Genomic DNA, 72,089 nt, shown 5'->3' on the forward strand with positions numbered 1-72,089 from the left:
GCCGTGGCATCCCCCAAACCACTGACCGGGGGCCCGGAGGAGCAGGGGACAGGCGAAGGGCAGAAACTGAACAGTCTGCTTTTATCAATTTTAACTCCATTATTATTATTTTCTTTTTCTATAACAATTAGATCTTGATTAAGAATGATTGTTGAATTAGACTATTAAGATTTCAATTATACCAACAACAAATTCATGGCTTTACTTATAGATATGTAAGATGTGCTTCCTCTTTGCCTGCAAGCAAGATTTTGAGCATAACACCAGTCCCTCGTGCCCAGCCCCATTCCATGGCCCCCAGGCCTGGAGGGGATTGCTGCCGGCCGCGCCGGCGTGGTCACCCTGAGATGTAATTCCAGAAGGACGGAGGCGAGCATGGCTGCCATAGACACTGGCTGCTGCAGCGACACTGGCAGCTTTATTCCTAGAAACCTCAGAACTAAGAGCGCAAGCGCTGCAGGCACGCGAAGCAGCAACCCACCGCTCTGCGGCGGCAGGTAGGACAAACTCAGCAAGCGCAGACACCTACCTTTTGGGAACTTATTTTTTACACTACTAAAGCTGGGTGCAACCAGCTGCGACACATGAAACGCATCTAAAACATCTGTATGGGAAAGGAAATGTCTGGTATGAAAGCAGAAATTACCAGAACGCAAATGCAAGCATGAAGGCAGAAGAAACGCAGCAATCCCTGAAAAATATGCATAAAAATGAATAGCCTGAAACTGAAATGATAGCCACCTACTCTGAGCCAAACTAAAATGGAACAAAACCAAGAACATGCAGAAACGTGTGTCTGAGATAGGGAAATGCAGAAACTCAAGTCATTCAGTATCTTGCTGGACTGGACCTTTAATTTGCAAGGGAAAACAGTTTTTGCAAGATAATACAGCCTTGAAGCTGTATTGAATGATTTTCCCCTTGAATGATTTTCCACTGTATCCTAAAATGTTCCCAGCAGAAGCCAGAACGTGCCTCGTGGTTTTATGAAAAAAGTTCAGCAATAGGGATCATAAGCCAAGAGAGTGCTGCAAAAAACTGAGATATTGAAAAGGTCATAAAAGAAAGGCAAGGCTGGCTGGAGAACTACAAACCAGAGTAAAAAAAGAGGAATACGCCTGAGGAACAGCAGAAGAGGCACTTTTAACAGCAAGACTAAGGTGACTTATAATTACTGCTTGAGCCACAGGAACCAAGACTCTTAAACAGGCAAAGCTTCCGCTCCGGCACAGCAAGAGCAGCAACGTGCCCGTGGTGGCCACCCTGCAAGTGTCCACTGACTACTAACACTGAAGCGTGTGAGGTCGTGCTGCTAAAGCAAATATGTTTGCCGTGTCTTGTGCTGGAAATTCTTCAGCTCGCTCTACGCTATGCTGAGTCAAGCCCAAAAATTTAGGAACCAAACATTCCTGTCACCTCAGGAGTTTTCTGCCTGTTTGCTGCTAAACTGGCGGCTGGCTACCATGACTGTGTCTTTCCTGCAGTTACGCAGGGAGGGATTGCCTAGATTTGGGCACTGGCCTAGAACAGATTAAGCAGTTAAGCACCCTTACGAGGTCAAGCATAACAGCAATCAGCAAATTAATTAAAGTTTTAAGTTTAACACAGAATTGCATTCTGCAGAGCAGCAGCCCTTTCTGTAATAAACTTGAGTTGCCCTTTTTATCCACAGGAGATAAGGAGAGAAAAGGTAATCCCTTAATTCTGAGGAAATCAAGCAAAGCATTAAACCCTGTAATCAGTGAGAGCGCCTCCTTTCCTGAAGACACAGAGCGCCTTTCATACAAATCACTGCCTAGCCCTGACCCTGCGAACCGCATCATTAACACGCTTACGGCAAATGCCAAGGGAAGAACCGCCGAGCACCGTGCACGCGGCATGCCTGCACTCACCCCTCACCACGCAAAGCACTAACGAACCAGCTTCCACCTCTGCTGGTGAATTATGCATGCAGTCCAGGCGAGCTCCCTCTCTGGCACACTTGACAGTTTCCCCCTGCGATTGAAGCGGCAAGGGGCCGGACCCCTCACCCCGACCTACACCGCTCACGGCAGCGCTGGCGCGCTCGGGTTGGGAGACGAGCTTCCCGGCGGCCGCCCCCTTTCAGGGCGTCAGTCCCCACGGGGCCGCTGATTCCTGGGTCCCTGGGGAAAATCCACGAATTAAGAGACGGCAAAAGTTCTTTTGGTCCCTGCGGCTGCACAGCAGCCGCTCCGGAGCCCGAGGCTGAGACCATGCGGCTGCAGCACACGCTAACCCAACCGGCGAAGAGCGGTCCAGTCTCCTTCCTCACCTCTACTCTCACATTAGGTCTAGAAACATATCAAAAACCCAAGAACCAGTATCAAGGGTTTTGAAACCTCCCTGCAGGACTATCGGGCGTTGATCTTGTGAATGCTTGTGTATTAAATGGTCCTTATGCCATCTTCCAAACGTTCCTGAAAGCACATCATAACCCTTCTCGACTTTTAACTAGCTATGCTCAAAAAAACATGCTCTCTTCATAAAACGGACCTTTTCTCTCCCTAATTACTTCTGAATGATCTACACCTGTGCCCATAACTATTTTTAATAGGCAAACATTTAGAAAAATGTACACTTTACTCTAAATTAGACCTCACCACTGACTTGCACAATGCTGCTGACTCTTTCCTGACCCCCAGGAAAGCACTTCCCTGTTGCTCCGCAGAGCCCTCTCGGCACAAACACGAGCGACAGCGCTCACAATGAGTGGGAGCAGCTGGCAGAAGAGCTTTAAGCCTGACGCAAAAGGCTCGTTATAAATGCGAGGGTTCGTCCTCCTCAGCCAGCAAGCGTCTCCCGCGCGGCTAACGCTGCACTGTTGAGCAGCCCTGCTTTCGTGGACCGTTTCTCTCCCTGTTCACCAGCCTTCCAGCCACTCTGTGGATGTAGGGGCAACATCACCACAGCATTTCCCTTACAAACGCCTCCTTGCGTAGTTTCTCCTCTGCTGGTTCTACGGTAGCTAGGTAAAAGTGCAGGGTTTGCTCCAGATTGCTCTCTACAAGAGGACACAAAATTTTAAAACGCCTTTCTTGTTCTTCTTGAACTCCAAGCTATTTAGGTTGTGCAGATATTCTTTCCTCCCCTCGCCAGTCTTAGACACGTTTGATCTTCAGCGCCTGCGTTTCAGCAGCCCTGCAGAGCCTGCCTATTGCCCACATCCTGTTTTTGATCAGTTGCACAGCTCGTGGCCATGAAAACGTCATGTTGGGGTCATGTGGTCATGTGTCAAGTTGCGGCAACCAAAGTAGTCTCTCACCATCACTGGACCACTATCATTTATTTAATGGTCTTTCTTAACCTTGTTGGGTCTCCAGTCTCCATCAGCGTGTTCACACCGAAGACAGGCATGCATCTTCCAAGATACGTAAAATTAACTTCCCATTCCAAAAGGGAGCACCGCTTTGGACCACAGAGGTGAACCAATTTCCACCAGAGATGCTGCCTTAAGGAGTGGAGTTCATATAGTATTTTAAATAACATTTCTATAAAAAAAGGAGGAGGATTTAGAACGTGACCAAAACACCATGGCCAGCCCCTCTCTCTGCCTCTGTGGTCTTTATAAATCAGCTACAACAAGGGCAAAAGGAGAATTTAATTCAAAGCTTGTTTCTAAGGAGCTGTTGGAGAGAAAAAATGAAAGAGAATCTGATTAGACTGATATGCTTTTATCCATCTCTGTAGGTCTTTCAAGGCAAAGAGCTCTGAGTTTGCACTGATTTTCATGCACGTGAGAAAGAGTCTGCAGCACAGGTGGGCAAAACTTTGACCTCCAGTCAAACAAGCAGGTCTAGAAATATTTGTTTCTTCTGAAATAAATGCATGCAACAGTTACGAGTCCAAGTGCTTCTCGACCAGAAAGAAAAAGGAGTGTTCTTGCTCCTAAGGAGCACAAGACCAGTCGTCACTCATAGTAATGTGCAATAACCCTTCAGACTTAGAACAGCTGAAAATCTCCGTGTGTTTCTGCAAATGAGCGGATTCTGGACATTGCTTTTCCCTCAGTTGCTTAAGCCTGGCACAGCAAAGTTCAGGATTCTTACACCCTGGTAACCTGAAAAAAGCCTAATTTAAATATTTTTCTTCCAGTTATATTTTTCATTTGGACACCAGTCTGATAAACTTGGATGCTGGTAAAGCCCTAAAACATTTCTTCTTCCCCAAGTTGTAAGCATAATGTTTTAGATCATATGCTGTACAGGTCTCTGATTTAGATATATGTAATATATGGTATATATTTTATAAATACCATGCATGTTCAGTTAGGCATTGGCTAACTATACTAATTTGTATGACCAAACAAGGGTCCTTCTCTGATGCCTACATGTTTTCCAGTAAGCCCAGAAAATTTGAACATACATTCACTTGCAAGTGAAAGTTAACACATTTGAGGAATTCCTAGTCCATTTCTTTGCAACTCTATAAACCAAGTATGAACTTTAATCTTGTCAAAATCTAGGTATTTCAAGAGGCCTAGGAGCTCTGAGATGGACTCAAAACTTTGCAAGTGCAGTTTCCCAGGCATAATTTAGTAAGAATATATAAGCAAATTAGCTGGGTTAGTTATATTCCTACTAATAAATTAGGTTAGTCACTTGGCAGGAGTTACAAGATGATGATATTTGCCTTACCAAATTGCAAAAACATGACTGAGTTTAAAGCTCCTTCTAAAATATCAAATCTGTTTGTTCTCTTTGCGATATCTTTACCAGATCTCCTGGTTATTGTGCCCACAGTCACTTTCACTTGGACACCCACATATCTACCTTTACCTCCAACTTATCCAACTAAAAATAATCTCTATTTTTCTTTCTTCTTTCAGCTGCTTTTATTGGCAAAGAAAAGTAAAACTATATCTTGAGACAGCAAATCACAGGCAAAAAAATTGATGTCCGGAAATGAGGTCCAATGAGGAAAATCAAGGAAGAGCCCAAACCAGAACTCAAATACCCTCCTATTTGGGCTGACAGATCTGGTTTGGCTCCATTCAAGTGTCAGACCAAAAGGCCACATCCAGGCCCAAGTGCTGGAGTTTGAACCCACAGGGAGAGGGGCTCAAGTCTCTGAACTTCAGGGGGGTTTCTTCAGCAGAGTGAAAATAACACAATTCCTATACATAAAAATGGAGCAAGAATCTCATGATTTCCCGCAAGCTCTTTTGGAGGACTGCCACATTACAATCTATTTAACCCTTTTAAGAAAAATTACAGAAGCCAATACAGATTCTGCTGGCTCAGCAGCATTTATTAGCTAGAAAAGTATTGGGAACAAGTTGTTTTTATTTGAGGTTCATCTCTGAGGAAAGCTATTGGTTTTATTTTCAGGTTTCTGAAAAGACTAGGAAATCCTGCCACAGTAATATCTGAATTGTAAATAACTGCATATTCTTTTCAGTCAAAAGGCAGATGAGTCACACAAGACATGCAGCTAAATACATTTAAAATTACATTCAGAATTTTTTCAATTGTATTTGGAAAACACAATTACCTTACTTGGTCTGAACTAACAACCTATTTCTGTTTTGCATGACGGAGAAATAAAATTTCTCCTTTTCTTCATGTTTATACCCATACTTATTAAATCATTTCATATAAACTATCAATTTAATCTTTACTGCCTGAAATCTCTATTCTTGAAGAAATGTAAACAGTTAATTAACTTTTTTTATGAACAATCTAAACAGTACTGGTGTTTCCTGCAGTCTTTCAAATTGTAGAAGGTACAATTCTGCAAGGAGTTTCCCAGAGTATATCTGAACTTTTCATTACATCCAAAGGCAAAACAAATCCTGCTAGTTCCTGCAGAACAATCATCTGAGGTTACTTCTTTAACCTTACAGAGATCAAATTCACTTGACCTATATATTTAGATCATTGTATGCTCCTGAGTGTCTTCTCAAATCTGCCAAAATTCTGGCAAGCCTATTTGACTGCAATAATCTCAAGGGCTGATGGTGAAGATACCGAACATTTAAATGACATGTTACTGAGTTGACCATACACACAGTACTGAAAAAATGGCTTCTAATAAGCCTGATAGGAACTGCAGAAAAAAAGTTATGTGACTTGGTTAGGGCACTGCAGAACCTGAGCTGCCAAAACAGCATCATGGAGCAGAAAACATACAAAAGACCACAAAACTATTTCATGGTCTCTCTTCTGCCCTTTAACTATATTCTGTTTTCTATTTCAGTCATTCATTGCCCCTAGACTATTCTTCTTCCTTCTATTCAAAACTAATCCAATCTACTCTAGCACTCCTCACTCCTCCCCCTTTTTCTCCCCTAGATCACTCTTTTGTTGGAGATAACAAATCTTTTTACACATCTGCCCAGCATTTTTGGTGTTCTCTCTTTCAGTTGTCTTCAATTTATCATTGCTGTTAAGTACAAGGGCAGCACTAACACTAACCAAGCTAACGCCTGCCTGACGCTTGCTGTGCAAGAAAACCACTTCCCCCCTTCCGCATGCTAAACCTGCAGCTGCACAGCCGGGGAACAACACAGCTCATCTAAACACCCTTTTCATCCAAAACTCACAACCTACTCAAATTTCTGAGAACCACAGATCAACGCTTCTCTCGTATTTTAAGACTACCACTTTCTTCTCTCCCCTCACCCCAAAACAACAGCATTTTACATTTTTTCTTCACTAATAAGTTTTTTTTTTTTTTTTTAACAAAAGCTTACATAAGTCATGGTGGCCAGTGCTCCTTCCACCCAGACAAACAGACCTGTTTTTGGAACCAGGTCAGTGCAACATGAACACAGATAGTGGGTTTGAGTGCATGAACATAGTGGAAGAGCTCTGGGACTCTTCTATGGGTTCAAGAGCGATCTTTCTATTCCGAATTCACTGGAATGATAAAAGCTTACCATGACATGTGATATCAGCTATATGTAACTGGTCAGATCATAACTGATAAAACAGGAACTACAGATTATTATATGGTTTATAATATGGTTACTAAGAGATGGAAAGTGATGACAATCCAGAGTTTACTTTGTGAATGTCTTTTAATCCTTTAACCATGGCTGACTGGGGGAAACTGGTCTCCACCGTAATGACTGGAAGGCCAATTGCAGACTTCACAGTTTTCTCCGAAACAAGCAACGAGCGTGTCTTTGAGCCATAGCAGTGTCCAAGAATAATGAACCTCCGCTATGAGCAGCTCTGTAGCGGAACACCTGGTGCTGAGCCTGACAGCTACGCTGTGCACGTACCTGAGGGCAAAGGGTCCCTTCAGACCAGCTCTAGTCTGGTCCCAGGGGCCGAGCGCCTGCGCGGCTGGAGCACATCTTCCAGTTGGGTTTCATCTGACAGGAATCCGTTTCAGGCACTCTGTGACCAGAAGCACAGGAAGGAGGGGACAACCGGGAGACTCCCTTCAGAAGAGTGCTCCTGATCCACTCCGACACACCCCTGTAAATCACACATAATTACCGCCCTTCTTTTCAAAATATGGCTCTCTGGGGTTTCTCTCTGTCATACACTCCGTGTTCCATTCCGTTTCCAATGGGACTTTGTCATTGGTTTTACTAGAAGCACTTGCTTTATTAAAGACCTTTGAAGACTATGACTTCAGTAACAGGAAATAAATAGCTATAATTTTGGCATAAAATTAAAAACTATTATTAATACTAAATATGCTGAGAAAGTTTTGCAAAGGTTCTCAACATTTCAGAGTTAGCCATTTTTCATGTTAATGAAGAAGTCCACTGTGTGTTGTGATTAATAATAATTAAGAAAAAAACCAGAGCATTTTAAATATCATCAGTCCTGTTGTAAGGTTATGTGAGGAGAGGAAAAAATGTATCTGCTACGTGTTTCTGGGTGAGGTGCTGCACTCAGTCCCAGGCCACACCGCAGGCTTGCTTGCAGAGTCCCAGGCATCAAAGATGACATGTATGATGTCAGACCCGACTTTCTTCCTCTTCCACTGCTCGATGAAGGCCCGGAATGAATTTCGAAAGATGCTTTCGGACACTTGATCTCCTACTTTTCCGTGGGAGCGTCCCAAAATTATTAGGGCAGCCGCTTCCCTCCCACAGGGGGGACATGGACCCGCTGCTGGCCAGGCTGATGCTTCTGTTCCTCCTCAGGGAAGACCTCCCCGGAGCGCTGTCACTATCCCTGGGGAAGAAGCAGTCGTCATCCATGCTCGACTGACGGCTCAGGCTCTCTGCAGCAGAATCTTCGAAGGCACCGGCCTGGTAGAAGCTATCCTCACTGTCCACTGTCATCGAACTCAGGCGGCTTTTAGAGCTGCTTTCACTGGAGAAGCGAGGCTTAATCGGGAAGACTGGTCCTGGCATGTTACAGCTACCAAAACAATTAGACTCTTCCAGCTCCGGAGCATTCAGGACAACGTTGTCATTCACTTCCCCTAGAAACAGACGTCAAAGAACAGCATTATATGATGGAGTTTGTTCAAGGTTAGAGGGCAGGAAGTCTATTTAAGCAAAGACAATCTACAGCTCGGCACTAGCCGTCTTGAAATGACACTGAGGAGAGATGAGGCTGATAATTTTTCCCTGTCTGCTTAGCTGATGTCATCAGTTTTATCTCATACAGATTTCCTCCTTCCCCCAGTCTTCCTTACTGCAATGTGGTGACATCTCTTCCAGCCGGCGTAGGAGGAAGAGTTCTACAGCATTTGTAACACCAAGGCGGAATATGGGAATATCGCTCCCAGCACCTCGTCTCAGGCAGCAGCCTCTTCTCCTTCGGGCGAGCTGTGTTTCCCAACCGTGCAGTGCTCCCTACCTCTAACTCCCCCCTGTATGCAGAATTAAAGCTGTTCCCTGGGCAATCCACAAATAAGAGTTTTTTTGTTTAGTTTTGTTTTTAACTCTGAAAAAAGAATTGGGGGGGGGGGGGAAAAGAAAACATTGCAAGCCACATCAACTCTTTTCCTAGAACTGATGCAAAAGACCCTTTGGTCTGCATTAGTCAAGCAGCACACAAATTCATCTGTCCCTGAAAAAAAACTTTCCCAGTGGCCAGCCCAGTGCCCTCATTAACAGGGGAAAGAGAAAGCAAATGAAAATCAAATTAAAAAATGGCTTTTTACTCAGCAGACAGATTTTCCACAGAAAGACTTGTAGCAGTCCTGTGGTTTCCTAACCGGAAACGAAGACTCACCATGCAGCAAACGTTGTTCCTGTAAGTGCAAAGATCGGAGCTCCACCCATTTTTGCTGCAAAGTTTGCTGTGAAGAATAGAGAGCTATTTGTCATTCACACACTTTCACAGAAGCGTAAAACACTCAAAGAAAATGGCATATTCAAAAATATAATTCATCTACAGGAAACAGTTGTATGCCTCTGTTTTTACCAGCAGGACTAAGAGAATTTTCCTGGAGTTTAGCAAGTTTCTTCCAGAAAACATGATTCTATTACTTTCCTGGGTGCTTTGGTTGAGGTACTTTAAATGTGTAATTCGAAAAAGTAAAAGGCTGGAAAAAAAAATTCTGGAAAGTGTGCAGCTTGTAGTCAGTGACCAAACTGAGAAAACAGATTTTATTCAAGAGCTCAACACAGCTGATGCCTTTCTGAAACCTGCCTGCAATGGTACAGCTGAGCAACTGCGAGCAGGGCCACGCTTGCCTTTTTTCCTGGTTCTGGCAGAGCAGTGCAGGGAGGTCACAGCTTACAATGCCCTGGCGTCATAGATAAGAACACATAACGCTATTTTTCCCTATACCTATCATTACAGACATACCGTTCTAATATTCAGGAACATAAATAATTTTTTCTCTGTTGCAGGTCAACTTTTGATATAACAAATACACAGTTGCACAGCTGATTCAAAAAAAAAAAAAAGCTAAAAGTTTGCCTTGAGATAGTCGCGGTAGGTACTTCCTCAATTATGTGCATGAACTCAGTGAACCTCGCACACAGCCAGACAGACTGGCAAATCATTTGCTCGTGCCCTCAAACTGACAGGACTAAGCTCATACGGACTGTTTCACATCTTTCTTCTTTTCCACACTGCAGAAAAATCAAGCAAAGAAATGAAAACCACACGCCAGCTCCAGGATGGTAAAGCACAAGGATATCCTGCGAGCAGAATCTGAAGCAAAAGTCCTTGGCACCAAGGCAGAGACTAAGCAGCAATCCACACAGCAGGAAGAGGGGGTGAAGGGGTGAACCGTTTTTTTCCTGTCGCTCGCTATTTACTAAACAGCACAAGAGCACTAGAAAATAAGCCTTTTCATATCTTTTCTTCTCAGGGACTAACTTTCTAGCGAATTTTAGACATTCTAGCCAAACGCAGACACCTGGGGCACTGATTCCGAAAGGCACAGAGGTCAGTTGGATGGCATTTGCCCCATTAGAGATATGACTGTACTTCCGGCTTCCCCACAAAAGTCATTCATACGACACTAAAACAATCTCACCCGTGAAAGGGAGCAATGGCAGCTTTTAAGGAGGGTCTGAGACTTCATTCTACTTCACAGCCCTCATTCTTGGGTAACTACTGCCAGAGAGCACAGCAACTGATGGTTGCTTCCACCCCCTCCAGTGCAGCATACTTAGTCCCAGAAAAAAACTTATTTTTTAGCTGCTGCTGTGCTGATCTGCTCTCTGAATCCATATACAGAACTGCTTTGGTTTGGTAGCACGGTCACTGCTTTCCAAAGTCAGAACTGCATTTGTCATGTCCAGCTGCTACGTTACACTCGGAGCAGATGAAGGGAGAAGGCAGTCTGGAGAAGCTAGCTCTTATGAGCTCCACACAGTGTTGAATAAACTGATTTTTTTTTTTTAGAAATTTATAATTTGACTAAATCTAGGAAATTATAGGCAAGAAATGTTATCTTTGGGGAGGTGTCCAAAGATTTTCTTTATTCCCAACCAGACCCAACCAAAAGAGCAATCACCTAGCTATGGCTTCTCCCACCTAATTACACCTTAACAGCGACCGGACTTTCAAAATAAACGATGCATGCATACCCGCTTGCCGCTGCCAAGACGCCCATTCAGCTGAAACGACTGCCATGAGGGCACAAGAAGTGCACTTCACGGTTACGGTGTACTTTTATGGGCTGTTCTGGTTCACACCGTGTCTGGAGAACAGACCACATTTATGAAATGATACATCAAAAACACAGCGATTCTTAGCACTTATGAACATCTTACTGTGCAGCTGCGGTTACACAAGTTTGCAGCTACTGAACGCACCCTTTAGTAGAACACCAGATACGTGGCATTTTTACATTTATAAACAAAATTAGGTTCTTTCCACTGTACCCACATTAATGTGAAAGTACAGGGCCCAGTCGTCACCCACATTTTATTCTGTAACAGCTCTTGTTGCAGAGGTTTGGCGCTTGCGGGAAACAACTGTTATTTAAATAACTGCCCTCTTGGAACCAGAGGAGAGCACAGAGCAGATCCGGGGTTTATAAATTCCCTGGAAGGGGCGGGGATCGGCTTGCTTCTGTCAGCTTTCCCAGTTCTTTCGACCAGGTTTCTAAGGGACCGCGCTGCAAGCCTCGTCATGCAGCACTGAACGTGGCCTGGACGGGAGTGACCCAAAGGAGCAAGCGAGAGGGCAGCAGCTGGGAAAGCTGCCTGTTCCCGCTCAACTCCGGACAAAACCAGAAGCACTTCAGCAAAAAGAAAAGCTAGCAGCCTCGTGCAGCAGAAAAGTCGGTCTGTTTCCACCAGTGTTCTGCAGTCGCAGAGTGAGCGCGGCTACCGCAGCGCGCAGCAGCTTGACGGCGTTTCCTCTCCGTGCCGGTATTCCCTGCAGCTTTTAGGCGCGACAGACCTATCAGACCACTTATCCAGGTCCGCACGGCTAACAACCGGCAGCGGCATTCCCGGCTGCCAGCGTAACGATCCGCTGCTGCGCTCTCGTTAATCGCAGCGAGGAAATATCTGGCTCTGACATCTGATTCGTTTCTAGCTGTCTCTGGACTAGATGTCTGGCCAGCCCGCGTGCTTGGCTGCCCTAATCGCCGCTCTCGTTACAGCTCCGGCGTCCAGGGCACCCCGAGGCCGCGGTCACGCGGCAGCTCCGCACGATGCAAGCAGTGCGGCCGGACACCACGGTGCTCCCACCACGTCCTACCTGGCTAAATCCCCTTGGCGCAGGGGAACGGAGCAGGACCACACCATCTGCACTGCGCACGAAAGCGCCTTCTCCCAGATCCAGGGACCAAAAAAAACAGTGCCAGTAGCACTATGGTGCCGCAGTGCTACACCTAATGGTGAAAGATCCCTTCTCTAGGGATAAAAAGAAAAAAAAAAGGCTTGAAAAGAAAAGGAGAGGAAGAAGCATCTTTGCTTCAGGTCAAAGAGGAGGCCAGCAGAAAATCCGGGAACACAATGCAGATCGGTTAATTCAGTAGCTTCTCGTGTAGCCCGCCGCCTCCCGGAGCCCGCGCTTCCCTTCGCTCCTCCTCCTCGCCGAAGGAACAGGCACCCGCCCTTACTGCATCTAAGGCTCCCTGGCCTCTCGTGTTCAAGCTTCCTACTTATCGCCTCACTGATATGCTTTACAGCTTAAATCTCTAATTAAAGAAGACTTGCCTAAAGCATGAAGTCGCACAAACGTCACAGCTCCTTCACAGCGAGAGGGCAGAGGCACAATTCTGTATCACTTACGCAAGTCCAAATCCACAGTGTGCTCACATACTCTTCATTCCTACAGCTTTCTAACATTTGAGAGACCAAGAAACCCTCAATGTTAAAGGCAGATGATCTAGCTGTGGCAGAGGAAAATTTTAGCACTTCCAGCTGTGGAAAGCTGAGAGCGTCCCACAGCCTATTGGTTAATTTTACCTCCAGCAGAGAAAAAATAACAGTCAGCTGCGGAGCAGTAACGTCTAAAATCACTCCAGCTGTTTCCAAAGGGATCCTCCATAACCCAGAGGAGTTTAATGAGTTTTGGAGGACAAACCGAGCCCCTGCAAGTCTCACCGTAGTCTCCCAGTACTTCTTAGATTATCGTTGCCCACCTTTTAGACTGAAATGACGTCGAGCATAATGCTGCTTTTGCAGCCATTGTCCTAAGTGTTCTTTCCTCGCTATCCAGCTCTCACACGTAACATTTATGTTTTCTAAGTTATCAGTGTCATGCAGCAGATTACAACTTCCTGTGCTGTATTCTCATACAGCAAACCAAATTAAATAAACATTGATTTCAACACGATAAGTACTACAAAATAAAATTCTCCCCATGGCAGAACTTACATTTTATGGGCAACACCACATATGGCAAACCCTGTTCCCACTGCTCAGCTCTGACAAGCCTCACTCATTTGGCATGAGGCTTAGTCTAGCCGGATTAATTTTAATGCACTCTTAAAAAGTATTGCACTCTTGTGAGGAGGGTTTTGGCACAGAATTGCCATAAGGAAAAAAACAAAAAACCTCCCTCAGCTCAACAGAGTCCCGGCTTTGCAAAGCCCTGGCCTTTACGCACAGCAGTGTAACCAGACGGTTGTCTGCAGTGACACAGACAGCAGCTCCAGAGCATCTGCACTGAAAAGTCTTGCTCCAAAACTCAGTCGCCTCAGACTTCATTAGGGAGAATGGAAGTTTTATAAGTCAGAGGTGCTTATTCTGCTTATGAAAGATGGTCTTTGATTTTTCTGAATACAGAATATATTAAATATACTGTTCTGTTTTTACATAAAGAGGATTGCCTACCAACTGGGCATAGCTAAAAGAGAAATATTTAGAGATATTGTTAGGAGTATTTATCTTGCAGGTACTTTAAAGTCAGGTTAGTTTAATATTTTTAAACGAAGTATTTTTTCCTGGAAAAATACAAATTGCCAAAATGAAGGTGTCTGCAGGAAAGGGCTGTTCTCATTAATCTTTTATATTTTACATTTTGGGGAAAAAAAAAATTCAAAATTGCCCAAACACCACGTTTTGACATTTTCAAAATGATGTTTATACTCTTTGTTTACTTGAAATGTTAGTTAATTTTTAATCTGACAAAAGTTAAAAAGAGGTCAAAGTTATCAAAATGATTTTTTATTAACCTAATTAAAAAGAAACCTATGAAGTTTTCTCAAATTTGAGATTTTTTTTTTTCTAAATTCAGACAGTAAAAATATCTCTGAAAGCTCAGAACCTCTAGCAGGATGTAAAAAACACTCTGACTCCTACAGAAAACGCCAAAATTTCCGTGGGAGGACCCCGTCCAGCCCTAAAACGTAAAGTCTGCGAGCTGCCTGTGCGACCGTCCATGGGTTTTCAGGGAGAACCGGACTTCCCACCTTGCTTCCTGCGCGCTCGGGACACGTGCAGCGCTGGAGGAACACAGCGGGTCGAACGCGTCCTCGTTTTTCAGGGCTTTAAGCCAGGCGGCGAAGACCACGGACGGTCACGCGAGGAGACGGGGCTCCAGGCGAGGCAAGGGGAGCTCCGAAGCAGCGCAGCGCGCCCTCCCTAACCACCCAGTCTTTATTTTTGGTGCTCGCAGTCTCAAGCTAGCCACCAAGCCTGGGATGGGAAAGCGTCTCGCTCACAAAGCTCCTCTCCCAGCGCCGGCCTGGAGCGCTCCGCTCTTCAGCGTCAGCCTAACTCCCGTCTTGTCTTAATCCGGAATAAAACTTCAGTCTGCAACAGGCTGGAGTCAGACTAGAGCCTTATCCAGGCTGAAAGCCTGTGAAACCGCTGTCGTAGCCTGGCAGTGTTCTCGCGGGGGGAAATCCCTGCGTTTTCTCCTGCACCTCTGGCCGAGGTGTCCAGGATCACCCCGGGCGAGGGGCAGATGGGGAGCGCGAGTCTCAGGCCGGCGCCCAGCACCTCGGCAGCCCGTTCGCCCGTCCGGCACCGCGGGGCGGCGCTTTCCAACCGGCGAGCAGGCTCTACCCGTCTGCTCGCACAGCGGGTCCGAGAGTCGTCCCCACTCACACCGTTAGCACGCAACGGCTTCTGAAACGGACAGCAGAAGCCCTCGCTGAAGGAGCGCCGCAACCTGTGGGATCAGTACCAGCACCAGGGAGGACTGGTATGCTACCGAAAGGCCCAGACAAGAAAGAGTCTCAAAGGTGGGGAAACGGGGCAACTGTTACCAGCTCGGACAAGAAGGAGTCTCAACAGGAGCCTCAGACCAACATACCCAAGGACACCGGTGCAGCTGCGACCCATACATCCTGAGAAAGTACAGATAAACCAGCAGAAGCCAGTGGGAACCAAGGTTAGGACCAAGACAGCTTTCCTCAAACAAGGAAGCAAGCCAAGCTGAGACCACGTATGGAAAAGCAGAGCAAAGTTCATGGCAAGATGCTGAGTGACACCTCTTCTGACACCACGAGGGACCACCAGAGACCCCCACAGAAGACCCCCAGAGAGTCAGACCGCATGCGTAATAACTATGTAAATATGAAAATTAGTTCCAGGAAATAGAATGAATATGTATAATMATTCCTGGAAATTTAATGCATATGCATAGGATAGAGCAATATAAACTTTAGATGATATGACACACGGTGTGCACACTGGGTGGAGCTGTCCCCCGTGTACCTGGCGCCGTAATAAAGAGAATGCCTGCTTCTTAATGCTGCATTGGTGTTAAGGAGTTTTTCTCCCGATTTCGGTGACAGGTAAGGCAGTAAGCACACGTGTCTGCTATCCCCACTTCTCTGCAGGTGAACCCAGCTTCAGGAACGTCAGCCTAAGGCTTTTAACAACCGATTCAGAACAGACCTCCTGCATTTGAAGACAGATCAATTATATTACCTTCAATATCTGCAGCTTAGTTTCAAGTTCCATTTTCCTCAAAAACATGGCCTCATTGACAGTCTCTAATCTGTGTAAAGAATGAACATTTTCAGTACTGAAGCACAGAGAAGCTATTTAAATGTTTTCAGTTCTGCTATTACAGCTCACATTTCCCCTGCAGAAATGCCCAACGCCTAGGTGATGCACAGATAGCCTCATCGGCACAGTTACTCTCCAGAACGGCGTACTTTCTACAATACTCAGTGACCTATGGAAGGTTGGAATACACCCCAATATATTTATTAACTCTCTTCAATTGGCTGTCTTCAGCAACAGCATTATTTGTGTAAGACGAGTCAAACTGCTTTGGAAATTTCCAAACATGAGGGTGTGGACAAGAAAAAAAAGAAGAAAATAAGAAAATACTGGGCTAATTTCCAAAAATGAGTGAACACATGAAGGGGAATCCAAGAGCCTAGCAGAAAGGGAGGAGCGGTGCAACGTTCTTGGCCAGCTGACGTTCTTATACGTGTTCTGCGACAGACGCAGCCAAGGACTCAACTCCAGACCACAGCCCTGGGACAGGAAGCACTGGGGGTTGTATATGCAAAGTGCCCTCGAAGAACCTGCAGCTTCATCCCTACCATAGGTCCAAGAGCAACTCTACTCTGGCTACCTATCTCTGCAGTGTCTCTAGGATTTCCCCCCCTCTTTCTTAAACTTTCACTTTAAAATAAGAGCATGGCACTGCACAACCAAAATACATCTGACCTTTTACACTTGAGACAGCATAAGGACTAGTGGTTAGCCAGAGAAGATTTCTTGGCTTCCAGTGGAGAGATTATTAAAGTAAAAACAGTTGGAAGGACAGATGCTTACCTTAAATAATTCCTTGAAGATTTTATCTCGTCTACTATTTGCTTGTGACTAAAACCATCAACGTTCACTCCATTGATACGGGCAAGGATATCACCTGTTAAAGTTAAATACAGGCTAAAATGAGTATCTTCAGCATATGGATTCTTTCCACATTCTCTATTAAAACTAACTGGAAAAAAAGTAAAATAAAGCTACCCACAGAAGGGAAACATGAATAGTTACCGATCTGAAGGCCAGAAAGATGGGCAGGACTTTCTTCTTGAATTTTGCAGACACGGGTGCACACCTCCAGGGAGTAATCCTTTTCGTGTGGAAATCTAATAGTCTGTAAACACCAAAGTGACAACATCACCAATATAAAAGCCATGAAAACATTTAAAAATTAAAATACTGTCATACAGCCTAATTTGATTTCATGGTCCTTTTACACTTCTTTAAATGATAAGCCTGTGATGTGCAGAGTATATTACCATAAAAATGAGAACACAAGAAGTTTATAACTTAACAATTAGAAATTGAACTCTTATGACAGCGAACAGCAGACACTAAAATTGACTGCCTGATAGATTCTTTTACATTGTCTTTGCAAAATGTAGTTTTAAAGCAAGTTGGTTATTCATTATCAAAAACTCAGTAACTACAGTCAAGAATATCATCTATTAGCATGGATTACTTTTTGGCTTATACTACAATTGGAATGACACTTCAGGTTCCCAGTCACAACATACTAGAGCACAAGTCAGGCTTTTCAAAAGATTGACTTGTACTCATTGTAAATGGTGTGCAAGTCATCAGATGTTGCAAGATATATCAGTTAAGTGGGATGACTGAAGAGCAAGAAGAGTTGAACCTACTTTTGCTCTTCTGGTCTCTTGAACTCATTATCTACATGTCCCTCTCTCATCCCTCTTGAAAAAAGTGCTTTTTATTCTTGACTTATAAATTTAAATATACATTAAATAATTCTATGTAAAACCCATCATCTGATTATCAACTCCGACATGTATTTAAAAATATGCAAAAGTAGAAAATGCAACCTGACGAGATCTCTAATACTTGCAAAGATGGGAAATATCTGTTTGTATGAAAACATCAATATTTAACCACATTCTCCTACCAAAATTCATGACTGAAGCTGAAGTTCCTGAAAACCTAGGATAGCTAAATCTACCTCAGATATAAGAAGTTATGTTAGATTCCCATATTTTCTCAGTCAACATGGAACAAATAGGGATGAAGACTAGGATGACTTCAGAACTTATCTGGCCAAAGTGATTTCAGACTTAGACCAGGAGTAAAACTTTCAGCTGAACTAAGAAGGCCAAGTGAAGCACGAGAATTTTGAAGGATATACCACTGTACATTCAAAACAGCATGTCACACTTGGCTTTTTTCACCCTGTTTCAAACTAGTAGGTCTCACTTTCTGAAAGTTTAGACCAGCCTGAGTGACATTAACTAGACAAGCAGGATGGGATCCATCGCACCTAACTTAAGCCACCTGAAACGAGGTATCTAGTCATCTAGCTTAAAGTCTCCACTACAATCACCAAAAAGAGGCAGACATCTCCAAATTATGATTAACGTCTACTTAAGACAAGTAAGATGTACTTCCTTGTCTGTTCACCTTCCTCTCTTCATGGACTGTGGAAGATTAGGCAATTATTAAAGAGTGGATACCTAACTTATACGTGGCTAAAGTGAGGGGAGAGACATACAACTCTGAGTCTCTGGTCTGCAAACATCTAGGCAGATATGGAGCTCCATTACATCAATCTTACTTTCAAACTCCACTTCATAAATGGGAAGTACTAGAAGAATCAGTAAAATGAGAGAAACTCTGGCATTCAGTCATCACTGTAGTTCTCATAAGCTCCCTGCAGGTGGTAGACCTAGAGTATCACATCATCCTATTCTGGTTTGCCTAAATGCAAATTATAGTAATGAAATTATAACTTCTAAGTAATGGTTGATCCTTAATACCAGAAAAATACCGCCTTTTCACAGCCTAGACTTTCTAGCAAAATATTCACAATGAATGTACATTCAGGAATAAAATATACCAAGAACAATCATTTTTAATCAGAATGTCACATATAATGAAAATCTGCCCTGTCAATTTATACAAAAGCCCAATAATTGACTCAATTATCTTCACTTCTGAAAGCTCTCTACTATTCATGAGCTGAACACTTACACACTCATTAGTCACAGAATCAAATTTGAAAAAGTTAAGCTTTTCCAAATATGCTAATTTCACTGAAAATAGCATTTTCCCTTTGTGCACAGATGTAGGTAAATGCTTTGAAGATGCACTGCAGAAACAGTAAGTAAAATAGAAGGGGCAGTGGGAAGATTCTGTTTCACGCACTAGTAGGACAGAAACAGCTCCTTCTTTCATAAAATTGGTTAATATCTTGGCTAAAATGTCTAATGCTTCCTCAAGAATATTTCAAAATATGCTACTCATATATTCTACTACTGTTACCCATGTTGTTTATATCACACTATTAGCTATTTTGTAAAGCTGTAATCATGCTGTCTTTGTAAACAGACAACAGATAAAGAATACATATGCATAAACGAATGGTAGAGCTCTGTTATGTACCAGATTCCAGCTGATTCCAGCTGTCATTTAGGAAGAGTCCTGTGATTTTTTTTTATAACTAGCTAGTCATGAAAACGACATCATTTTATTCTTATACCGATCCAATCAAAGTGTGGAAATTGACACAAGCATATTTTATAGTATTGGTGTTGCTGAAAAGGAAAAAGTCTCATAGCATCCAGATATAGTTTCTATAAACACTATAAACAGAGATTTTAGCAGGCCTACTGATCTAGAATTTAGCTCTGTGAGAAAAATCTGTAGAACTAAAATCTATAATTATTAGTTCTCCTAATCAGATCTTATTTTTCCTATTTGATGATTTACTGACTTCTGTACGCAACAGAGAATTTATGATTTACTCAAAAAAAGCAAGCTTAGCAGTTATTTATTAAAAAAATACAAGAACCATATATCTACTTCTAAAATACATATCTGTGTTTATTTTAAAGGCAATAGCAAAACACTACTATAAGGTATTTTTTGGAGAGAGTTTTTTGACCTATACGTATATGAAAATATTTTTGTATGTTATTCTTTCACAAAATATTCAAGCATTCATAATACTTTAATGATGGCACTGCATTCCAAGTTGTCTTTTGACGCTTTGGAAGACTGCCTGTAAGAGTTAGACAGAGACATTAAGGCTGAAGAACACTGAGCCTGAAGTCAGGTCTGTCTCGAATATAGGATATGCTTGTATAGCACCTCTTATCGCAGGAATTGTAAACAACTTCTAACAACTCCATTCAGCAAAAAAGCACTGTGAAAAGCATTTTACATTAAATACATACAGAGTCTACAAATGGAATTTAACAGGAATAGATAATGCTACTTAATATTCTCATCCTACCACCATCTGCATTTTGGGTTTTGAGATTTGTGTTTGTTTTGGGTGGGAGGTGTGCTAACAGCGAGGATTTAAAAGCAGTCTTATAACAGTAAGGCTGCACTTAAGGTGGTGAGAAGGTGTTGTCATTACAAGCTTCATATCAGGATTTAGATGAGATTTCTGCTAAGTTTAGTGCTCTGGCTTCTGACAAGATCAGAAATTCTGGTTTGTGACCTTCCCTATGAAAAAATCCTTTGAAATCCATCATATTTCTGTATTATTATTGTAAGCACTTTGAACTTCATGATGAACTGATAGATATCTTTCTCTGCCCAATGCAGTCTTAACCTAATTCTGACCAAGGATAATTTTGAGGATGTGACACTTAAGAGTTTGTGCCATATTTTATATTCAAATGACTCCACTCATCATTTAAGTCCTACCTGAATTTCAAATCCAAATGTCTCTTTATCTTCTTTCAAGATGGTGACTAGGTGTCTGTAAGAAAAATATACAGAATTGCATGTAAACACCAGGGTGCCACATTTCTTGCACTCGGTTTATTTCTAATGAAAATGATCCTGTCCCCTTTGTTGCTACTGCCTGTGCTAGCAGAGTTATCAGTATACATTCACTCAAACATTACAGTCCATTTCCCTTTGCTTACTCAAATTAAATTTTAAAATGTCACCTGTATTTCCCAGGTACTGGCTACCAGCCAACTTCCACTCTTTGCCTTGCTTTGTTATCCCACTAGGGCTGTTAAACTGTAAGATTTCCACGACACACATTTCACAGGAAAATCTGTTCTAAATATTTACCCTTTAATGTCTGCAGAAAAATGTAAGCAACAGTGATTATTATAAAAGAAGATCTTCATACCTTTGTGGCCCAGAGGAGTCCCCCAAGGAACTGGATCTGGCTAAAGCAAGCTGGAATTAGAAATCAGAGCGAAGAAAGGTCAGTCGGTTCACGATTCTTAGAGGTGTACAACTAAAACCAGTAAATCGGAGAAAACTGCAGGGCCTGGAGCTCTGACAGCCAAGCTCACATTTAACAGATCACTTCCCGCCTTTGTTTGCCAAGACCTTCCATCCTTAGGAGAACAGGCTAGCTATCCTGCTGGGGCATCTGAGGGCTGTGTGAAAAGACCTGAGATGCAAACAGAATGAGATGAACGATACTTGGCGCTTTTCCCCCCTTTGGCTAATGCCTATGTACCTGCTGAACTCTCCGAACGGGCTCAGTAAGGCATCAGTCAGATCACCCTGTCACCCTGACACGACGCTCTGCACCTAGCATGGGCAGAGGGATAAGGTCATCCCAGGTCAGTAAAACTTACATTTCGCCTCCTAACTTCTCACTGCGATCAACGGACAATAACGCTTTCATAAACGTGGGCCATGCTGTTATTGCAGCCCCATCTCCCGCGGTACTGAAACAGTGGGGAGAGCAAGAAGAGGGTGTTTGAGGGGGGCGTGATGAGTCAGGGCGTCCCACCATCTCCGCGTTGTGCCATCACTGCCTGCTGTTGGATCAATAGTGGTTTCTGTCCTTTAGTAGCAGAAGGTTTGGAGCTAGGTTGCACTAGAACAACCTCTCCCTTAGTTCATTTACACCTCTAGAAACCCATGCGGCTCCTGGAAGGCACCAGTTTGACACTTCACTGGAGGAAAGATGACCAGAAAAAGAGACTGCCTTCAAAGACCAGGAGCCTGCCTTTCCTCCCAGCACCATCCCCCAGCTCAGTTCGGAAACCTGATGGTTTACGTAGGACTATAGTACAAAAGCACCTGTGAAACTATCCACCCAAAGAGCAAACAAGTAGGGGTGAATTAGAAGAAAGCATTTCCCATTTTGCTGAGCCACCTGCAGGCTTGTTAAAATGGATGTAGTTACGGTACAAAGAAACTATAAACAAATGGGACATAACTTGAAATAAAGAATTTAACTTTTTTTAAATCCAAAAATAGGGATCAGTCCAATGAAAAATTAAACTTAAATAAAGGACTGCAGGACAATTCATAATCATTTTGAAAGCCATCTTTTAAATGCTGACAGCAAGCTCGATTAAGCAAAGGTAGACAGTCAGTAACAAACAGACCAAAGATCTTTGTGCACTCCTACCATTTCATACAAGACATGGAAAAGGTATACCCTTTTCTCCTCAAGAAAACATTTTCCCAGTGCAGTCCCTCAGTTTTGCTGTTCCTTTCCAAATGAAGAGTAATTTTATATAGTAACAGATTTGATATCAACTCCCATGCAGGCGATTTTGTTGGAAGTGGTGCAAGACAAATATCAACTGGGAGAAATTGTTGTGCAAAGCATGACGCTAACCTGTAAGGGAAGCAGGTGTTGAGGGAATTTGTGTTTATTTTTATTACATGGGAAATTAAACCCTGGAAAATGCAATACATAATCTCTTTCATTTTTCCAGATCCTTTAAATATAAAATTGGAGCACATCAAAGGTTCTAACACTACAGAGAAAAAAAAAAAAAAAAAAAGTGGGTACTCTGAGCACATCGTGATATTGCTTCAGTTGTACGCCTCCACAAAATGTTTAGGCATCCTCACTGGAAAACAGTAATGCAATACTGATTCAAACTTTATTTGAAAAAACTGGCCACCTGCTGGCTATCCAATCTTTTCCGTAATAAGGTAAAAACCAGGAGCTGAGCTACCATCAGCCAATATAAAATGAAGCAGTGCAATGCTTTTTTGTGCAGGGGGTTAATAATTTGACCACAATTAGCTTTCAGAAACTCAAGAACACCTACTTCAAAAGAGGAGAGAAATCTGTAAGCATAAGTAACCTGGCTGAGACATTCTTGTAGCAATATCAGTTGAAGGATCTCGAGGCAGGAAGCTGCTACCTAGGGTGATGAAGGAGGCTACTGTGAAAAAAGCATACGTACAAGTGGAAAATTTGAGGTTGAATCCCCAGAAAATCTTTCTGACAGCAAAACTGCTTGGAGCATGGAACTCTTCCCAAAGAACTGCTGGAGATTTAATTTCTTAGGACATTAGAAAATGGAAAGACAAGAGGCATGGCCTTTAAGAAAATCCCTGCATTCGATAGGGCATCTGAGGCAGACATCCCGTTGGTCCTTGCAATGTCCATAATCCTGTTATCTTATTTTGCATAATTTCAAAAAAAAAAAAAAAAAAACATGGCAGCCCTTTGCTTTCAAATAAGAATATTCACTCTTTACTAATAGCCTTGCCTTATTGCAATGCACTATGGAAAATAAGGGACCTGAGCCACGCAGACCGGAGCATCAGCTCTGTGCTCAGCAGATCCCGCACCACGGACTGCAGATGCGCTAGTTTACCCTGAGGGGTGTGCAGGCAGCTATATTCCTCTAAAAGGGAGAGCGGCACGATTCAGGCACAAATCACCTGTGGCATCTTTCAAACACGTGGGGACCCTTCAAAATCCTAAGGTAAGCTAGCATTCAAGATTTTGAAGGCCAGGGATTGCCCTCATTTCAGTTAGCACTGTAACCGTTATTTATGCAGTGCCAGAATCATGTTTCTGTTATGCTAAGACCCTTACTTCTTTGGTACTTTTCCCCTAAAAATCTGTGGGCATTTATAAACTTAATACCTTCATTGCTACCAGAAAAGGCAGGAAGCACACGCAAACTAAGATAGCTGCAGACAGTTGTTTCTGCAGTCGCTTGTGGCAGCTGCATAGCATTTCCAAGAGCACGCATGCACGGTCACGACAGCGAGTACCTGGGACTGCTCAGGGCAAGGCAGAGCTGTGCCCAGCGAGGACCCTGAAAAAAGCCAGGACCAGTCCTAAACATTGATTCTTCCCACTGGACCACAGATGAGGAATTACATTATCACCAGCACGTTTGTAGAGTTAGTCAATATAATAAAACACGTCTCAGGCTGCAGCAGTATAAAATCATACCACAGTGTGACCACTCATATAAACATTTATAAATGTGCACTTACATGGGGAGAGAAAAGGAGAGAGAGCTGACACGTATAATAATAAACCGCATATAAGGTGAAAGGGTTAATGATGCACGTAAATCCAAGCTGATCGGCCTTTGCAGAACTCGGGGATGAGGTAAGCGCTCTGTGCAGAGCGGTTCTCACGCCCCATGTACACATGTTGCAATTTATTTTTAACGAACGTGGCCACGTCACGGCCATTATCGTAAGCTTCTCTCTGAGCCAGGAACGATTGCCACACAAACTGTTTCTCTATCACAACCACTTGTCACTAAACGCAATTCAGCAACGGCATTCCCAAGTTCTGTCTGGTTCTGGCTTTGCGTTACCTTCCCAGACTTGTACAAAAAGAAGGATTAAGTGCACTTCTGTTACTGCATAAAGCAAAGCCTTAAGTGCACAAATACTGTGTACAAGCTTTCTCATAATAATTTGTTTATAAAGCGTTGCAAACATTTTCTATGTAGGCTGCTTCCTGCTGCACAAACAGACAAAAGTCAGAATCGCTTAGCTGACAATTTATAGCAACAGCAAAAGAGAGTTTTGTCGGACTCCAAGCACCAGAAACTTACCGCCTTAGGAATGAAAAGCAAAGACAAAAGGGACAACCAAACTAGCAACGTTACCTGCAGCAAAATAATTTAAAATCTAGATGGAAATAACTCATGAGAAGTGCTTTCTATGAGAGTGGCAGAGCCCACAGAAGTCCAAAGAGGCCACTAAACCGAAGTAAATTCAAGTTTAAAGAAACACCCAGACAACAAGAGCCTCTTCTGACTCACAGCACAGCTGTAAATTGAGAAGAAATACAGCCTGGACAGGATCTCAGTCGCAAAAGCACTTCATGTTCAGAAGTCCCCTAAAGGTAGGACTCCTCTTAGGCACGCTCATCTCAGAAACTTGCCACGCTCCGGTTGCTTTAAAGATTTCGTTATAATCCAAAAAACATGCTGGGCTGAACGGACGCTACAGAAATCCCTCTTACCTCCTGAAATCAAGCAAGAGTTGACTCTGGCCTGTTAGATTCCACAGAAAATCTTTAAAATTACTTTGAAAACTCTACAGTTTCCCGCCTATACTTGCAAACGGAGAAAAACAACTAGGTCTCCTGTCAGGAGCGAGCCTTACAGAAGGTTAAAAGCAACCACATACCTGCTTGCGTCCCCGGGGAAAGGTCCCCACCGTGTTTGCCAGGGTCTGAATTCTTCTATTATCCATCTGCGAACCGCACACCGGGTCCCCGCACGGCGCGTAAGCTGAGCTGACGCTGAACCCTACAAAACCGGCATTGTGATTTTGCTGAATGAGCCTTCTTAAAGACATGTTGGTGGAAGGTCATTTAAAAAGGCATTGCTAAATACTGCAGCATGACTGAGGAAACTAAAACATGCTCTCCCCTCCGAGCAATCGAAAAGCATGAAAACGGAAAGAAAATCATGTGACTTGTGGTTTAGGTGCGTATTACATAAATCTCTTCTTGAGATCACCAGTGCTACTCAGTACGCTTTATGATCATAGGAGAGTTAAGAATTAGGCCTGGCAATTAAAGAAATCTGCTTATTTTTCCATTCCTGCACACAAGCACAATTCTCATTAAAGAGCTGCTACTTTCCCTAATAATTTGTGTTCAAAGCACTATTTGCCTTAGAAACTTGCCTGAATTCAAGTTGATCGCTCTTTTACTTGCTCAGCACCCCTCGCATCGCTCAGATTACCTTTCGGCAAAGATGGGAACAGTAATGCTTTCACTGGATATTCGTTTCACTTCGTGACCTCCCAATCACAGGGAAGCAAGAACTGAGGGCCACAACCCGAAAGTACAAGCTGGGAACGCTGCTCTGCCCTTGCTGCGCAGCGCTGTTAGAAGAGCATTTGCATTTTGGTGCTAAGAAGCGCTGCCCTAACCAGCAAACTGGGTTTGAGAGCGAGCAGAAACGTAAATACAGGGACCGAAGGCCTCGGCAGAGCCAAGGGACTAAGGCGGTGCCAGGGAGAGCCGAAGCCGAAAGCTACCCGAGGTCCTTCCTGCTGGCTGGCAGCCAGGGCCGAAGGTCTGCGGCAGGGGCGGCGCGCAGACGAGCAGAGAGGTGAAACGCTGCGCCGAGGCTGGCTCCGTGCGCGAGCGGCCAGGCAGGCGGAGGGGGCCGATAACGATTTCCAGAAACACCACAGACGCCCTTGTTTCCTGACCTGCTGTCCGTCAACCGCGCCGTGCAAACACACAGGTATTAACCCTGCGTTCCCCCTCCCCAAGGTGTTTGTTCCGTGCATCTCATACGGTGCAAAACTGAGACGATGTCCGGTCAGCCAAAAATTCCTACGGAAGAGCAATACTGTCAACTCTTTGTCATACCAAAGCGAACCTGGGATCTCACCCAGTTTTGCACAGGCACAGATTCGCTTCCGTGGGTATCTGTAGCTTTAAAATCAGATTTTATGCTGAGTTCCCTCTTGGAAAGGTTTTTATGCCAGCAGCCAAAAAATTTGAGCGGATTCATTCAATTCTGTTTTGAAATTTTGGGCTGTTTTGCTTTTTCCCTCCAGTTATCCTCCTACCTGCTGTTCATTTTGGTTTGTTTTTTTTTTTAAATACCCTTTAGATTTTAATAACCCTTAGATAGATGACCTGCTCCCTGGATTTTATGGACAAACCAGAAAAAGCACCGCAAAGCCCAGTTACAAAGTAGTGACGTGTATCTCAGCTTCCTCTTGGCTACAGGTAAGTAGTTCAAAAGCAGAAACAGAAATCAGGATAGACCACAGCAAGTCCCTCTCCTCCTCTCCCTGCTATGCAAAATACCGGCTCCAAAAATAGCCCCTGCATAGGAGCTGACATTGCCGCTTTCAGATACCAGCAAAAAGGCAAGGTGGAAACTGGCCACGCTGCAACAAGTCAATGCTTTAGCCAGAGATGCTTGCCAGCTCTATCAGCTTCACCTCCTTTGCCCCTGGTGAAGTCCAATATTCATGTGGATTAAGAAATGCTTCAGTGGAGCTCTGAAGCTGATTTAAAAAGCTCCAAAATCCTATGTAGCCTGCCAGGCGTGACTGCTCTTCTGCCAGGATTGTCTGCTTCTGATGGCCCAAACCAGCTGGTGAGGTAGGCTAGATGTCCTGATGGAACTTGTATGAAATTCACTCTGATTTTTGGTTGAGACAGCTAGACAAATACTGGGGAAATAACTTTATAAAGGAACCAGAGTTTGCTACAAGTAACCTTAGCTGGCATTTGAACCTCTGAGAGGGAAATGTAGAGTTTTGACTCCCACAACAGAACATTAACAAAGATTTATGAGTTGTGTTCGTTTTTCTCAGCAGAGACTTCGAGAACATCCGACTCCCAACAGAAAAGGCCAGTACACGTGCCAGGTGGCAGAGGTCACAGCACACAGGCAGGAGAGCTTAAGGGATGCTGCCAGAACTGCAAGGGAGTAACATATTACAGTGAGGTGAGGACTCTTGCATTTCGTTTCTGCTAACCTTGTGGAAGCACAGTGACGACTGGTATGATCTGTCACAACTCATGTCACAACATTTTAATTCAGAGCTGATTTGCACACCTTTTATAATTGTTCCACATCTATAAATGATTGAAGAGGAAGTATAGGTATGGGTGTCTGGCTACAGCTAGAAGTTTCTTTCTGATTCACAAAAAAATAAAACCGTTTCTCCTCTAATGCTGGAAATAGGTCCATTTTTGGACTGCAGAGCATTATAAATCACATCAGGATCTCAGCAGAAACTCAGGATAAGTAAAACTATGAGCATGGAGGGATGGATCTGTCCAATTAAAAGATAAGTAAAATTTAACTCCTGACACTTTTTTTTTTTTTTTTGCTTAGCTGATTTTAATCATATTTCTGACATAGTAAGTCTATTTTTCTCCTACTGCTTTGTTCAGCCACTTCCTCTGTTAGTTCACATAGGCCAGAAGAGAAGATGCCTCACTTTCATTTCCTGTACAACTGTAGATCAACACATATCTAGTCACAGCATCGGCATGGGAGAGCTGCAGGATGTTCTTTACAAAGCTCTCAAGAAGCACATCCATGTATCCTTCAAGGTACTCTTCAGTGCCTAAAAGGACAACCATGAAAACATGTTTTCACACACATTACCAACCATAATTTGGTAGATATCTCACTGTAATTTTTTTTTAATATTGTGACATATCGTCTTGCCTTCCTTTTTCAAGCAAAAAACCTGATAATTATAGGAGCAAGGTGAAATATTCTGTAAGAACTACAGCAAACCGGATATTATGAGCTCTTGAAAAATACTTCATTGCTTCAGAAACATTCAGTGCTAAAAAGGAAATAAAAAAACGATATGAAAAAGACCTGAGTTACCTAAATTTGCATACTTAAGCAGCGAATCATTTTCTAGCCCCTTGCTAAAATACTTCACCTTCAAAAGTCCTCTCTTACAGGACTTGTAAATCCTGATGACTAAAACAGTGTCTAGCGGGAAAACTTAACTCACAAATAGCTCTGAGGCAGATGGGCAAATCACTAGAAACAACAAAAAGCACTCCCGGAATGTGACGTGTCTTCATGAAATTTAGACACACAGAAATTACCATACTGGGTCAGACAAGCTGATGAAGTCCACTAACAGGTGGATGCTCTCAGGAAAGAGCTCACAAGTATAATGAAGCATTTCACAGTTTGGGAAAATTGAATAGTGTTGGCCTGCACAGGGCTGTCCACACCATGCAAGTCCCATGCAGACTTGGTCTCTCCATGTCATTGGAAGAGGCCTCCATTTTTAGAGGGCCTTTTGGGAGACATTAGGGTAGGAGGCTGTGAATCAGAAGAGCAACTGCAGAGATTGAAGCATAGAAGAGAACTAAGCAAAAAAGGGCCTCGGCTGGTGACACCCTTGACCTTCCTCCTCGAATACCCTCAAAACCTAAAAAGCAGGGGAGATCCAGTTTTGGCTAGTGATGGATTTGTAGCTTCACCTCCTCGTCAAGAGGAGCCGTTGGATCTACCTCTAAGCCCTCTCCAGTTCTGAACTCCTTGCAGAAGGAACTATATGCACAGAATCTTGCTCAAAGAGGTCTCATTCTTGCCTGACCCCTAGACATTAGTAAAATCCTAATAGTAATAACTGATCTGTTCTTGTCCCAAAATTTTCCCGTCTAGACCAGACAATAACAGCACTCAATATTAAATCTAAAACAGTGGCTTGGAAACAAGCAGTGCAAAAGTCTACAACCATTTGCAGACCTGAACTCCATCATCCCTATCCAAGATAAAATGGTACCCATTGCTTTTCAGAAGTAGTGTGAATCTCCCTGAACACTGGGTGAGGTCTTAAAGTTTCCTGCTCAGGCCTAGACGTGAGGTGAAATCCCACCTTTCTGAAAGCCTGGCAAGTTGGCAGGTTAGCTGTATTAAGCAAACAGATTTATTTCATGACTGCATGACCTAGCTCTTCTCCTTTACCACGTGGCAGTTTCCATCCCTAAGAGATTCTGCTCTTTTTAACAGTGCCCAAAGGGTGCTGACAAATCACGAGACTATGTCTGCATGTCTCAGTATTTCCATCTTGTTCAATCCTTTTGCTTGTTCAGACTTTAATAAAACTGAAAATCAGGTGTCACTCGCAGCAGACGGTCTTCATTCTACCTTAGTGGGCCATGTGACCACTTCACCAGTAATTACCAGTTAGAATAAGCTATCTAACAACATTAGGTGGCACAAAGGGAAAACAAAGCGCCAGGCTAGAAATGAAACAGAAATTGAACCTTGAAAATATCTCCCCATAAAAAACAGGCAGATATTTATGCAAAGTACAGAATGATTTTCCATCTTATAAGAATTTAAGATTTTTTCAACATTTTCATTTTCTCAAAAAAGATTTAAAAGAAAAGTGAAATCACAGATTTTCACCAAAGAATTTTACAAAATCAAGCTGACAGCAATAGACACAACCGCACTGTTGGGGGATTCTGCCAAGGTTAGTTTCACCACTGCCTGGTGATCCTGACTGTACACCATCCAAAGCGGGAGAAGTACGGATCTACAGGCCTCTTACTGCTTGACAGACTTGTGTCTGACTGAAGCACCTTAAATTCTGATCTCTTTATTCATTTGCATTTCTTAAAATAAGTGCTATTTTAAAAACTGAAAGTTGTTCTGGCCCCAAACCGAAACAGTTATTTTTGTCAAAACTGGAATACTTCAGTATCAGCAATGTCAAAACTTTTTTAAAAAGTGGAGATTTTATCAAAGTTGATCCTTTTCTGTAAACAGTCCCAAGTTAAACAAACCAAAATTTTCTTGACCTGTCCCAACATCCACCAGAAAAAAGAAGGGTGGGGAGGAACCTGGACCAAACACACCCAACCAATTTTTCACTGCACCTCTGACAAAGGGTGGATCAGACTCTCAGGCCTAGGAAAGACTCGTTCAGCTTAAACTCCTTCCAGAGGTAAGAGCTGAACACAGACCTTAAAAATTGAAAGCACTCTCTTCTCAATCACTGGATGTAACCAGACAGGAAAAAAAAAACAACTTTTTACTGGATTCTGTGTTTTTAATTCATGCTAGTTCAGGTTACCCGTGTTGGGTTTCTTCTTGAAGTCATATTCTCTGACACACAAGTCAGTGGTGTGCAAAGAGATGTGATTTTGCAAGCCAGCCTATTGGCTCTGTCAATATCCATGTGAAATGAGGTATAGAACTGGGATATTATATAATAATCTTAATAATTTCAGCAAAATCTTTTTTTTTTCTAAAGTAGAAAATGGAAATTGAAAATGGAAAATGAAAAAAAAAATAGAATCAGTCTGAACCACGCTTTTTACTGCCATGTAATACTCAAGACATGGATTGCAATTACTTACATTATGACAAAGCACATTTTTTCATCATATGCAAAAAGCTCTTGTTCTTAAATGAAGAGTATGTTAATGAATTAAATTCCCTGAGGGCACCAGCTTTGGAGGACTGAGGAAAAGACATGTAATAAAAGCAGCGACAGCTTAATCTGTAGCACTAGAAACAGCTGACACACCATCCTTGTCAGTCACCCTCAGGATCTCTTCCAGAATATTTTGCATTACACCATGTTATACCACTGCATGTCGCACCTATGTTGTATCTGAATATTTTAAAAACAAAATGACTTATATGTAGAGGCATTGCTGAGAAACAGGTTTAAAATGTCAACCTTGAAGGGTAGGGTGACTGTAATTAGTGATGCGATCTTGGCGTCTGATAGTCTGTACAGGATCACCGCTATTTTTTTATGGCTTTCTGCACTTCACAGCAGTGTGACCAGGGTCCCCGGTGCAGCCAGGACATTTCTGGAACCAAGAGTCAGTTCTGGCCCCGCAAGGAAACGTTTCAAGAGAAGCCTCGTCTCGCTCCCAGCTGGGACGCAGGACTGCCGCTTCCTCTCAGGTCCTGGCAACGCGCTCAGCGCCAGCAGGCACGACTCAGAGGCTCTGCTCCGCTGCCTGGCCTAGGGTGATTTGTGCCTTTTCTATTATATGTGTGCATTTGTATTATTTGCATTACACGTACGCACTGCTGGATGCCCTGGACTCTTTGCCCGGCCCTGGTCACATAACACATTGCAAGGGGCACATCGTTTTTCCTGGCGTCTGATGGAGGCAGCAAACCACCTGCATCTTATTTTAACCTTTCTGTATAGATATCTGGTCAGCCTGTCATAGTGTCTCTGTGATACTTTTTTAATAAGGACCTTCATATTCTTCTCTGCTACATTTCCATTTTACATTCTCTTTGTAAATTATGTTTTTCTTTTTCTTCTATTTTTTCCATTCCATCTGATATGTCTCCTCCTTTACTTCATTTTATTTTAATTTTTATTTCCTTCAGTCTGAAAATGTTATTTATAGTTGAGATTGAAGAACTTTCCAGTAATCTGCCAAGATGTAGGCAGGCAAACAAGGGTTCAGACAGGGTCCAAATGAGTGATACTCAGCATTACAAAATGCCAATACTGGTTTGACTGTCAGCTCTCTGGAGAAAGGACCAGCATTTTGTTCCGAGTTTTTATTGTACCTAATACAAGCATTTCCTTTATGAAGCACAGACTGATCAAACATTAAAGCTTAAAATATTACATGAAAACATACTGAATTCAGATTTTTGACAAAGAGAGGTTTCTGTCAGAGTCTCAGTCTAGTCCTAGTCCTAAACCACAATACAATGTCACTACAAAACTCCCAAAATAGTAACCCTATGTGATAGAAACAAGAACAAAATTAGTGTCTGCACAGATGAAAATCCATTCTAACTTAATTCAGACAAGTTAATTTTAAGTAATATTTAAATTTAAAAGGAAGATTTATAAAATCCATTAGTAAATATCATTTAACAATCAACACGATTAAATTCCAAGTAAAACTGCAGAATATAACATTTTCCTGTCTATATTCTAAAAGCAAAGATTGGGGGGGGGGGGGGGAAAGATGCACCTGTGATAAAGGCATTTCCTGAACCTGAAGTTGCAACTCTAGTTCCCAGCTCTGTGACTGATTTCCTGTATGGTCTATACAGGCTTCTTCTGTAAAATGGGTTTAGGTTTCCTGGCTCTGTAAGCGGGTTTTTCTACCAACCCAGAAAGATAGGACTGTTGACACAGCGGTACACTTTCCACCCCCATTACCAAAAATCTAGTCTAAACAAAAGTTAGTTAAAATCCAGGTTTTGCAAGAGACAAAGGTGATACAGCAGGCAGGAAAATAATATTTTCCCCTTTTAAAGAGGTATTGACAATGTTTTGTCAATTAACATTAATTAACATTAAGGCAGGGATTTCTTCTTTTTTTTTTTTTCCCCCCAAACAGGTCTTGATTTCTTGTCTGAATTATCCTGTAACTCTCAGAGGAATATAACTTTTTCCTTCAGCCAAAGGTTGGGTTAGCATTAGTATATATTACTTAGCAGAGCCAGTTAAAAATATGGCCACCGAAGCATTCTTATAGTTGGCAAATATTTATAAATTGATCGTTTGCAATGAGAAAAAAAAATATATTCTGGCCCAAGCTCAAACTATTTCAGTTTGTAAATGCTATCAGAGTGCCCCACAGAAGTTCACATTTCCAGTTAATGTCTCCTCTTTATGCTAGACTGCCTACTACTACTATATTTCTTGCGAGTTTCCCTGCTCTCTCCCCTCCACATCAGCTTCAAAAGACAGTTGCAAGAACAGAGGACCTCAAAGTGTCAGGAGGAGAGAGGCGCAGGCCTCCACTCTCCCCTGGAACTTTGGAAAAAATGGTGCATTTCCACAGAAAAAGTTCACCCCTCCAGAAACCAGTGTCTTGCAACAGAGAAATGTTCTGTCAGAAAATAGCTAATAAATTAATCTGTAGCTGACGAATAACAAGTCACTGTGGTCTCTGGGTCTTTCCTTGTAGACAGATTTGCATACCATACTAACAAAACATGGACATTTGTAGAAATATGTCCTTCACTTCTGTACCTGGGAAAGTGTTCAAGCAGATTCAGAGGGAACTGGGAACTGACCCTGTTCATTTTAAGCATCTTTCACCTTCTCTGTGCTGCTTGTTCAGAGGGGAAGAAAAAAATTATGGCAGGGAGGAAAGCTGTCTAATTTTTCCTGAGAAAAATAAGCTGCATCTCAGGGATGGCATCTGCTTACTTGTTAAAGCAAGCTGAGTAATGTAGAGACCGCTGTGACTCAAAGCCTCTTCCTCCTTTCCTGCTCACCATCATTTTGCTAAGTGCCTTTGAAAATAAACAAAGTGCATTTCAGTTCCTCAAGTAATCTTCTTTTACGTTTTTGAAACCAAGTGACTCATCTCCAAACAAGCTGAGAAAAGAAACAAATAAAATCTTCCATCAGAACAGACAGACATAAATTAGGCCAAGTTGTTCTAGCAACCGAGTTCTAATACTTCCTAGCAGGGGCAGCACGCGTGCCTGAAGATCACTAGTGCTGTTCCAGTGCTGAGAGTCCTTCCCGTGCCGCTCAGCGTCACCAGAACGGGAGCAGGACCATGCAACGCCAATGCGCATGGCCAGCACCGCTCTGCTGACCCACCGCGCGCAGGCTTTGCAGAGCGGTCCTGCGCCCGAGACACGACTTCTCTGACAAACAGAAGCAGCGTATTGCCGCTCTGAGCGTCAGGTCTTTCCAACATACGAGCTTGTCTCTCACAGACTGATTGCTAGCCTGATGCCCTGACTCAGGACTACATTACATGGAGCCAAAGGAACGAGGAGAGCATGAGTCAGAACCTGCCGCCTGCTTCCTACGTCCCACATTTACTCTCTGACCTCGGGGAAAATCACAAAAGATGTCCTGCTTAAGCTTTCTCACCTGCAGCGAAGACACTGGTTTCTGCTGTCAGAATCTGAGCTACGAGCAGCCTCTCTTCCTCTCGGAGAACAGACGGGAGTCCTTGGGGAAGCGTAACAACATTACATCCAACCCCCCTAATCCACTGCTGGAGAGGCAGAGCTGGAGCGTGAATTAACATACCTCTTTGGACGGGACACACCACACCTGCAGAGGTTCCTCAGGAGCTCTTTGAATGAGTCTATCACAGTGCTAAATTCCTAAGTAGAAGAACCTACATACACAGGCCAACCATTGTTATTAGTTAATGTTTATCTTGTATTTTAAAGTTCTTTTACACGCTGTTACTGTTGGCAGACTAATGATTCTGCACAAGGAACCAAAACAACCGTGCTGTCCTTTCATCCCTCCAATTCCCTTCAATGTGCCCATAATCACCATGCATCCTGGAACGTAACATACCACACTGGTTCTTCCCTGCTGACAAACATCTGCCTGGAAAGTGCTGATGGAAGGGGGGAATAGCAAAGAAAATATATTGGCAGGGTCTGCCTTTTTTCCTAGCAGTTTCTGTGGAGGGAAACTAGAAAATCCATCTTTTCCATAGTTACCTCATACCCCAGAGGGCAGCTACTTCTCTCTTTCATACAGATCTAATCCTTTGTAGATCTTGGTCTAGGAGCTCTGGGTTTTAGGGGAATACTCCTCTTCCTCTTCATTCAACTCTCTGTTCCTTCTACTCAGCTCTCACCTCCACTTCCCCATGTTTTTCGGGCTTGTCCCTGTAGCCTTCTGCTGAGGTCCCTGCCTCTTCAAATCATCCTGCAGCCTTTGAAACTTCTCCCCTGGCCTCTCCAGCCCCAGAGCTTTCCTGTGCCGAGAATTCCTGTCTCTCCCAGTCAGCTCTCCTTACAGATAACCCAGTTCCCAAAACTATCGCCAGCACTGGTGTCTGCTGAGGGACTCTCTACTGTACATCAAGGCACTTTCCAGGAACTACAGATAAACTATAACTAAACACTGGAGGCACTACTTGTACTGCTGGTTCTTCTCATCCAGACACTGTCGGAACAGCTATGATTTTTATAGTCAGCCTTGGATTCAGAATACAATATAATCCTAGCAAACTACAACCCTGAAATCTGAGAAACCTTTGGGATAATTCATTCATGATGAGTAGCTGCGGCCCTACTGCAACATTATCTGACAAATCAAACTTGCTACTTTCTCAGTGTCGTTATTTCCATAGGTCTGGGCTGGCTTTTCCATTCACATTCGGGTCCTGTGTTACCTTGCACACTTTCAGGCTCTGCTCTATCCATTTCTCCTATTCCTCATACATCTTCTTTGGTCTTATTTACTGAGACAATCTTCTAGCTGTTTAGAAAGGAGGCTAAGAACTATTGTGACACTAAGGGACTGATATTACATTAAAATAACTGGATGAGCCATTACAGACTTAGGAAGGATTTGTATGCATATAACAAAAACAGAATTCAGTTCTTAAGTGATCTTGCTGAAAAGGCAACATAATAATGTTCCAGTGAGCTGGTCTAATCTGAATAACTTCCTATACTGTGAGACAGACTAGTTTTATGGGAGGACATAAACCCTCCTTGAGGAAGTGATGAAACCTGCTGCATAATATTGAGCAAGCATTCTCTCCCCGCAATTTTGGGAAAAAGACTTTTTATTGGCACATTTCAAAATACAGAAGTACCACAAAAAGCTATTCTGTCTCACTAGCTAGTCTTCAGCACCACCAAATTTTCCACTTGACACGTAGCTTGTAAACCATGTAATGAACCAGAGTAACGGTTTGAGTACCTAAATGAGTAGCACACAGTACGCCTCATAGCATAGCTGTTAATCTATCTCATGTGCTCTTCTCTGCTTTCCTAATCAAAACGTGATTTTTTCAGTATACGGAAGATGAGACATAAGGCTGATTTTCAAGAAGTCTTGAATAACAGTACTCTTGCTGAGGGCTGAAAGTGTACTGAAAACGTTAGATTGCTAACCTCTATATAACCTTAGCTTACACAATTTCCTATTAGGTTTTCAAATACTTGCAAAAGTATAAGATAACAATCCTGAACAATAATCTCGGTGACTCACAGTCAGTAAATTTCTCGTACCTCTCATTTAACTCACCAATGAAATCAGAAAGGTATTTCAAAACAAATCTAACAGAATGCAGCTTCAGGTGCATAAGCAGAAATCCAGAAATAGGTGAAGCATCTGTACAGTTCGTTTTTAAACGAATGTATACCAAATACATAACAGTATATTTAAGGAAAACAACTAGACTTTAGGATATAAACTGGTTGGAGGAAAGCAGAATGTAAAAAAATCCTCAGTTTTATAAATGCAGTATAAAGATTTGTATGTTTCCATATAATACATATAAATGTGTGTGCATATACAAATATATGTGTGAGTGCGCATGTACAAATGCATGCACAGAGATTTTATATACATACACATATCAAAGATAAACCATTTGTGTACAGCCTCATACACAAGTTGGTGTCCTCCCAGTGAGGGCTGCAGGAGCTATGCCACTCCATACTAGAGAAAAATCTAGACCTGTGTTCTTCCTGGAAAGGACGAAATCTCAGTAGTCTACATCATAATTCATCAGTTCTCTTCACTGGAATTATGAAGTAAAACATACATGCAGTTAAGGACAGCAAAATAAACCATAAATTGAGTATGTGATTGTGTAGATCCAAGCGATTGACCTAGCAACATTTATTCCCCTTTAGCTGGGCTGCAATAACTTTTGTGTATGTTCATGATAAATTGTAGAGTAAAAGACTTAGCTTGTTGCCATTAGTTTCAACCACGAAAGAGTAATTTCAGCTGAGAAGCAGCAGCTTCCTGACAGACACTAATTTGATTGCTCGCAGTCATCTGATTCTATCCCAACATTGTAAAAAATCTCTGGACACATCAGGATTTCATGATAGTTGCTATACTATGCACCATTGGTGCAAGTGTTTGAGAGAGGTTTGTGGTATCAGGGATAAAATGTAGGTCCATATGGTTCACAGCAAAACTATCATGTTAATGGAGATTTCTGCTACCTATTATTAGTGTAGATTTGTGGCACAGAGCTTACAGTTCTAACATCTCTCAGGAGCAGGTAAAGGGCATTCAGATGTAGTAAACACAAGCAAATTGCCTATGCATAACGAAAGATCCTCACAGCTTCAGTATTGCTGTGTTGCATTCCATTTGTATTTGTTTCAATAAAAGATAATTTTCATCTCTCTTATTTATTCTTCAATATAATTTTAAAAACTTTAAAAGAAAGTTGATTTTATACAATTTTTTTCCTTTCCCCCCACTGTGAAAGGAAATCTGAGTATAAATTCCATATTAATCGCATTAATCTTTCACTTTCTTTTTCTGTGCCATTTATATCTTGCTATTTTAATTTTGGCAGACAGCATTCTTGATTGTATTGTTAAGCTGGAGGACTTGCTCTAAAGCAGGTTTATCAAAAAACAGAAAAAATGCAAAAATATCCATTCTTTCTTTGTTTACTGGCACTGATTTTCTTTTATTATCCTGTATTTTGTCTCCTAGACAAAAGAAAAGCTTTGCTTTACAAGTAATAAAGTTTATATTTGGTAGCCTCAAATAGGCTCTTGTTTACAAAGAAATCTGGAAATGGCAAATTTGGCCACACTGCCTTGACACAGAATTGTTACCTGTGAGTGGATGTCAGGAGATAATTCTCACATAGCATAAGGGACCACCAGGCCTGCTCTAAGGGGTCTATTGCACTTGCTGGCAGGGAAGTCATCGATTTGACTGAACACCTCTCACAGCACAGTTCTGTAAATGCAGTTTGCTAGCTGTTATATTTCATCCTGGATGAGAACAAATAGACAAATTATTTAAATCATGTTAAATACAAAATCTACTGCTGTTCTAGATGTCATCACTACCACAAAATCTGTGCAGAGTTATTTTACTGGCCTTTTTCTGTGTGTTACACATCTTGCTGCAGTGGCTCGTGCATCCACGAGAGGGCCTGAAATGTTAATACAATTTTTAACTCCACTATGATTTGTTTCCTATTTCACTAGAAATAAATTTCAAAGCAGAAGAAATAGCTGTGGCTATTATGGCAGTCCTATGAAACAAGAGTGCTTCTTATTAGAACATTCCTCTACTTCTGGAGGCATCTGAAGTTATATCAAACACTCCTAGTATGGAGCAGTTAGAAGCAAAATTTTCAGTGATTTGATTGCCACTGCTTTCGGAGTGCAGAACACATCCCGTCCTTCCCCTTAGATGCTTCAATGAAGGATAACAATGCATTTGCCGGACATGCCATACCAGATCTGGAATATGGGCTTATTAAGTTGTTATAAACATACACAAAAGTCCATTGCAATGCTTTGGACAGCCATTTGAAAAGAAAAACTTCACAAAGACATTTCAAGCAAAAATCTCGGCTTCTTTCCATTTCTTTTACTTTGAGCCTAGATTCTAGTCATGTGCCAGATTCTATATTCATACTGGTATTAATGACAGCAGGATCTAAAGTCCACTCTTTAATATTAAAGTGACAGACCCTTAAAATATAGTTTCTTCCTTCCACTCTCCAAAGGAAGATCAGGCCTCAAGCTGTGAGGCAGATTCATAAAATGGTGACCTACGATCTATATTGTTCCAGACAAAGAACACACAGGTGAAGACAACGAGTCCAATGAAATTGCTACAAGTCAATTAAAAGGCAATCAAACACATAATGAGAGAGAAAGGGATCCTGCCTCTCCAGCATAATAAAGCTGCATCCAGTTGATTGGGGATGGCTTTTTCTTTTTTGCTATTTTTTCCTCCTATTTTCTTTATGGACTATCCATACATTTCCTAGGCTCCCCTGAGCTCACACACTCCCTGAAGTCCCACAATCCATCAGGCCCAGGAAAGAATTAATAAAACATTTAAAAGAAGTGAAATTAATATGTGCCAAGTTTCTGAAAACCATAGTTATTTGCCAATGGGATTGTGCCATTCCCACAGTTGCATAAATAAACTGCTAGTGCAATGACTGGTTGGATGCTTGGCAGATCATTTGCAGATATGCACTTCCCTTCTCCACAAACAAGCATGCGAGCTATTTATACTAATTAGCACATGTTTATACACTGCTTTTCAGCCTCTTAGAAAAATCACTGAAGTCCTTTAACTTTATAAACATCTTCCACCACAAAGCCTTTGTGCATTGCATGCTAAGTTACAGCAATTTCTAGTCTGTAATTACTATGAATTCAGGTCACTACATGACAAACAGGGACAGGAAATACCAGCTGCAGATCTCGGAGAGGAGTCACATCCTTATAAAAAATGCAGTTGTTCCTATCTCAACAAGGCTTTAAGTTCACTGTTAACCTAACTCTCAGACATACAGAAAATAACGGGAAACTTCCTTGGGAGCAGCGTTCATGCAAAGCTGCCCACTTCTGAAGCTTCCATCTTTTTAAAGCTAAGATACCTGCAGGGTTGCTGCCTAACACTCACATTATCCAGGCAGAGGAGCAAGAAATGAGTCATTTTCTGCAAGGCATGAACCTGTAGCTTCAGGGACTTTTGGAGCCAGCTTCTTTTCTCTTTGATACCAGGTTTACACTGATGATGCTCTGGGGACTTCTGCGGAGCTGATTCACCTTAACACAAGAAAATGAAGAATTAGCCCTTTCTCTTTTCTACCCAAAGCTTAGCCACATGATTTAAATCCTCCCACTCGGTAGTTTCTCTTGAACACCTCTCCCCACATTAAGGTGTTTGGTACTTTTCTGATGTGCCAACCACCGAGCCCGATACCGAAACTTGGATTCATCAGAGCACACGCAGCACCCCACGTACCAAAGCATGCATCATTTCGACAGGAGCTAAGCTGCTCCTTCCGCCTGTCACGTGTGTTGACACCCAAGGAAGCAAGAATTTCACACACTGCTCGAAGGGCAGCGTTTCGTTGTCGTTCCTTACAAAGCTTTCCATCCAGCTCTAACCCCAAAGCCATCAAAGCCCGCTAGGCACAGCGCTGGCCAGGGGGTGGCAGCCGGCGCTCACAGACAGGCCACGGACTGCATTCGTTTTGCTGAGGACATGCACTACACCTACTGCTTTCCTTCAAGAAATCGAGTATACACGTTTTATAAACCGTGTCATATCTGGCACGTAAAAAGTTCTTGAAATGCGCAGTCACCAAAAAGTGAGAGTGCACTTGGGCACGTTCCCATTTTCTATTGCAGAAGGACAGAACTCACAAGCAATCTCCTTTATTATAATGTTCAGGGGGAAAAAAGGCTAAAATACCTTTCAAAAGCAATGGAAGTCTCAATACTGTTTTGAAGTAGGGTGGTGAGTTTCATTTTGACATGCTTTTAATTTGAATAAACTCTGACTTAAATTCCTAGGTGATGGTTATATAAGGGGAATTTTCAAGCAAGGACTGGCGAATTCAAGTGCTCTGTGTGAGCTGGACTCTCTCAGATTTACACCAGTGAAAACTTAAATAGCTGAAAGAACATCATCTAGTGACCAGTGTGTTAAAGGGAGCTCAGCCAAAGGTGATGAGCAAAATTCATAGTACCACAGGTGCAAGAACAATGTGCCAAAGCTAAGTGTATTCTCTCCTCACTACAGGCATTAAAAAAAAAATAAAAAATAAAAAAATCAAGCGCTGATCTCAGAACGGATCATCTCCAGCATGGGAGAGAAGCTGCAGTTTCCCAAACCAGGAGGAACGCTCTGGTTCAGCAGTTACTTGTTAGCATCTTGTCTCCTTCACTATAATAAAGGTTCATCATAGATGTAAGCAAAAACTTAACGTTTCATGCAATATCCATATTTACTACATACCAGCATCCTAGTAAACGTGCACGGGAGGAAGAATGGCAAAGCAGAATTTATTCATCCTCTGCCGCACACTGTCCTACCACTGCTGGAATCCAAAAAGCATACACGATACCAGCTGCGGAGCAGGAGCCACAGTGGCCATCAGGAATTTGTGCTTTCCCAGCCTCTGCAGACTTCAGAGCTCTGCTTTAGGAAGAACCAGAGTTCTCAAGATCCCCGTGCTTAGTGGGTGTCTCCCCTCCCCTAGCACATCCGCAGGCCGCAGCAAAGCGAACTGCTGGAGGTGCAGAGCCCAGCAAACTCCCCACGGGTCTCGCTCTGCCTCCTCTGACATGTGCCTGACACGCGAACGTCACGGCAGCTAGAGCGAGTGCCTGGGGAGCGGGCAGCAGCGAGAGCCACCGCCGCAGAGGCACCACGCGCTGGGCGCCGAAGCAGGGCATCAGGCAGAGCAGCTCATGCCACGGCCCGGTCTGACACAGGCCTCTTCTCCTCCTGGAGCCTCGACGTCCCAAAGATGTCTCCTGAAGAGCACAGCGCCAGCTCCTCACGCAAACTCCTTGTGGCGGCTCAGCGCCGCTCTGCTCAGCGTCTCTCAGCAGGGAGCCAGGTTGCTCCACCTTAACCAGCTGCAGGTTTTTGTGCAAAAACACACGTTTTTTAAATATGTTTGACACCTCCACTGTCTAAAGGGTACCTGAAACAGCCCTTAGTCTCATATATTTTTTTCTCCCTCGCAAAATGAACATAGAGTTTTAACTTCACAGGAACACAATGGCAGAGAGTGCTTAATTTATTAAAATAGCCACTTTTTTCCCAAAGTATATTGGTATGTAAAATATGCATACAAAATACAACATCTAAACAAATTATTTACATCCGGGGCAGCTGAAATATCAAGCAATAACTTTAGCAACAGTTTTAAAAATAAACTTGCTTCAGTGTACACTAGACTAGGTATTTCACAATATGAAAGTTGGATTTTATCACTTTACTACCATACTAAGTTCTAAAATATTACAGTACTTCCAGATAAAATATTAATGCTGCTATAAAAATCAGACAACTCAGAAACCAGCTTTTAAACTGACAAAATACTACATATTTCTCTTTGGGGACTCAAAACCACAGCAGATTTAGACACAAATGTAATAGCTACATTCAAAATACATTCAGTCTATTTATGCATAAAATACATTCAGAGCCTTTGGTTACAATTTATTGCACATTTCTTATATTCTGTAGAAATATATTGTACCTTTTAATGCTTTTTCCCCCCATACATTCATAAATCGTGCTGCCTGATAAAAGAGAACATGGATGCCTTTCCCTAAAAGCTTCATAAAGAGCATCACAACACATGATGATGATCCTTACCATGTCATTTCAAATCACAGACATGTAGCTTGCAATATCAAGTTAATATTGTTCCATTTTACACAAGGCAACTAATTCCTAGGGCTTCGTTGTATAGCACCTACAGTAGGTGGCATGGTGCTCTATAAGCAGGCCAAAGACAACTTTATGAAATTTGTACCAAACCAGAACAGGAATTTTTGAGCCGCAGTCTTTATAAACATGCACCACTACACAAACTACAAAAATGTGTTCATGCATTATAATCTGTAGACTGAGGACAATGCAGCAGAGTATTCTCCCACCAGTTTTCACAATGAAATTTATCGTTTAAAAACCATGGCTCACCGGGGGCTCTACAGAAGTAATACATGCTACACTAAGATGTAATGCTGCTAAACACTTCCATGTAGTGGTAAGGCAGTTCGCAAGGTGGTGTTTTCAACAACAGGGAGTGAAACAGAAAAACCTCCTTCCCATTAGCAAAGCTGTGCTGAAGGTTCTGCCTCTTCACTGATGGGCAGCCCGATCTCGTAAAGAGTGAGACGAGATTCATGCAGACAATGAGAAGATTTCACTCTATTCGATTCTAAGACCTGTTGTAGGGACTAGACATGTTTCTAAACAAGTTTATTTATAGTTTATGAATGTATTAAAAAAAAGAGTGTATTAAAAAAAGCTAGTGGAGTAATAATGGCTAAAATATTATAGAATTCATTTTAGGATTACATAAGGGAATGATTTTGGTTAAGTGCAAATGACTATAAAAATAGCAAAGTGCAAAAGGTATTACATTAAACAGTGAATTGCTCATGGGGCATTTTGGAAAGGAGAGTTAAGGAAACAAAAAAAAGCTTAGGTGCTAGAGGAAAAAGTGAATTAACTAATTTTCCCTTTCAGTTCATATTCTATGCATTGTTTTAGGTTTTTATTAAAAGTGAATTAAAAAATTAGTAACTCCCCCAAACTAGAAACATAAATTAGGAAAGGCTAGATGTGGTGACTACACTTAAGCATGCTCAAGTTTGAAAAATTCTACAAGCTTTAGAACTTGTGCTTTAAACAAAGATTAGCAGGAAAGTTAGCAATCTCTCTCAAGAAACTTGAGCCTCCCTCAAAAAAGAAGGGTCTCAGTATAATCTCTATTTTTAAATTTGAGCAGGATGATTCTACATTGAGGGAAAAGGTGACTAAGACATGATTTTTACTTTTTTTGAAGGCGCATATGATTTATAAGCATTTTTAAAGTCTAATACAACAATATCAGCCACCTGCATCAGTTATATTTAACTCCAGTTTACTAAAATATACATTTAATCCTCAGCAAAGAACAAATGAAAAAAGAAAATCAAAGCAAAAATATTGAGCTAAATAAAAAGCTAGGGAAAACAGACCAGAACTTTTCATGCTATAAGACATATAATAAAAAAAATCTATACTATTAATTAGGAATGAAGCTGTGACCTGTAAAGAGGTATTGTTAAATCTGAATACAATTTAGTTGAGAAGAATATCTTGCTTAGAGTTCTCTAGGTTAGTTCCAAATGGATCTCTTTCAAATTCCATGACTGTTCAATAATTTTCAGAGACTCTATGAGGGAAACTAAATAACCATAATTCAAAAATCTACCACCACACAAGACTGACCAAGCTGACAGGAATAAGAAAATAAAATTTATAACTAAAAAAAATTATTTATGGTAGTTATTCTCATATAGAAAGCCAGGTCAGAATTAAAAAAAAGAAAAAAAGAAAGAGAGAGAGAGAGAGAGAGAGAAACAGACTCTAACCTATGGCATACCACAGGGGAGAAGCAGGACAATATAAGCTTTTTTTTAAGATCCCCTGCACACATCCTGTCTGATTTAATTACTCCAAGGTTTAAATGAAAACATGCAGCTTCTGTGCAACAACGGCAGTCACACAAGCCTTTGTCACACAACAAAAGAAAGCCGCAAGGTGAGAATTTACAGAAGCCAGCAGAAGACTCCTTTTCTGTTTCAGTGTCAGATTCTCTGTACAGAAGATAAACAATGAAGCATAAATTCTTTCCTAATTTTGAAGTAAATGAAAAAAGGAGTTGGGAGGAGGACCCATTCTCCTAACTTTCCTAGGAAAACTGCAATGCAGAACATGCCACACAACCATTAAAGACCAAAGACTGGATTAATTTTTCTTAGAGTAAATTAAGACTAGATTCTCCTCTGGTACCAACTTCGCACTGATATAATACTGACTTTAGCAGAGACTCTTCTGACTTGTACAGATACGAGGGAGAAGCTGGTATAGTATTCATACAGGTTGAGCCTAACAAAAGTGAAATTAAACTTATTTCAGTACACTAATGCACACAAACCGTATGTCAGTTCAGAAGTAGCATCTTCTGAGAACAGGTCAGGGCCTTGAAGAAAGAAACAACTAGGCAGCAGTAGGTACAACCGGGACTGTGTGTCAAGTATTTAAATACAGTTTCCTAATCTTTCATTTCTTCCCATGTTAACCACTAAATCCATTTGTAAATGTCCCCTAGCTGCAATCCAAGAGTATGTCACCAAAAAGGCTGCTCAGGGGCTTTATGCCAAAAAGCACATTTTTTAATTTCAAAGCAAGATTTCAGTCTAGCATAGTTTCTGACTCAGGAGACTCTGCATAGATACCAGGCTCCACCACTGTACAATCTAGTTTAGAGGAAAAAAGCTCTAAAAACAGTTATCAGATACAGCTCAAGGGCACAGACACTTTCAAAGAATAAGAGAGCTAAAAAGTGCCTAGAACTGAATTTAGAACAGAAGGAAAAGGGGTAAAGTTTCCTAGAGAGCAGTCCGATCACTGTGAAGTTCAAAGAATGCCTCCATTTTGGACAATAAATTAATATAGTTTTAAAGACATATATGATAACCTAATGGTTTCTCTTGGTCACTTTGCATTTCGTATGGCAACCGATCAAGTTTCCACTAATGATTCTTAGTGTATCAAGACTACTGCAAACATCGCACGCTTTACTAGCGAGAAGGTTTCTTTACACCACTCGGCAAACACCTCTCTTCCTCTCCGAGCAGTTAAGAACCTGTTTCAGGAGCCCTTCGGAGCCAGCAGAGCTACGACTGCAGCATCTCTTAACTCACGGACACTGCAACAGACCTAGCCAGGCAGAGGAGGTGAGTTAGCTATTCGGAGGTGTCCGTTCATTTGTGTGTTACGATAACGTTAACGACAAAAGAGGCCATATCTGCATTCAGTCTAGCTGCACTTTCAATGAAACTGATTTTGTTGAATTCTCCTTTCAAAACTACAGTATTTTCTGTTTTAAAACAATTTCCTTTAGTTATTTCGCTGCTGTTTTAAACAACTGTGTTTTGTGATTTATGACCTCAGTGTGGGTAAGCAAAGATATACTTTGTGTGACTGCACTATGCTATAAGTAGTAAACGTTCAAAAATACTGGAGCAATTTTTAAAGTTCAGCAGGCTAATTGTTCACGTCTACTTCAGAACATCAAGCAACCCAGTAAGACAGCTCCCTAACATCAGTAGACTTTACTCTTTTATATGTTTTCCTTGCTGTTAATTGTTCTAAAGCACTGTTTCTAATGCATATTTTAAAATACTACTCAGGTTATTCAAAAATATTTGATTCTCTTTTCTCAGAATAAAAACTAAAAGGATTTGATAAGTGTTGGGGATTTTGGAAATACTGACCACTTCATTTAGGTACCTTCCTTAGTACTAATGTTCTGAAAAGCTAATCTCACCTGCACAGTCTAAATACTTTTGAAGAAACAGCCCTAAAATCAGCATATTATTTAAAATTACTCTTATTTTCCTGTAATTGATTTTAGACACCTTATTCTGCAAAGCCAGTAAGAGTTGATTTCAACGGATTAGACATTCTCTCTTCCCTCTTAAAAAGCAAACAAACCTTGATTGTTTCCTTTTTAACATAAGGGCTTTTTATAAGTTATGTTCTATAAGAACAAATGCTGGATCTTATGTCTGCAAATTTTTTGATACTGAAGTGATCAAAATCCCACTTTGGATTCATACAAAAATGTGAGAAGTATGACACAGTTATAATGATTACCCCTCAAAAAGCTTAGAAAGTATTGCATCTGTTGAACTGTCTGGTATAGTTTATGCAGTTGAAGCATGTAAGAATTAAATCTATACGATGACTTTGATTACATCTTGAAAAGCATACAGAAAACAATCTACCAGCAATCCAGCAGAAATATTCTCCACCATTTGGCTAACAGACCATAAAGTGAGACAAAGATTTGCATTACTTAACACAAGCAAGAATGACTGAAAGTTATGCAAACACGTAAGTTCCATTAGAGCCTGTTCATGGGGCAATCAGCATTCGTAAGGGTCCACAACGTCCTAGAGTTTGTGTATCAGAATGAAACATGGAATACTGATACTACTGACTGCCCCACTCATTAAAAGTTTATCCCATTCTTCCATGTAAAATTCAAGAGGTTTCACATCAAAGATTGATCTTAAATACTGTAATTAGCTAATAAGCTTACTTCCACAGAGCTGTGTGTGCTAGATCATATTTTTGCAAAGCTTCCTTCCTCCAAAATTCACTACTCTGGAGACATCTCTGGGTTTAATTTCCATGGACTGCCTGGATTTAGAGATATTTAAAGAACCATGATTATTATGAAATGTATCATTTTGGTTATTAATCACATGACAGAACATTAAGGAATTTTGAAAAATATGCCACTTTTTATACTTTGCAGTATTATGGAAATAAGATTAGGGATGTTAATGCTTTCACCAATCTGGTGAAATTACAGAAATCCATATGAAACTTCTGAATAGGCTGTACTGGCTTTGTGTCAGCACTTCAGTACTTTAAATTTACACATACATTTTTTTTCTGAGTTTATCAGGTCTGTAATCTGTGACAGAAAATAACAAATGGTGATGCAATCCGCCATGCAAGTACACTTAAAATATTAATCTTAAGTGTCAAGAACTAGGATGGCAGAAAGCAAATTAATCTTCTGAAGTCATGGGCATTGCTCCAGCATAGGGCCTCGAGCATTAGCTCTGCCAGTCACAAGTGCTACAGCCACAGTTCCTGCACAGGTCTAGATCTTGTGCGCTTTCCCCAAGCGCTCTGCAACAATCAGGTGGACGGAGTTGTAACGTAGCTGTGCCTAGAAATGAATCTTTCTCCCTAGCTCATTTTACCAAAAGACTGTGTGCTAGGGAAAGAGATGAAAAGGGAGAATGAGAAATTAGGTTTTGGCTTGGCTTTTTTAAACTGTTTTCCAGGAATTAATTTTGTTAAAGCTTTGTACTAAAACATCAAAAGGCACTAAGAAATGTTACCAGTGACAGATTGGCAAAATGTTATTTAAAAATACATACTTTCTTAGTTTATATAGAATTTCTCCCATTCCATCCCTATGTACGTATCAGAAAAGTATCACCTGTGTTATTTTTCCTAATTACTGGTTAAAAAAAAAGAACAAAACCAAAAGTCCTTAACTGATATGTTCAGCTCAGATGAACAAAACAAAATAACTGCAAATCCTAACTATAATATTTTAAATAAAAATCAAGACAATAAAAATAAAAGCTAATAAAAAACAAACTAGATGCTTTTGTTCACAGTATACATGCTTAGTGGAATTTTCACCTTATTTATTTGCTTAGGTAATGATAAATATAGTATTTAAAAATGCATTTTACTGACAGCCACTTTTCAGATTTCTGTGTAAAAATATATAAAAAGCTTGATTAAATTTGGTCTTTTACCTGGCTTGAGGATAAAATGTGTGGTTTCTTTTATAAACATGCTTGAAACAGTTCAGGTTATTTGCAATATATTTTGGGTTTGACTAGGATAAAAAGCACAAGAATAGCAAAAGTTATTTTTAGACTGTAGTGGTGTTTTAAGCTCCTTTCTATTTGCCTAGTGTCTATTTTTCTTTAGAAAACCAAGGTGAGTCAGTGACTTGCTGTATGAAACATGAACTACAAGTCAAAAGCTGCCCCTTTCAGTGGCCAACTATGAAGCTTGATGTCAGTGCTCTGGTTTGGGCACATAAATACTGAACCACGTTATGTGAGGTAGACCAAAAATAAAAATAATATCACATGTTAAAAGATGAACAGAAGAATTCATTCCTTCCTCTTCTTCCAAAGAGATTTGTTAGGCTTTGGAATCTTCCTGCACACAGAGCTGTGAAATTGTCTTCTTAATACGAAGTGCAGTCAACCGAGCTGCTCCATTAGCATACCAGCATTCACGCATTATCCTGCCCATTACTCGGAGCGCCTTCAGATTAAAAAAAAAAAGAAAAAGAAAAGAAAAGAAAAAAGAAAAAAAAAGGTCAACCATCACCTGCCTTTTTTTTTTTTTTATGTGCAACACTGGAAGATAAAATATAGCTCTCCGAAACAACAATCCAACGGTAATATCAAAGTTAAGACTTCTATTTCAGACAAAGAAAGAACTTTAGCATTTGGTGCAAAGATAGCTTTGTATGTATTAATCTTAGAGTTGAAAAAAGCTAGATACCTGAAACATTTAAATTCATTGGAGACTGGACATCAAGTTCTTTTCATCTCACTGGAAAAATCTTGTCTTAATTTAAATATGCCTTATTATAAACTGGAAAACTGCTTTTACCTCACAGCTTTGCCACTGGTTTGGAATATTTGGTCTCAGTTTCTGCTCACAAACTACCCTTCTCATATCTTCTATCGAAGGATCAGAAGGCACAACATCATAGTAAGGCAACTGGTATTCCTCAGTGATTCCTATGAGAGATTTGTTGTATAGGTAACAGAAAAAAATGCAAAGTAGCTGCTCCAGAATAAACTCTAATCATTTCTATAGGCAATAAAAAGGAACAGAGGGACATCTGGGGCTACCCTGGTTTTTGTGGCCTGAAATAGGCGCACAAGCAAGCACAGACTACAGACCCCATTCTGATCCACATGGTTATTCCAGATCCTGTATGCACACTCATCTATGGACAGTTTGGTACCAACAGCTACTCAGTGGAGAACAATACCCCACAATAGATTTCTACTTCTACATACTGTCAAAATAACTGAGAAGGTGGGGGGAGGTACATAGTTCCTTTAATTGTTTTTGTTTTATTTAACATAAAAGTAGTCTGGATTGCAAAACAAAAAGGCCAGAAATCTTACCTCCAATTGAACATCTTCTTGCTATCTCCCAGTATACTAGACCAAGAGAGTATATGTCTGCACGTTTGAACGACTCAAAGATGTTCATGTTCATCACATCATCAAGTATCTCAGGAGCCATATACCTTTAAAATATACAAAGATCAATTTGCTAGAGGAAGTTTCTACAAAAGATTGCAACTGTGCTGCTGTGTTAGGGGGCCAGATAACAGAAAGTCCTACATTAAAAATTAAAATAAAAAAACACTCCTTTTTACAATGCTTCTGAGTGAAAGCAAGAAAGTTGGCCTCAGTGATAAATTTAACAACAAGAAATTCTGGGAAGATGATTCACACCATGCAGTGTAAGTACATGTTACAAATTCAGCCACCTTAAACTTCATCTACAGTCAAAGACAGGCTACGACAAAGAATTAATCATGTCCTCTATTAAAGACACTAATCTTCAGTTTTATTCTACTGATTTTTCAGCCTCATCTCCTAACAACTATGCTGATGGAAGCAAGCAGATTGGAAGTACAATACCATGGCTTCCACATTGCTATGCATCATCTTGAATCAGCAAAATTCTAGGAGTGGTATTCTAACTACATCCAAAAGGACATATTTTGACCAACACAATATCTAAACAGCAGAACCATGTCCCAGTTTGGATGACATACTCTAATCCTAATCACAGAGGAAACAATCACCTTGTGTACTTAATGAGCAAAATAGTTGTCCTGATTAGCACAGGCAGATTCATACCTCTGTATGGTACTGCCACTGTTGATAAGAAGAAAATTCTAGGGATAATCCATTTCTATTAGGGTAAGGCCAGAATCATCCTCTCCCAACATGGTTTAGCAAATAAATACAGGATTAACAGGTCAAATTCCTTTAGGAAATCACAGAATAGTCAAGCACGGAAGAGACCTCTGGAGATTGCCTAGACCAGCATCCCTGCTCAGAGCACCCTGCTGCCTCTCCAGTTCAGTCACAGCTCCCTCAGCTTCTCCTCCTATGATAGATGCTCTGGTCCCTTAATCATCTTCATGGCCCTTTGCTGGACTTGCTGCAGTATGTCCATGTCTTTCACATTGTACTGGGGAGCCCAGAACTGGACGCAGAGCTCCAGATGTGGTCTGACTAGTGCTGAGGAGAGGGGAAGGATCACCTCCCTTGACCTGTTGGCAATGCTTTTCCTTATGCAGTCCAGGATGCTTTTGGCCTTCTTTGCCGCAAGGGCACATTTGCTGGCTCATGTTCAAATCCAGGAAAGGAATAGGGAGTTTATCCCTTTTTGTTTCAATTCTGGGTTGTTTTCTCAAAAGAGAACTGGAAAAGTCAGCTGTATGACAGAAACACTTGGAATAGGTTCATAGGCATTAATGTAATGCTCTTATGGTGGCCAAGTGACAAATGGCAAGAAAATAAATGGCAGTTGAGTAGGGACAGCTGTTGATTTGAAACTCAGAGAACTTTGCAGATTAAAGACATTTCCATGTGCTTAATAACCAGAAGTCATATACATACACAATATAGCTAGGTATTCTGGCCAGACAATGTGTTCCCTTTTCACCTCAGTACAGAATCTGTTTTCACTAAAAGTCTGATGACAAGGAATATGAGACTAGTGGGTAAAGCCATCAGGAACTTGAGACAGAGATAAAGCTATGCTGCTGAAACAGGGTGACAATCCTGCAGTAAAACGGGGGAATGAATTGAAACTTCTCTAAAATAACCCTGAAAGAAAGCAAGAAAGTTACCTTGTCAGAACTAGCACATAGACACCCATCAAGGTGCTGGATAAGGAGCCTGAACTAACATTGGTATTTACTGTCACAGCTAGATACTAAAAGCTATGGTCACAGGAGTAAGCCATAAGCACCTGACTACCTGCCATCTAATACCAGAGTTTAGAAGCAGGATTGTTAGCCATAATTTGGTTGTATAAACTTTAAATACAGGAGGGAATATGTATGATCCCCCAATGTGGTATCTTGTGCTATCTATGGCCAGCACAGATATCCTAGATTGAGGATTTGGATCTGCTGCCAATATTCTAGGCAGCTGTCAAAAGCAGAGAGGGAAGGAAGTTACAAAAGCAAGAAACAAGCAGACACCTTTGCAGAAAAGTATTTCCACAAAAGATTAGTAAAGAATAATATACTCAAGTGCTTTTACCTCTTTGTTCCCACTCTAGGATTCTGAGGTATGTCAATTGTATTTAATAGAGAATCATGTTTCACAGCAAGTCCCAAGTCAGCAATAGCACAGGTTTCATTTTTCTTCACTAAGATGTTTTTAGATTTCAGATCTCTGTGTGCAATAGCTGGTTTGCCTGTTAACAAAAAAGAAAATGGCACCAATTTTGATGATAAGCATAAGGATTTTAATATAATGGGCAAGTAAACAAACGATTATATCCAACTTTGTTACAAAACCTGTAAAAACATTAAAGCCTGTTTTGTACTAAGTAAAGCTCTGCTAAATGCCATCAAATTAAAAAAGACTAGAAGACATTTTTATTCAAATATCTGTATTTCAGGAATAAAACACAAAAAGAGAAACTGTAAATTCACACTCCAGATTCATTTAAAAAAATCATTCATTAGAAGACCCCTTTAACAAAGCTGCTCCAACAGACACTCACTTAAACAGGTCAAAGAGGAGACAGACAACGAATATTTTTTGAAATACTTGGTAAAATTAGCTGTAGCACTCTACTTCACAAATTCAGCAGTTAGCTGTATAAAGTGGCCACTTCATTATCACTTCAGTAACAATGGAGAGTTTTGTTTAGCTGGACACAGATCAGCCCAATAATCCTTTTATCATTAGATTGTAAAGGAGGGGGGGGTTGTTAGGCTACTCCAAATTATTTTATTCATGGTGCAGCAGAAATAGTCCTGAAACTCATAAAATCTGGATTTTCCAAGTTGAGAGGATTGTAAACTCTGTTGGAAACGCTATATTCCTATTCTCTACTTATACTGTATCACATACGCTTATGTTAATACTGTTTCTTGCAGTATAACACTGTAAAACACTATAGTGCAAAACCAACAAACATTTTTGTAAATACCCCTGAGGTTCCTTAAAATATTTCAAGAACAAGTGATAGGAAAACCAATTACCTTGTGTGCCAACTATCTCCATATGAAGGTGTGCTAAGCCACTGGCTGTTGAAAGTGCCAGTTTAATCATACCATCAACTGTCACAGTGTTTCTGTTCAAATAATCAAACAAGGATCCTTGCTCATGGTATTCAGAAACAAGCCAGAGCTGAGTCCAAGTTCCATTATCTACCAAGAAAAAATAGGGTTATATAGCTTTATAAAAAACACTAGTCAAGAAAAGAAGAATAAAACCACTTGGTACTTTCAGGTGATTTTAACTTTTTTAGAAGCATATTTAACTCTTGCCCTGTCACAGGAATGTTTTGAATACCAAAATTCTGAAAAAAGACATGTACACAAGCTAGAGAAGGTATCCAGAACATTACAAAGCACAGAAAAGATTGGGATGCCTACACTTTAAGGGGCATTTTCTCAGAACTCAGAAAACGCAGTGAGTGCTTCCAAAAGTCTGCCCATGAGAAGTAAATGTCGCACTGCAGCATCTCAGTGAGCAACAATAGCAACAACTAACACAATGAAGAAAATCCAGCTTGTTAGCTCTGCAGAACTAACAAGGTCTTCATCAAACTCACAGGTCTTCAATAAGATATTTTGGGTTGATTTGCTCTTTACATGTCATATTTGAAAAGTTTCAGTATTTTTGGCTTCTTATCAAGAAAATACATTATATTTATATAAACTGATCTATTTCAATAGCATTAGCTCTTTGCACATATAGATTGAAACATGAAAAATAAAAACATTTGTGCAGCTTGATCATGCTAACAATAGAAAAATAATGCTTTCAGTCGTATTTTACCAGTTGTTTCATATAAAAAACGTAAATATAGAACAACGGACTATCACATTTAGTTCTTCATGAAGCAACGAGACCAGGATGCCACTCCAGACTCCAAGATAACAGACTCCTATGCCTATGAAATCTTTGAACACACACCCGCATGAAATTTATTGCAGGATTATCACTTGATGCTTGTCAGCTGCCTTCTCCTTCCCAGCTTCCACTCACAGTTAATTGATTTATTAACCTGAGAAACTGAATCATACAAGCACAGGAGTTTGCAAAACAGGGCCAGATTCTGATGGAGGGCAACAACTTCACTAAGCTCTCATACCTACAAACACTGGATGGATTAACCTGTTATTTTGGGGAGAGGGGGGACAAAAGACTATACAATATTAGTAATGCTGGGAAAAAGTGCTAAAAAAAGAAAAAAAGAAAGAAAAAAGGAAAAGCAGCAGAAAAAAAGGAAAAGCAGCAGAAAAAAAGGAAAAGCAGCAGAAAAAAAGGAAAAGCAGCAGAAAAAGGAGATTGGGAAGTCTGCCCAATTTATTTTTTTGCCAACTAAGACACCCACCTCTTTGGCAAATCAACACGTGAGCCAGTCCATATGATGGTCTTCCAGACCTTCCAAATTCCCTCAACCGTAAGCAACTCATCTAGTGGAGATCTTGGCTTCTCCCTGTCTCCCACTTGCCCTGTATAACCCCTGGACTTCTGGGCTGTCCTCCCCAGTTTGGCCTGAATTTCCCATTTCTCCAGGGCTCTCTTCTGGCCCTGGAAACCCTCTCCTGCAGAAGTACTGTAGAACTGACAGCCTGGGCAGACTTACTAGTATTTTCCCAGATGAGAATAAACTCTTTGGAAAATTCTGCGGTTCAAAGTTTTATTCCAGTTTGGGGAGAAGGGAAGGAGAGAAACAAAACCAAGCCTCAGGCAGACTGTCAGAATTTCCAGCATGATGGATACTCTCCTTCACAGCCAGCCTTAAATTGTGAAATTAAGTTAGGAAATACAATATACCCTTGTTATCTGCAGCAACAAAACCCAGGATATTTTCATGTCTCAGCATAACAGTCTGATAAATTTCTGCCTCCCGAAACCAAGACCTTTCATCTCTTGAGGAGAAGATCTTCACAGCTACATCTTCTCCACACCATTTTCCACGCCAAACTTCACCAAATCGGCCTTTTCCTACTATTTCCTGAAGAACAATAGTCCTTGCAATTGTTCTTTGTACAAGCAGAGGTAAACCTAGTATAAAAAGAAAAGATGCATATTTGTGAAATAATTCACAAACAATTTTTAAATTCCAAAGTTAGAGATTTTTAATGAGTTGTAACTCATGATTTTGCTTTCAAAGAGTACCTAAAAAAAAAATCCTATCTCAACCAGAATTTCCCATAATCATATTTTTCAATTATATTTGCCAGGTGAATGCACATCAGGTGTGTCACTAGATAGAAAAGACGATCTCGGTCCTTAGGGAAGTTGCATACAAGTCTTCCCTTCCATCAGCACAGAATACGCTGAAAGACCACAGTTTACATGTTTTAGTTTATTACTGGTATACACCAGAAGTTGACTGTCATCTACTAGGCTGCAAAAAGATACCAGAAAATTCTCATTATACTTAGGAAAGATTTCAGTAGATTAGTTCAAAAGACATAAATTAGTCTGGTTCACAATAGCAAATTAAGTACACTTTCAGATGGGGGGGGACACAAAAATAAAAAAGGCCTGAAAAAGCGACATGTACACTATATTCTGCTTGGAAAATAAGTCCAGCTTCACTATTATTTTTCACAGAGGCAAAAAAATTAGCTGTGATGGATGTGAAAAAGGCTATGATAGACTGCAGCAATTGTGCATAGAACAAAAACAGTTCAAACACAAAATATGAAACAGATAGTTTCCCAGATACAGAGACATAGGCCTATATTCTACAATCTCCCTGAATGTGAATGTGCAGGTGCTAGAAACACAGGTAATATACTTCAAAGTTACAAAGAAGATCAATTGGCAGGGCAACAGACTCTGGTCTACAATTCCAGGCCATTCTGCCATAAAAATAATCTCATCCTGAATTGTTGCTTGCTTTTATTATAATTTAGTCAAATCACTATTACAATGTGAGCATACAGACAGGTATAAGAACAATTTTTGCAAAAATCTTTTTTTTTAAATAAGAAACATTGCTAAGTCTAATATATTATTTATTGCAGCATTTCTCAAAGATATCAAATGTAAAGGCGAACCGAATTTTCAGCTATAAAGTTTAAAGCATTTTCTTCTTCTCAAAAAAGGATTGCATACCCAGGTGCTAAGAAATATTGAGAAAAATAATTAACATCTCCTTTACTTTAAAGGCACACACCCATGCTCTATCCCTGTGATAGCAAGGTATGATCACTTCCCTTGATCTACTGGGTATGGTCCCAATCTACCATTAATACAGCCCAGGATGCTAATTCCTGGTGCTACTTCCTGGATTAAAAATAAACACGTGAAAGCCCTACAGTAGTTCCCTCATCCAGCCTCCCAGTGGAAACGGCACAGGGCATCAGTAAGGCTAGAATCTTACAAAAACTCGCCCCAAACTTTGCCATCATTTGGAGGTATTATCAGTCGAGTCTGCCTTACAGCAAAGCAATATTGCCAGAGGGGATCAAGGAGAATCCCCAGCCTCAGAAACCCTGGTCTCCATTCCCCAGATCTGGACGCAACACCGTCACAGATCCTTTTCCTCCTTTGGACACCCTGAGAGTCAGTCCTTACCACCAGGGTCCTGTCCCTTCTGCACTGCGACACCTCATTCCAACTCGACCCTTCTCTCGTGGGCAAAGACAGCCTCTTCCTTTGGACTCCTGAACCAGGAGCTCAAAACAAAGGACATCGGCAGTTGTCTCCTTCCTTCTACCTTTCTCTGAATCCCTCCTTACTCTGTTCCCAGCCCCAGTCTCATACCCCATAATCCTTACCTCGTCTCTGCATCCCTAGACTCTTGCTCTGCCACCTCCACTCACCACTTCCTCCCCCCACCAAATCAGTTCGTACTTCCAGTCCCACCTACGTCTCGGCTCTCTGACCAAGCCTACTTCTCCCGTTCTTGAGCTTCTGCCTCTCCACCCCTTCGCAGGCAGCTTTCTCCCACAGCACCACCTGGGATCCTGCGAAGTGCCCCGGGCACACTGAAGGCAGGGAGCCAGTTCTCAACGTCGGCCCTACAAAGCCCATAAATTCCCATATAGGTGCGACACGTGGTGCACACTGAAGCTTCAGAAACTTTAAGCTCTAAGGTCTGCTACTTCTGCTGACTATGTGCACAGTGAGATCTTTTTCCTCTACAACTGTTTTAACTAAACCAACAAGTATGTATATTTTCCAAGCAAAAAACAGAAGACATGTACAACACATGTTCTTTTCTTTCTCCAAACTCTATCCCCTTGCTGTCCACCGAAAGATTAAAAATAAATAAATAAATAGAGGGGCCTGAACTACTTAATTTGGTTTTAATATGGACTACAGTTTGTTTCACAGTCAATTAACTGATCTGTTCCAACAGAAGAATTTATTTTTCAGAAAGAAAATTAAATTATTATAGTATTTTCACTTTGTTTTTCTAGTCATAAACCCCTGCCTCATTTGGTTTGAAACTATATTTATGAGAGACTGGAAATAAGGGTTTGGGGTTTGAGGGAAGGGATTGGAATGAAGACAATATTGCCTCCAACAGAGCAAAATAATCAGCAACAAAATTTAGTTTGAAGGCCAGCTTCAAACATACTACTGCATTTAAATTTTCTCTCTGGCTTCCTTGATAAAGCCCTCATATCCTGTATCTGTTACTGTCTTTATACAGACTTATCCCAGCTATCTATTGCCAGCTTTTGATACTCTCCTGTAGAGAGTGAAAAACAAACCCACTATTTGACTGAAATCAGAATAAAATGCACCAGTGCATACTGAGGTTTTGTCTGCCTCCATTATGTGTTAGCACAAATATAGCCTTATTATTATCTCAGAGACGTCTATGAACAGTTAAACCTTCAGGATAAATAAAGACAAAGTTTAGTCATTATATCTATGAAGAAACAACAGGGAAGTACAGTAAATTAATCCTGAAAGGTATGCAGTTCACAGAAAATACAGTAAATTAAGCACCATTTATAGATTTTTTCACCTATAAATAAAATTAAGCTTGGTTTACATATTTTTCAGACAGATAAAAATTCTAGCTACAGAAAATTGGACCATACACAGTAGATGTGCCTCCAATCTGATGAACTGGGATTTTGGAATTCCTATTTCATTTTTGCATTTCTTTGATTTAACAAATTCTCAATAGCAACACAGTCATCACAGCAGATAGGATATTAGAAATAGGGAAAAACATTAAGAAGAAAGATCTTGACATTCTACTCAAAACAAGAACTTGGAGTAATGTTTTGGCATCACCAAAAAAAATTTCAGGAGCAGCATTCTAACTCAGTTAAATTTAGTATGTTTTATTATCAACTATGACACATTCGACAGTAACGTTTCATTTTATACTTAAACTTCTGAAGCAATTTTTTTTTAACATTTTCCATTTGAATAAAGTATTAAAACTGACATTTTCATTAAACTATTATTATTTGACAGAAAGGAATAATAAACAAAATCCTTTTGCCTCTGAAGTGTGTGGCCCAGCCTACCAGTTACTGTGTTGGTACAAAACCTCCTTTAACATAAAACTCATCACAGGTTTAAGAGTCGGTTAAGATAAACCCCCAAACACCAGCCTTTAGGCAACAAATTTCAGGTAGCTGCAGTGGCTGTGCTTGATATATATTTTTCATCTCCCTATGAGTAAGACGGTGTATTTGTATTTGGCTTAAGCGTCAAGAAAATTTGTACAAACAACTGGAACTGTACCAAATGCTATTACACTTCGATAAGAACACAGAGCATTGCAATGCTGCTCTCCATCTATTTATATATGGGAGCCTCATTTAGTGCGCTTAGCAATACATACATACCAGAGCCAGACCCAGATGTCGTCATATCATAAATAAGATCTTTAAGAGTTTTTCCAGAGTTCACTAGATTGCACTCAGACAGAGGTTCTTCAATGTTTGGCTGCTTCTTCTTTCTGTATGCACAGTGACGGCTTTGACAGGTACATACAGTCAGCATTACAACAAGAGACAAGATGCAGACTGGTACAGTAACCATCACCGCCAGTACCACAGGTCCTACGTTTGGTCTGCTCGGAGATTCTGAAGCTTTAGGAAGACAGAGGGGCGAGTGAGGTGGAGGGAAAAAAAAGACTGCAAGTTAAAAACTATTCAGCAGATGACATATAAAGATTTAATTATTTATAGACTCACTTTTCAGACACAAATGTTGACAATGGGCTGTAGGGGAAGCCTCTAAATTTAATGCGATTTATTTAACTGCAAGACAGTGGAGCAGAGGTCCTGCTATGGCTAAAGTTGAGCCACTATATTTTTAAAAGATTACTTCAGTATTCCAAACCAATACATCAAAACTGGCTGTGATTTAACGCATATCCTGATTTTGACAGTAAGGGTTAAAGGAAGTGGGTATAGGTAACTTTACCAGCCTGTACAAACCAAGGAAAGAGAAAAGCAATACTCATATACCTTGTACAACAAAGAGATCTGAATGATATGCATCGGATTCCCAGTGTCTTCCCGACCTAGGACTGGCAACAGTGAGATAGAACAGAATTTTTTTTTTTTTTTTTTAGTTACTGATATATTGGGCTCAAAATTAAGACTGTAATCACCACTTAACCTTATCTGAGAGAGATCACAGTAACCAGGAATTCCTTAAGGAAACAATACTGAAGACATTCAAGAGAGTGTGGCTTGCTCAAAGTGCAGTTAAAGCTAAGATGCCCTATAAACTATCCCTGAGCTGGCATCAAGAAAAAAAAATGAAGATAGTACCTTAGACACGTTAAACCATATAGTACTTTCACCCTTCCCCACAGGATATTGTCTGGCTATATTTTCACTTAGCCGTTATTAAACCCACACGGACGTCTCACAGCACAACAAATCATAACTATCAATTTCTCCGGCTAATCTCTCCACACTTCTCACAGTAACATCAAAGACAGCAAACTTAGCTGAAGAACATTTTCTTGCAATTGTAGTTCCAAAAATGCAGAAGAACGCCTATGGAGCGTGTATATTAAATCTATTCACACTGGCAAAATACTGTTTCTCTGCAGTTCCCTGATCCCTCACCTCCTCATTCTAGATCATCACACAATACCACCAGCAAGATCATTGCTGGAGTGAGACTGAAGTGTAGACTGCTGCACAAGGCTACACCAATATGTTAAGCATCCTGAGAGTCAACAACATGCATTTCACAAACAGTAACACATATGGCAACTTCACACATAAGCAAACTGAACTCAGTGATACATACCTTACATGCTTTGGAATGGTGGGTACAGTGCCCTTTCCACACTTAGTCTGCATATAAATTTCTCAACATACTCTTACTATCCCAGCTGAAAACAAATCCTTGAAAAAAACTCATTCCCTAACACTTCATGCATAAGGAAATACAAAGTTCTAGTAAATGAGACATTAGAAGGATTTATAAGACTTAAAACACTATCAAAACTCACGTTCATGAAGCTGTATTTTACAAGTATCAAGAAAGGAAACTGCCCTAGATCATTTTCCATTTTAAAGCTATAGGGGAAAAAACATAATGAGAGTTTATAGTAGCATATTATTAAGGTATTCACTTGCGCATGTGTATGTGCACACACACACAAATACCTTAATGGCAAAAAAAATTGCCAGCTCTCTCAGAGCACACTGAATAACAAGTTCCAAACTGTGGATCTAAAGACTAGGAAAGATTTAAGAATATTAAGGGCTTGCTAGTGACATGAATTTCATACCATATAAAGTTAACCCTGTAGTAGTTTTAGAGAACAAAGAACCCTTCTCTCCATTTAGGAAAATGCTAAGCAATATGTATGTTGCAATGCGGATTTTGCAGGTAACTGAGGCTCTAGGTCTCTGGAATCTTAGAAGAGGAAACCTGATTAGTTCTTTGACTCTCAGCATTGACTTGCTTTCCTCTAGTTAATATTACAACATAAGTATTTTTTAAAAGGGCATTTTCAAGTCATGTACTCCATGATTTAGAAGTGCCAGGAGCAGAAGTTAGCTAAGCAAAGTTAATTAAAAAAAAAATTAGCACTATGCACTTTGAGAAAATAAAGTATTAACAACTGATGGTCCTATGTCTATTCACAGCATACAATTCAAACCATTCTGGAAACAAAGTTATTACATCTTCCCCATGGGGTTTTCCTTCAGTAGTCTTAATTAGGACATTCAAGGGGTTATCTGGTAGATTTGAAAGAGGATTTGCAAGCAAGATTCTTCATTGTAACTGCTTCTTGCCAACTGCTAAACTGTGATTTCCTAAGCTGTTTTTAATTATGAGTCAATGTTTCCACATTGCAGAGATTTCCTCCGAAGTACTTATGAAGTGTAATAAGCAAGTATCCGGTATGATATGAATTTTGGTGCTGTTGCTGGGCTCTATAAATTGTAGAACTGATCCCGCTGCACAGAACCAGATGGCTAAGAGAAGGTGCTTATAGCTATTAAGGGTTGGCTTTGCATATGCTGAATGCTATAAAGAAGGATATCCATGTATATAGAAGGGTACATAATAAGTATGATAAGTTAGGCCAGGGGAAGGGGGAATTGTATGCATCACTTGGGTGTTTTGCATGCACTTATTCATTTTAAACACAAGTTTTTCAGTGCATTGCCCAAATCAATGTCCAGGCCTGCAGATCTAAACAGACTCATTGTCTGTATGCAAGGGTTCTGAAAGACAAACATGTACAAGATCCTTACTTCATAATTATCAATTCTTTCCACGAAATGCTGAAAAACATAACATAAAATGAGCAAAATACAGAACTTTATTGTTTTTAGTGCAAACAGTATCAAAAGGAAAATATTCTGGAAGTTTTGAACAGCAACAACCATGCCAGGGGAAAGAGATTCAGAAGGGTGGTCTTCCCAATTTGGGATCTTTGGAGACTGGCATACAAAATCCCAACTCAGTACCTGCAAATTGAAGCAGCTTGATCCCCAGATGGATCAATTTTCCCTGCCTGCAAGAAGCAGCGACAAGCAGTCTGACTGGAAAACACTTGCTCCTGGTAGCAAGTGTTCTTCAGCATCCATAGATTTTGTGGATGCTGCACTTGTATGTCAACAGGTAGTTGGAGTGCAAGCAATACTCCCGATGGGACGTATTGTTCAACTGTGTCTCCTGCTCGTGTCTGTGAGCTTCTATTGTATGCCCAAATCTATTTCTGCTGGTCAGTCATTTTATTTCATCATCACATCATCCTCTGCCAGTTCACATCAATCCCTTCTCCTACTGTAACTTCATCACTGTAATGCATCCCCCTCCTTCCCATTTTTCAACTCTTTCCTTCTCTTTCTTCTTTTTTTCCACAGTACCCTCCATTCTAGAGCACCATTCTTTTCAGAAACAAATTTCCTAAAAATCTCTGGTTTTGTTCTCTTTTTCTTTACTGTCAAGCCTGTTTCCTTGAGAGCGTGGATGTTACAGGTGGGAAACCTGTACAGGCAAGAAAAAAGTAATAATTGTTGTTACTTGTTAAGATTTAGTGGTCACAAATACAAAGTTGGCTTTCTTTTTATCTTAGTTTTATATAGCTATATATAAAAAGCTAATATATATAACTAAGTTCTCTAGGGCACAATACATCAATTTATGTAGCTTTCCTTAGCTGTTCTTAAAACAGTTGCGTGTTGCATTGCTGCTATGACATTTCACTCTGCTTTTACAGAGACTGTACAGGCCACGATTTCAGATAAGCAGCTAACAGAATAACTGGGTCATGACAAAAGTGCAAAGTATTGAGGAATGGAGCAAGATGAGCAGAACGTGCTTTTCTACAAGCACTCTTATTACTGGATTCACATGATGAACCTAAAAAAGTACCCATTTTTGAAGGTTTTTTAATATTGAAGTCATACTACTGCACTGTCTTATGTTTACAAGATTCCATGTCACATATTCTGCCAGTCAAGGTTTGGTTCATAGATATGCAAACAGAATTAAACGAGACAACAAGGAGATTTAGGTGGCAGGAGAAGGAAGGTAACAATATTTATGAACTTGCAATGCACTGTTTGTAAATGTAAACTGTTGAAACAGGTTTTATAGCAGAATTTTAAGACAGACTATTTTTTTTTTAATGAGTGCCTTAAAAAAAAAAAAAAAAAAAAGCAACAAAACCATTGTTACCAGGAAAAAAAAAGCCTCAAATTCTAACCGAAAAGTGATCTGATAGATTTTTACTGAAAATTTACATTGATGCAATTTGTATCGTTAAAGTACTGCAGTGCAGGCTTTGTGATGGAACTGTAACAGAACTCAATTTTTAGAGATGTTTTCCTCTGAGCATGGCATTTCTGGAGCCAAGCAAGCAGTGGGGCAGGCTGGAGAAACCGATGAGTCCAGGAGGGATATAGTGAGTGCAGCTGGCCAGCAAGCCAATTTTGACATTCTTGGGCATGAAGTGGAAGAAAACGTGGCTCAGTCAGGAGGACGATGAGGGGACATGGACACAAAGAAACTCACAAGCCATTCTGAGCATTCAAGGCAAGACTTCAGAGTAAAGAACCAGCAAAATTCAAAGAACACTCTCTCACATCCACTCAAGAGTGTGACATTCAGCATCAGGAACACAAACAGATGCCAACTTTGTAATTTATGTAGTTACAGTTGTTTAGAATAAAATCAAGTTCAGCGATGCTTACAGATCTCCTTTCAGATGCTGCCATAAGTTGAAAGAGTTCGAGGGCAGAAGGCAAGTTAGTAGTGAGATTGGAAGCTGAGGAATTCAGACCACTTTGCATGGAGTCTCCATCAGGTGCCTGGGAAATGAAGAAATCCTGACTGTATAGTGAAGTTTCTTGGAAGAAGTCAACTGGAGACTGCATTTGGCATCCTTCAGTCTACTGACTGTATCAAAGACAAAGTGTAGATCAAGGCTGATGCCAACTACCCAAACCCTCTCCAGTTCTTCATAGAACATATATGGGAGACTTGAGAATTACCAGCGCTGGGATTTCTGCTTTACAGTTGGTTGTACGCCATCTTCAAATCCTGACCCTTTACGGCATAGCAAGTGTCCTGCAGCCAGCACCACAGCCATGCCCTTCAATATCCTGTCATTCCTGTGCTTGCACACCATGATTCCTTGGGACTTCCCACAGTAACGACCACACACAGAGGAAGTAACAAACAGCACAAATGCAAAATACATGAGAGAGAAAGTACAAACAGCAATTAAAGACAAAATCACCAAGTGTGGCAATGTTTAAACCAATTGTGCAATGTTGAACACTTTGGGAAATAAGAAAATCCCTCCTATCTAAAACTATTAAATCAACAACATTAATCATAACATTTTGCAGTCTTATTTAGAGTGCACTGTTCAATGCCTTGCTGATCAAAAATAGAAGCTGAAGATATGTTGCCATGTATGAAACAAAAATAGCACATCTGGCAATATCTAGCAATTTCACAATATGTTATAGTCATATTCCAAGTTCTGTAAACAAGAGAGTACTTTTAGGTAGCAAAAAAAAGGAAGGATTTTTTTCCTCCTCCAATGGAAAAGACATTATTATTCTCACACACAGTGTTTGCCTTGCTTTTTATATTTAATGGGTACCTTAAGAGTTTTAAAAGCCCTAATGTATGCATGTTTAAGTTCCTAAGCTACTCAGAGGGAAAAAATTATGTATTCTTTCCAATGTATTAAGAAAATATATTGCATCTAATGTAAGGCTCTAGACAGATGTACAAAATAATTTTAAACAATTTTAAAAATATGCTATTTGAACTAGAGACTAAAATTATCATTCTCCAGTCTCCACCATGACTATAGACCCCATCATCCCTCTCTGGACATTCAAAAATAAATTAGGAAAGGTATCCTTTAGGATCAAGAAGTTTAAGTAAATCAGTCAGAGATACAACTACAAGTTAAACAGATGCCTCAACCAAATTGCTTAATTAGCTATTTCCCCTTCCCCCTGTCATCCGAATCTTTGCCTCCTCTTTAAATTTGTATTCTTACAAATCCCTCCAGCGAACATGAATCTAGGACAGCCAAGACATACAATAAATATGTGAAATATTTATAGAACAGGATATGCATAGAGCAGCTACAATGGGCTGGAGCATTGCCTACAGGATTTTTTCAAAGAGAAGCTTAGAAGATCAGTCCAATTTTTGGATTATCATAAGAATTGCATCAACAATACAGGACTGAACTGCACCAACCTGAAGATCCAACAGATTTACTGCATCCGAGAGAGGTATTCTAATTTCTGAGCAGTTCTGCACCACTATAATCCATGTTAACAATGCATATTTTGGGTCAAGAACAGCTAACTTCCTAACTGCCAGATAAAGAATGTTTACGATTTACAGGCTGATATCTTCTGGAGTTATTATTGGATTCAAGCATTTTTCCCACACTGGCCTAAATCGGTTCCAAGGATCACATATTCTCCAGAACTTCCTTATCAGGCTTCTTTGTCACTAGAAGGCTAGAAACTCACTGGATAAGACAAAGTTAGTCACTAGAAGCTTTTACTCCCCATTCTTTTTTCGGTCCTGACTTCCATCCAAGGCTGCTCATGCCACAGCAGATAAGCTTACCTTTTTCATTAAAAAACAAAACAGAAAACAATCAACTAAATGAAGTTTCTGCTACTGCTTTCAGCAGAGTAGTAATACAAGCTGCTAACACTGGCAGTTGAACTCTAGCAGAGGTTTTCAAAAACCATTACTAAAGAGAAAAAAAAGTGGCCACGCAGAAAAATACATGGATATATTTCCCTTCCTCTTCTTTTTTTGGTCCATTCCCCATCCTCCCTAATTTTATCCATCACTAACTTTTCAGAAAACTTACAGAAGAGAACTCCATTTCGTTTCCTTACTGATTGTCTGCACCTTCCTCCTACGCTATTCTTGGACCAAGTTAGTGCAAGGAAAACAAAGTGAAACCTTTTCATCCTGTTCAGTAACAGACGATGAACGCCAAGAATAAAGGAAGGGAAAGTGAGAGACTTGTCCTCCAGCAGAGCCTGCTCATCTATCCACCCTTCAAGACTTGGGGGGAAGTTTACAAGATCCGTATTAAGGCAATGTTTTTTTTACTATAACTGGGGGATTTATTTTTATATTTCAATTGGAAAAATATTTGTTGTTTCATTTTCTTACAACATTCAAACAATTGAAGAGATTTCCCTTACAGTTTGTATTAAACCATAGGGTTTTATTCTGAAACTTACAGGTTAAAGGCTGATTTTTCTCATTTTCTGAATTAATGTGTACCTTGTATAACTTTTGTTACAGAAGTATCTGACTTCTTTAATATTAATATATCTATGCATTCCATTTGCCTAAAAAGGCCTTAATGTCTTCGGGCATTTTTCAAACAGAGAGGTAAATGGATTGAAGAGCAATTATTTGTTCATGCAAAACATACAGCTTATATTAAAAAAACAACAGAACATGAGAATCTTGTCTGACACTTACTCTAATTAGTATAAATCATCTCTCTTGGCTATATGAATATATTCATGGGATTTTTGCTTTGGGAATTCTATTATACTCCATTTTCTTTCATCCCCCTGGGTGCCACTACAGGTGATATGAGTGCCATTTGAGTCTTTGAGGAATTTAGGCAACAGGACTAAAGAGGAAAGCTGGCAAACTACTTATAATAAAGTTTATTAATCCATTGTTACCTTATCTTGTTCCATAAAGCCTCCTTATTCCTCTAATTCATTTTTCATTATACAAACACAAAACAGAAATTGCACAGTTTTTATCTCAAGCTCTAGAGATGTTGCCCCTTCTGGACACAACAGAATACAAAAGAGATCATTCTTTCTATATGCTGCCTTCTGCTGGAATCACAGAAGTACATTTGAGGAGGGAAAAAAAAGAAACTTTTAGAAGGAAAACTTTAACAGAGAATTTTTGCCTGTGCTAAAGTTTCCCATTTCCCACCAATTCAGATGTGTAGGTGTACACACTGAATACATCCCATGTTTTTTTCCCCAAAGAGACTGAGATTTTCTTTGGCCAATCAATTGAAAAAAAGGCAGGCCAGAATTCTATGACAAATTTGCAAACTTATCTGCAGCCATCCAGTATACTTAGCATGTGTAAAAATGGAAATGTAAAGTTCAGCTTCATTAAGTCTTCTGAGACGAAGAGGTTAGAATGACAACACTACGAATTTTCCCCGCACATCTATAAACACACTGCCCTAGCAGTTTCTCCTTATTGTGGCAACCCAGCTCCTTCCTGACTGGCAGTTTCTGTTTTATTCCATGGTCTTTCAAAGCTTCAGTATTTCTCTCTTGCTTCTGCTATTCTGATAACAGTTGACAAATAATGAGACAGAAACCTGTCTCATCTCCTATGAATGTTACAAGAACCTCATTTTTCTTTCTGTGCTATTATTTTGTCTGACTACATGAAGCCAAAGCCAAAGCTTCATCGCTGTTCCCTTAAGAATCTTTTTCCCCCTGGTTAGATCATTGACAACATCAGTTTTAAACAGGGATGTCTACCATCATATTAGTAGCCCTGGAATAGCTTCTCCTTCATTTCATCAAGGACCTTAGCAGCATAATGACTGCCATATATTATAAGGTAAATTATAACACTGCAGAATATAACAGGCCTTTTTGAGCTAAACAGAGGTGTGAATAAGAGCCTTTCAATTATTGGATTAGTCTGAAGTGATAGAAACACAGGGTTCTACTTGCACAGAGAGGAGAGTCCTAAAACCCATGCCCTGCAAGCTCCCCTCAGAAGGGTGAAAGGCACGGCTTCCTCAGAAGCTGGACGCTTGAGGGAAGGCACTGGCAGCCTGGTGACCCAATCTAAACGGGAAGCTGATGCAGAGTGCCACTCTTAAGAACAGAAGCACTTGCGCTTGGGAAGAAGGCATCAGTGCAGCCCATCGTTACCTCCAACAGATAGTGATAGTGGTGAGCTGCTTACTCAGACTGTGGTAATTGGTGACATGAGACAACCACAAAGGCAAAGCAAGAGGAAGAGTGTCTTTAGCTTCACTTGGGAGGAAACTACATTTACAGGGACGCAGAATTTGAAGTCACCAGCAAGGCTCTGTGATAAGTTTTCACCCCTTTCCTTCCAAAAAAGGGCATCGGTTCTTTCCAAAGCTCAACTAAATCTTTAGCACCACAGAACAATGACCCAGTCCTAGGAAAAGGATTCAGGAATTGCTCCCAGAACCCCAGCAAAGGTACCAGAGGTTGAGAAAGTCTTGCTTACTAGATCTGGTAACAAAAAGTCTGAGCCTTCAGGCTCAAGTTAAACCGTTGCTAAGTCACTGCCTCAGGCTAAGGAAGCAACTGAAGCCAACGCCAGCTTTGCTGCTTTGGGGAAAAGCTGGGAAACAAGTTCCCCCAGCCTGTACTTACTCTTACCCCGGCTCAAACACCTCTCCCTGCCATAACCAAACGAAAGCATCAGACTCTAAGAACTCCTGGTAGTCTGCTCCAGAAGGACTGTAGATAAATATCTATCATTTATAAATGGGCTCGTGAGAGGGAATCACTTTCAGAAGGGGGGTGAGGGCAGAGATCGCAAACACCATCTTCCCAAAATACTTGAAAGGATAGCACAGCGGTGTATCAGCTACCGCAGAGCTGAAATATGGCCTGATAATCTTGTGTGATAAAAGTCCACAACTTGAAGAAGTCTTCTAGATCTTAGCAGCAGCTCCTCAAAATAGCCTGTACATGCTGAGGTATGCAGAGAAAATTCCCCAGAGACACACTGATGGAAAGATCCATTGAGGAAGTGGCATGAAGATCATTTTCAATAGATCTGTTATGACAATACCAACTGACAGAGAAAGCTCGTCTCAAGTCACAGGCTGGTCCAGAAAACATTGCAGTTAAATAGTAGCAACCTGCAAATAAATTCAGGATAACACAAAAAACCCTTAACACTAACTACTGCAAGTTAATTCAGCGCTTTGACACTTATCCCCTGTTAATGCAAAACGGTGTAATGAAATCCATGCTAATAATAGTAAGTATATTAAAAGTAGATATCCAGTTGTGTCTGTACTTACAAATGTTTATTTTCAGACTTTAAAAAAAACTCACTCAAAATAAGAATTATTTTCTGTCATGCAGGAGATAGTAACAGCAGAAAGCTCTGTTGCTGAACAAGGCATGCAACGCCATCTACAGTTTTACTACAGAAATTCATGCACGGGCAATCAGGTAAATGAACTGCTTTCTGTCCTCAAAGATCCTCGTGATGCAAGGCATTTTATTGTTTTTCAATCACTCCCGATACACGGAAAATACACGCCTTTGGTAATTAACACACAATCTAGCCAAAGCAGGTCAGCATGAAGAAGAGTGTTGACAGACAGGCTTGCACTCCAGCGTTGCGTGCAGCAGCAGAAATGGGGAGGGAAGGGGAAGGGAAGAGCTAGCAGAAGCTCCTGCCTCATCTAACAGGGATGTGCACTACACTGGACCTTTCAAGCCTTTTCCTCCCTAGTAAAATCCACTCCCGCCCAAAGGCGGAGACTTCATACCCACATTTCACTTTTATACTAGAATATGCATAATGGGAATATATACTTTCTGCATCAAGATGTCTGTGGGTCAAACTGCAAGTATTATTACTCTTTAAAAAAAAAAAAAGGGAGGTAGGAGATAGGTTGGTTTAAATAAATAAATATATTGACAAAGTAAATATATTTTAAAGACTAGAGATCCACTGTGCCTAAGTTAAGCACAAAGACACAGATCCAGTGGCTTAGTTACCCAGCAAATGACAGGTCCACAAGAAAAACAGAACCAACCAACCAACACAAGAAAAACTGTATGACTTGAACATACTGACACACCAGAGGAAGATTTGATATTATATATGAACCTTTGTCCACAGGGCTTAACAATTTTATTTTGGGCCTTTATATTAACAGACTGAGCATGGCCCTTTCAGAAGTCCTAACTGCTTTGATCCTGGCAAAACCCTTACTCAGTGGTGAAGACAATAGCTTTTACCACTTCAGTGAGATATTGCACTAATTACTAAAATTAAAACTGCCTCCATTTTTAACCAGATAAGTTAACAGTACAAGTGCCTACTGGCTACTTGCTATGGTGCCTCTATTTTAAATTTCTTGCCCTCAGAGATGAATCCAAGATCTAGATTTAGATTTTTGAGTGTCATATGAGATGAGAAGTGAAACAAGGAAAAAAACGTAAGCTGAACAAGGTCTGGCCTAAAAAGTTAGGAAATTTCCACTTCCTAAGCAAAGGACTCCATCTAAAAATTCAGCCTATGTAATTGTATTCAAACTGTTTTTTCTATCGTGTATCAGTAACAGCAGTTCCATAGGCCAAACTGTGTTGTCACTGAACCTGTGCCAGCGTCATGTTCTGTCTCATCTGTGCAAACCCACTGTGGTAGCTGATAATCCTGGAGAGAGACACTGCATTAGCATTAAGAAATATTTCAGAGACAGAAAAAAGAAAAAAGAGGGAAAAAAAAGAGGATCCAGTCCATTCACCTGTGTAGGCTCTGTTGGACTAATTGTAAAGTACAGGAACGAGATATTCAGCTAAAGGAGTAAGCATACCAGAATCTGGAGCTCTGCAAAGTGGCTGCTTGTGAAGGTGGTGTTTTTACATGCTGCAGGCCAACAGCAACATGTGCCTTTACAGCAGCTGAGTATCATTAAGGTTGAAGGCAAGTCCAACCATTGCCTGGAGAGAAGCATTCCCCAAGCCAGTCAATATGGATGGCTGGCAAAGACGCCACTGTCCTGGGTCTGCCCACCCACACTGCAGGTATACCCTCCGGCTCCGAAAACCTCCTGTAGGAAAGTCACCTGGTACTAGAGAGGTGACTCAGGGCAGGCCTAAGGCCTAATGCAGCCAAGCTATTTAGCCTACATGCTTGGTAATATCCCTAAGAAAGTTTATTTTTACTTGGGCCCAAGTGAATATGAATTATGTGGAAAAGGGCTGTCAGAGAAGACCAGCAAACAAATAACATTGGCACTGTCAAATTTTCATCTAATATGAATTCTCCCAAATGTTTAGAGCAAAGGGCTCAGCCTAAAAATTAAGTAAGTCATCCTCTCTGATACTGTAATATGAAACCAGAGGTTTTGCAACTACCAGTTCAAGTGTTAAAAAGATAGACATGCCTCCACTGCTTATCTGTAAATAGCAGTATTCTCCCAAGACTCCAGAATCCAAGCTTAAAAAAAAGTGGTATTTTGTTTCTACGATTCTAGAAGTGTATCTCTTCAGTTAACTGAAAGAAGAATACTTAAGTGATCTTTATTCCTGCTACATACAACAGGTAAGATTAGATAAATGGGTACAGACTTCTCAGCTGTCATGTTTCTACCTAGCCTATGTCCTCAAAAGAGGTTCTTGGGAACCTTCCTTTTCAGTATTTCCCTCCTGAGTTTTCTGCAGTCTTCCTGATCATCTTTCCCTTTCAGTGCAGACACCTACACCATGCTCATTATTTGCAGTGTGCTTAGAGACCATCCTGCAGGACCTGCAGGCCTTAAGAGACAAAAAAACTTCTTGAAAACATCTTCAGCATGCAGATGGCAATCAGGCAACAACAGACTGAAGAAAAGAAGGAACTAGGAAGGAACAAAGCACGTGAATGGATTTGAAAATGCAGACGGTGGATTATGTCTCTACACATGAGATTCAAAATACTTATACATCCATCCACCCACCACTAAGTTGCTCTATAATATGACTACTAAAGTAGTCACAGGTATCTCTGCCAATGTCACATTAACTACTACTTACTGCATTTAATGTGGTCTCCTCACCTTAGAAACCCCGTCCAACCTCCCTTCCTTCAAAATCCCCCCACTTGCTCTCATACTCATCACCTTCTGTGTCTCACCCTTTCGTCTCTGTCCTTCTCTTATGCTGCTCTCCTCAGCTAAAATCTTCTAGTTCTCCTTCCCCAAGGATCCCTCCTCCTACCCCCACAGTTAGACTCAATTTCCTTCAGCTCCCTCTTTTAAAATCACTTTTTCCAGAATCCCTTATCCTCACTAACAACTCCTCCATGGTCTGCCCTCCTAAATCTTATATGAAATATAAAGTGTTCCCAGTGACATACTGCTTCAATTTTGTTATGTGCTACATAATAGAAGCTTAAAGTGCAAGCTGTAAATCAATGCATAATTTACAATTACATCATATTGATCTGTAACATCTCTTACTAACCTAAGTATATAAAAAGATATCATTTGATAAAGTAATATATTTGACAGCTTATTGGTAAAA

General features: G+C 40.7%; 3 protein-coding genes and 2 long non-coding RNA genes across 8 annotated transcripts in view; 1 reads left to right on the forward strand and 4 right to left on the reverse strand.

Moving 5' to 3' along the window:
• Positions 1 to 1,248, reverse strand: part of ERMN (ermin) — an 8,730-nt gene extending 7,482 nt beyond the window's left edge. The window contains exon 1 of the mRNA XM_026058304.1: positions 1 to 1,248. This exon is cut by the window's left edge and continues 3,142 nt beyond it. The gene's annotated coding sequence lies outside the window, so the exon portion shown is untranslated.
• A 3,995-nt stretch (positions 1,249 to 5,243) lies between these two features.
• On the reverse strand, positions 5,244 to 25,419 carry CYTIP (cytohesin 1 interacting protein). The gene is made up of 8 exons (XM_026058294.1): positions 25,160 to 25,419; positions 20,916 to 20,965; positions 20,477 to 20,531; positions 16,817 to 16,919; positions 16,595 to 16,688; positions 15,734 to 15,803; positions 9,168 to 9,234; positions 5,244 to 8,409 (listed from the first exon to the last, which is right to left on the reverse strand). The coding sequence occupies exons 1-8, from the start codon at positions 25,328 to 25,330 to the stop codon at positions 7,937 to 7,939; spliced, it is 1,083 nt and encodes a 360-aa protein (XP_025914079.1). The 5' UTR covers positions 25,331 to 25,419; the 3' UTR covers positions 5,244 to 7,936.
• A 419-nt stretch (positions 25,420 to 25,838) lies between these two features.
• LOC112962276 lies at positions 25,839 to 31,818 on the forward strand. The gene is made up of 4 exons (XR_003252241.1): positions 25,839 to 26,232; positions 26,608 to 26,726; positions 27,323 to 27,456; positions 31,286 to 31,818. It is a non-coding gene; the product is annotated as an uncharacterized LOC112962276 (long non-coding RNA).
• A 16,355-nt stretch (positions 31,819 to 48,173) lies between these two features.
• Positions 48,174 to 72,089, reverse strand: part of ACVR1C (activin A receptor type 1C) — a 54,985-nt gene continuing 31,069 nt past the window's right edge. For 2 of the 4 annotated variants that reach the window (XM_026058299.1, XM_026058300.1), the window contains exons 8-14: positions 58,653 to 58,898; positions 54,655 to 54,885; positions 52,848 to 53,015; positions 51,895 to 52,051; positions 49,729 to 49,853; positions 49,202 to 49,332; positions 48,174 to 48,847 (exon numbers count right to left, since the gene is read on the reverse strand). In XM_026058299.1, coding sequence (XP_025914084.1) covers positions 48,722 to 48,847; positions 49,202 to 49,332; positions 49,729 to 49,853; positions 51,895 to 52,051; positions 52,848 to 53,015; positions 54,655 to 54,885; positions 58,653 to 58,898 — 1,184 coding nt within the window. In that variant the 3' untranslated portion in view covers positions 48,174 to 48,721. The remainder of the gene's footprint in view (positions 48,848 to 49,201; positions 49,333 to 49,728; positions 49,854 to 51,894; positions 52,052 to 52,847; positions 53,016 to 54,654; positions 54,886 to 58,652; positions 58,899 to 72,089) is intronic. The other 2 variants (XM_026058302.1, XM_026058303.1) reach the window with 2 other exon arrangements.
• LOC112962281 lies at positions 61,602 to 63,897 on the reverse strand. The gene is made up of 3 exons (XR_003252242.1): positions 63,789 to 63,897; positions 63,489 to 63,693; positions 61,602 to 62,280 (listed from the first exon to the last, which is right to left on the reverse strand). It is a non-coding gene; the product is annotated as an uncharacterized LOC112962281 (long non-coding RNA).

This window comes from Apteryx rowi, unplaced genomic scaffold (assembly GCF_003343035.1).
Source record: "Apteryx rowi isolate R43461 unplaced genomic scaffold, aptRow1 scaffold_145, whole genome shotgun sequence".
Classification (NCBI taxonomy): domain Eukaryota; kingdom Metazoa; phylum Chordata; class Aves; order Apterygiformes; family Apterygidae; genus Apteryx; species Apteryx rowi.

Excerpts from the sequence above, each read along its gene's own strand:
- CYTIP (XM_026058294.1), bottom strand. The coding sequence starts at position 25,330 with ATGTCTTTAAGAAGGCTCATTCAGCAAAATCACAATGCCGGTTTTGTA. Across the intron at positions 15,804-16,594 it reads TCTTCAAGGAATTATTTAAG|ATTAGAGACTGTCAATGAGG; the intron begins GTAAGCATCTGT and ends TTCTTTACACAG. Across the intron at positions 8,410-9,167 it reads GGAACAACGTTTGCTGCATG|GGGAAGTGAATGACAACGTT; the intron begins GTGAGTCTTCGT and ends GTCTGTTTCTAG.